At 38.5% G+C, this 72089-nt stretch overlaps 3 protein-coding genes across 5 annotated transcripts in view; 1 reads left to right on the top strand and 2 right to left on the bottom strand.

The window, feature by feature from the left end:
• Nucleotides 1-18755: 18755 nt before the first annotated feature.
• LOC141339005 (uncharacterized) lies at nucleotides 18756-30382 on the top strand. Its single transcript, XM_073844623.1, has 2 exons — nucleotides 18756-19243; nucleotides 26464-30382. Exons 1-2 carry the CDS (start codon nucleotides 19159-19161, stop codon nucleotides 27507-27509), a joined length of 1131 nt encoding a protein of 376 aa, XP_073700724.1. The 5' UTR covers nucleotides 18756-19158; the 3' UTR covers nucleotides 27510-30382.
• A 4433-nt stretch (nucleotides 30383-34815) lies between these two features.
• Nucleotides 34816-44509, bottom strand: LOC141339158 (membrane-spanning 4-domains subfamily A member 8-like). Of its 3 annotated transcripts, none has more exons than XM_073844809.1 (9): nucleotides 44491-44509; nucleotides 44136-44240; nucleotides 43560-43770; nucleotides 40302-40412; nucleotides 39747-39815; nucleotides 35950-36093; nucleotides 35605-35727; nucleotides 35424-35503; nucleotides 34816-35219 (listed from the first exon to the last, which is right to left on the bottom strand). In XM_073844809.1, the coding sequence occupies exons 3-9, from the start codon at nucleotides 43734-43736 to the stop codon at nucleotides 35216-35218; spliced, it is 708 nt and encodes a 235-aa protein (XP_073700910.1). In that variant the 5' UTR covers nucleotides 43737-43770; nucleotides 44136-44240; nucleotides 44491-44509; the 3' UTR covers nucleotides 34816-35215. The 3 variants fall into 3 exon arrangements, with proteins under 3 accessions (XP_073700910.1, XP_073700896.1, XP_073700903.1); XM_073844795.1 differs by having other exon boundaries at nucleotides 35435-35503; XM_073844802.1 differs by having other exon boundaries at nucleotides 35435-35503; nucleotides 43560-43750.
• A 27111-nt stretch (nucleotides 44510-71620) lies between these two features.
• LOC141339147 (membrane-spanning 4-domains subfamily A member 4A-like) overlaps nucleotides 71621-72089 on the bottom strand; it is a 6180-nt gene continuing 5711 nt past the window's right edge. The window contains exon 8 of the mRNA XM_073844784.1: nucleotides 71621-72089. This exon is cut by the window's right edge and continues 257 nt beyond it. The gene's annotated coding sequence lies outside the window, so the exon portion shown is untranslated.

Below are 72089 nucleotides of genomic sequence, written 5' to 3'. Positions count from 1 at the left end.
GAAATGAGGTATGATGCTCACGTCTCACTGTGATTTAAAGTGCTCCTATTGTGCTTTTGCAAAAATAACCTTTCATGCGGTGTGTCATTTAGCTGTAGGTGAACATAAACAACCTGCAAAGTTGTGAAGCCGAAAATGCACGATAAATAAAGTTATTGTCTATCAAAAAAAAAAAAGAGTCAGTTTACACTAGCTGAAACGAGTCATTAGGAATTTGAATCTTTTTCTGTTACGGCCACACGTCACAAAGTAACACATTTGCATAATGTCCGCCCACATTCTACATCGCCAACAACTTGCCCGCCCACAAACACAGGAACATTTCCATGTGGTTAACATCATGTCGAGAAGACGCTGTATTCTACGTTGTGAGAGTACATTTGTTTTATAATCACTTCCAAAAGTAGCCTGGCAAGCCAGACCCACATAAATGTAGGGTCTGGGCACTCTCCATAGACAGGGCTCAACCGGAGGGGTGGGATAAACGGTTGTCTTTCAAACTCCTCTCCACGCAATAGGATAGCGCTACAACCAATCAGAGACGTAGTCGGTCAGGTGACGTAGTCAGAGCGACGGAGATTTTTAACAAAAATCAGTGCACTGTGCAGTAGGGCTGGGTAAAAAATATCGATTCTCCGATTTTAATCGATCTTCAGTTTAACGCAACGATATCGATTCGGGAAATCCCCGAATCGATTCTTAATGCACGTGCTTCACATAAGAGGATATGAATATTCCCCTCTCATCCTGAAGGTGTCACTAGTGTTCCTGCTGAGAGAGTTTTCTCAACTGCTGGTGATCTAATCACAGCGCAAAGGAGCTGCCTTAGATCAGATCAGAATGTTGATCAGCTGCTTTTTTTTTTTTTTTTTTTTGCAGAAAAATCTGGTGATCAAAACTTTTTAGGCTGTAGTTAAGAACTGTTAGTTTTATGGACAGTTAGAATGTTTTGTATACGCAGACAAGGGCTTTATGATGGACCTGTTTTGAACGTTTTGAATTTAGAAAAAGGTTTTATTTCTTAAACATGCTTGAAGTTCTTAATATATTTCACTGTTGCACATTTACAGTCTTTTTATTTTTTTACAGTAATGTGCATTTTGCAGTTTGTTTACATGGTGTAGGCCTACAATGGATGCACATAATTTTGAATTCTTGTTACAGTGTTCATTTAAAATAAAAGTTGTTAAAAATAAACAATTATGCACCCCATTATTAATGTTGATGTGTATTTCAGTAATAAACTTAAGTAGGAGAGTTTCAGTTACCAGCATTTATATCAAAATATGGATCCCATGTCTGCAAAACTAACATTTTAAATGAAATATTGATAGCTAATCGATATCGAATCGAATCGAAATCGAAATCGAATCGAATCGAATCGAATCGAAACCATAAAAATAAGAATCGAATCGAATTGCCAAATTGGTCACAATACCCAGCCCTACTGTGCAGTCTGTCAGCTAAATAATAGACATAGATGGGCACTAAACCTTTAAAAGTAAACAAAAACATGCACAGACAAATCCAAATTACACCCTGCGGCTCGTGACGATACATTGATGTCCTAAGACACGAAACGATCGGTTTTTGCAAGAAAATGAACAGTATTTATAGAATTTTCTTTTTACCTTTGATACACAGCCACGTCCATCTGTCATGAGCACGAGTTTAGCATATCTATGATTCGACTCGTCACATGTGAACGCGCTTTGATGTAGTATACGCAAACACCGAAAGGGGAAATATGTAAAAAAAAGTCCAGGATGAGTTTGCGCAAGCAACCAGGACAAGTGCAAGTAATTACCATTTTGAATAGCCGCTATATCCACAATCTCTTGTGCTGTGTAAACAATGAGTGTCGTATACACGCCACAGATCGCTTCCGGTGTTTGCGTATTCTACACCACAGCGCGTTCAGATGTAACAAGCTCCTGCTCAGGACACATGGACGTGGCTGTGTATCAAAAGTAAAAAAATATATAAATACTGTTCAGTTTTCCACGCTTAATTCACGGAACCAGAAATTCATGTCTGACGGAACTTATGGTCGCAGGTCAGTCGTCATCATGTTAAGCCCGCCCACCGACTCGTGATTGGCCCGGTACATCTTGGATTTTTCGGAAATTTAAGTGAATTGAGAGTAACTAGACTGACCTTGGAAGCAAATGTAATTTGCTGCCGCTAGGGGCGCGTCTAGATTCTAGGCTATTCCAAAAGATGAATCTACAAAGAATCAGTGGTTAGCATTCATTTTTTTCAACAACATCTCAGCAGTACAATTCCAGTCTTGTGTTTCCGTTATTTTACTGACTACTGCTTTTACAAACTCGCAGGATTCACCAAGCGCTTGCTTTAAAAGTTGGATCAGTGCCCAGTTTTTTAGAGGCTTGCTCCTCTGAACCTCTATCTGTAAGTATGATTAATAATTGATGATTGTATTTTCTAGCGATCGTTCAAAATACGTAGTTGTGTAATCCAGAAATCTTGGTGTAGTCTTTGACAGCCAATTGACTTTTAAAGATCACATTTCTAAAACTGCTCGATCTTGCAGGTTTGCATTGCACAACATCAGAAAGATCAGGCCCTTCCTAACAGACAGCATCATAGGTTCTATTGTATTTTGTCGAGCCACGCCGCTCACGTCCAGTGTAGACTCAGTGTCAGTTTCTTGTCGATCAGCCACTTCAACCGTTTCATCATCAGACTCCGGCTCGAATTGGTGAGGTACAATCGATACCATCTTTTCTATTTATTGACAAGTCTCCACGGCTGGCATTCAGTTACGGCAATGGGCTTTTTGTTTTCGACACACGCTGTATGAGCCACGGTAGACCAATCCAGAGCTTTTTCTATGGCTCTGGACCTATCATAAAGGACTGCGCCATCTGACCAATCACAGCAGTGAGGGCTCACAGAAAGGAGGGGTTTAAAGAGAATGATTCTTCGAACTACTTTGCATGAGTCATTTATGAATCATTTAGAAATAAGATTAAATTTAATCTATTTTTGGAGAAAACTAAAGGTGTTTTTTGACCTTGCATACATGTAAACCAGTTTTAGGAGACTCATAAAACAATACTAACAACCTAGGAGCACTTTAAAATATCATCAGGCAGTAGCCAAAAGTTTTGCTGATATAGTGGCAAATGGGTCACCCTAATTAAACACACCTGAACCAGCTAATCAAGCTCTGACTAGGTATACCATAAACTTGCAGGCAGGTATGTTAAGGCAAGTTGGAGCTAAACTCTGCAGGACACCGACCCTCCAGGACCGAGTTTGGACACATCTGCTCTAGGAGCAGTTCTATAGAGGGGCAAAGTGACAGTTATGGATGTACGAGATTTCAGCCAGACCTCTTTCTAGACCGAGTGGACTGTGGAGCAGAGCTGGCAAAAACTGGTGGAGATTTACAGCCAGGAGGGTGCAGCCAGAGCTGAAAGAGCAAAGGTCAGAAATCTGATGGAATGGGCATTCTGTCTACAATGCTGTCATATTAGTGCCCTTCCACCACCTGACAAGTTCACATATGCTCCTTTTAAGCTGCTTACAGACATCAATGTGCCTCATAGCTTGGAACTCAGTAGAGCAGGGATGCTCAACTCTGGCCCACAAGATCCATTATCCTGCAGAAACAATTTAATCAAGGTTTTTAGGATCACTAGAAAGTTACATGCAGGTGAGTTTGATCAAGGCCTGATCTAAATTCTGTAGGAAAATGGATCTCACAACCCAGAGTTGAGAACCCATGCAGTAGAGAAATGTGGAAGAGCCCAGACTACCCTCTTAAGATAATGTATTCCCAACAGTTTTTCATTTAGTCACTGAATATTCTAACTTCAGGCACTTCATTGGTGTCAATCCTGAGAGAGGATCAAAGGCTATCTGGGAAAGGTTGCCTCGAAGAAGACAAGCAAATGTCTAGAAAAAAATATTCCAGTCAACACATGCATCTCCACTCTACTGGAGAACCTCACTGACTTTGAATGGGACTTCATATAGGTCAGTGAGCCTTTTCTCGTCTTTCTCGCATTCTGTTGTTTTGACAAACTGATGTTGCTATATTAAACCAGAGACTATAGAGTAGTTCATCTACTATTACTTATTAACAGAAAGTCAACGTATCACTCAAAAAATATCACCAAAATTAAACGAAATAAATTCTATTTTTGTCTTTTTTCCTGAATAGGCTGAGTATTCCAGTCCAGAAGAATCTCTTTATAGAGCATGGGAAGCCAACAAAAGACCTCTTCCTCTATTCAATGGCGCTAATGCAGAATGCTACAACACTGGATGAGTTTCAAACTCTGCTAAAAGACATTTATGCAGTTTCACCAAGGAAAATGTCTCCTTATTGGAAGGACAGTCTGAATAATCTGCAGACTACCATTCAAATCAGGATGTTAATCGCACCAATGGAAGAATTAGGATTACTCACAGACAACACCAAAGACACTCCGACAAGGTTCTGGGGGTCTGCATTTGCACCCACTGTACAGGCTGGCGCACCAAATCCTTCTGTGGGCCCAGGGAAAACATCTTTCCCTCAGGGCTGTTTATATCCCTGGGCACCTCAATCAGGAAGCAGACATCCTATCAAGACAGGGGCTGAGGCTGAGGGAATGGAGGCTCCCCTCCGGGGTGATGGAGCACATTTGGAGCGAATTCGGCCAAGCTCAGGAGTCTCTTTGTAAACCTCTTTTTTAACCTTTGGAGTAGGTTTCAGAGAAGTGCCTTACAGTCAACACTGTTACTGCTTACCATCTTGTTCTTCGAGTTGGTGACCTTCTGGCCCTTTCTGTGGCCCCTTCCTGTCTTGAATTTGCCAATGGCCAGAGCTTTTCTATACCTTAGGCCAGGATATGTCCCCAACCTCCTCTCCTTGGTTCCACAGCCAGTCATGCTGCAGACTTTTTGTCCTCCTCCCTTTCGGGTCCCCGACCAGGAGAAGCTTAACTGTATGTGCACAATGTAAGCAGTGGACATGTACATCCCTAGAGCTGTCCTGTGAAGAAAGTCAGATCAGTTATCTGTCTGATATGGTCCTCCTAAGAAAGGTCTCCCTGCGACCAAGCAGACCCTAAGCAGGTGGATAGTGAATGCCATTTGCGTAGCCTTCAAGAAGTCTGATTTCATCTTTATATTAGGGATCAGGGATCACTCTACCAGGAGTATGGAAACCTCCAAGGCCTTCCTTTCAGGCGTTTCATTACAAGATATTACAAGTCCACTCGGCTCACATTTGTAAGGTTTTACAACCTTGACACCACTCCCAACTCTTCAGTTCTCTCTGCCTAGCTGTGCTCAACCACACTAGGCAGGGACTTGAAACCTGATCCAGAAGAGTTCTGCCTGGTATGTCCATACTTTTGTTTTCATTTTTTTCCTATATAATTTCCCCCCCCCAGTTAGCAGCATTGAGAAGCCACACGAGCATTTTTTTTTGATGGGCATGTGAATGCTGAAAACGTCTGAGAGCTGATTTCTCTGGAAATGATCAGCCATGGGTTAGTTCCAAGTGAGTATGATTGACACAGTAACTACCATGATAGAGCTTGGATTGTATTATTAGCTTTCTACCGGTTTAATATTTTCTTATTCAAAGACAACAAGGCAAACCCATTTGTGATCCGTCCGAGCTACCATAACTGGGCTCCATGGATTGGTCCTCAGACAAGAAGTGGGAATCATCTTCTGAATACAGAATTTGAAAATGTGCAAAAATAACTATTTTCTCAACATGATGACTCTCCCTTCACACATCTTTCTGATGCGAAACATGTTGCATCATTACAAAAGCCATAGAAACTCCAAGACCATAGGAAATATGAAGGAGACACCAGCCATGAGGACACCTCAAGCTGATGCACCAAGCGAAAGGTAATGTGAAGCGGAAGCTGTAACCCTCAAACGTTTTCTGTGCAAGTTACACACACCTGGTTAATAAAATGTATTTAAATGAAAATGTACATCCCAACTACCCAGACACACTGTTAATATTTCCTTCTAGAATGTTAAGCAGTAACATACCCTTGGAGGGGCCACAGATAGTTAGTGACAATGATGACATTAATATCATATAATTTTATATTCACCCCACAAACACAACACATTTTCTGTTTTTAACAGAAACACAAAGAGGACCTGAAGTGGAAGTTCATAAGGGACATTGGTCTAGCTTGGGTACAGTGTCACCGCAAGCTATTCAGTGGAGAGGTGACAGAGCCTGCCTTTCTCCAGATGAACAAGAAAAATGTGTGTAATGTCAAAGACTACCTAGAGGGCAAGTCAGAGAAGGCAAGGGATGCCTTTTTTTTGTCTTTGAGATACATGGAAACATTTTTGTCAAAATGTGTTGATGGGCAAGGCCTGAAAGTCAATGCCATGATTTTTCTGTCCTCTATGTTTTGATTGAATATTACGTTTTTGTAAAATAATAAATAAATATAAATATACCCAATGGATCTAGGGGTGTCTTTTTATTGATCTTTATGTATCTGAAGGACCTGGACATTGGAATGGTTTTCTTCATATTTAAATGGTAGTATTTTCTCAGTCAACCGAGGAAACTATTCTTGTGTGTATTAAAGTCTGTCCTCTCTCTTGAGAACATGAAGAAAGTTGTACATGCTTTTGTATCATTTCATTTGGATTGCTCTAATGCATTGCACCTGGGTGTAAGACAGGCCTCTCTCTCCTGCCTGCAGCTTGTTCAAAATTCAGCTGCTAGACTTTAATGGGCACTAAAGAGAGAGCATATTACTCCTGTGCTAATAAGACTACACTGGCTACCTGTACAGTTCAGAATTCAATATAAAGTGCTGCTATTCGTTTTTAAAGCTTTGCATGGTTCAGCACCAAAGTACTGATTTCTAATTTCTGATTTAATTGGTCTTTATCAAATCAAACAGGTCTCTGCGGTCAGATGACTTTAAACTTTATGGCTCCTTGATCTCACTTAAAATGTTTTCTGTTGCAACTCCCAGACTTTGGAATGACCTTCCATTGTCTGTTAAATTATCACCGTGTTTTGTTATATAGTTTGTTTTGTCTTTGGTTTTATGCTTGTTTTCATTCCGTTTTACGTACAGAACTTTGGCTCCAAATTGTGGTGTTGGAAATGTTTTATAAATAAAATTGAGTTTAGTGTCTGGCCTGAATTTGTCCTGAAAGTTTCTTTCTTTCTCTGCAGAATTGTTGGGATTTTAGCAAGATTCAAATAAGGCTTTTAATGTCAAAGTATACTCAAAGTATCACAAAAAAAACCCATGAAATTCTAAATGTGGCACAATTAAGTGGAAACCAAGCTTATTTAGATTTTTTTTTCCCCATGCAATGGCTGGTATTATGAATGAGTGGGCTAAGCAAACTAACAAACAATAATCAATCGCTCACAGAGAAACACGCACAAAATACTCTCACAGTCTTAATAACACTGTATGCTCTAACTAACAAATTCAAACTGGACAAACACAGCAAGCACAAGGCTGATGCAGGAAGTGATGAAGGGGTCTCTTATAGGCAGCTGGGAGTCAGCTGACTAGGGAAGGCATGGCACCAATTAGACTGCAGGAACCAATGGGTCTTCTTGGACAGAAGACACACAAACACCTCCTAAAACAAAAGAAAAGAAATCACAGAAATAGAACAAACGGGACATAACAATGTACCATCTAATTTGTTTTTATCAGTTTGTAAAAGTTATTACTTTTATAGTCTGAATTTCTGTTGTCAGATTCTAGGGATGTAAGGAAAAGTGCAGTTAGTTTCTGTAAAAAAAACTGAATATAAAGAAGACACCCAATAGCACACGTACGTCTGCAAGATGTCTGTTAAAGATCTCTTGATCTGGAAAGCATCTTAAAAGCAAATTTAACACTCTTAAAGCCTATTGGCCTGGATGAATTGTTCAAAGCGCTTCATGGCATGTAGAATGGCAAAGTTAATGGAAAAGACGGAATCGCGGTTGAGATTAACAAAAAAAATTCTGGTCTGCTATTGTTAGTAGTTTTTAATGACAGTTAAACCAAATTTTTGCTGTTGATCTGTAGAACAGGGATCTTGAGCGATATAAAAAATTGAAGATCTGTGTCTTTATAATGTTGTGACTATAAATCAGTATCTAAAGTAGGGCTGGGCGATATGGCCAAAAAAATTATCACGATAATAAAGGCCGACTCCCTGCAATCCTGTACATACACCCCTGTGCGGCCCAAAAGGCACATTCAGATGACAGGAAATCTGACACTTGTTTGTTCGTCATCATGCATGATATCTAAGTGTGGATTCAATTTGGACTCCATGCCACATCAGAAAACTGACAAAAATACGTTTGATGGAGGCGCCAGCACCACCACTTTCGTTTTTCCATGATGACCGTAAAAAATAACTTAAAATATATATATATTTTTATTGTACACTCTGTAAAGGTCTGCTTTTATTTATGTACACTCACAGAATCAATAAAACATTGTGTTTTTGTAAAATAAAAAAAACATTTAAGGTCTGTCTCTGTGAACTTCTTTCTGAAACGCATTACAAAAGTGAACCAAAACTTAGTGAATACTCGACGCAGAAAAATGCATCATGTATCTCTGATGCAGAGATGGAGAATATCATTCTAATGAGTAAGGCCACGTTTTTTCAGTGGGAGGTGACTTTTTTTTTATTGATTTCTATTGGCAGTGAGCATTTTGCATGCTGCTTTTTAGGGATGGGACAAAAAATCGATTCACCTAACTATCGCGATTTTTTTATTTACGATTTTTTTTTTACACCAGAATCGATATTAATTCATATTAAATACATTGCTTTATTTTAGCACTTACTTATAAACGAGGAGGACGAAAGTTACGTCTTTTATTTCAGCAGAGGGCGATGTGTTGTATCGGTTACATGATGTCACATCTCTTACTAGCAAACACGAAAATTTGAAAATGGCGGAAGGAAAGACAGCAAGAGATATACAGCCTGCACCATCACACTTTAAATAGGGTGACCACACGTCCTCTTTTACCCGGACATGTCCTCCTTTTTGGCTATAAAATTACATCCGGGGGGATTTTATAAAATATCATACAAATGTCTGGGTTTTTTACCTCATTTCACTGACCGTCATTAATTCAACACTTTAAATGCAGCCACTGCACACCGGCATTATTCTGAGGTACCTGTCTGATGACGTGAAAGACCCAGTTGTCAAAAAACAAACGAGGAGCTGCGCTGCAAGAGCTGTGTGTCACTAACATGCCGAAACGCAAATGTAGTTTCACAGACGAATTGCAAAAAAAATTGCACCTATGCTGCCCTCCAAAGGCAAAGTGCAATAACTACACCAACACTGAAACAGAGAAAAATGCCTTTAAAGTTTTAGGCCAGCTAGTCAAACATGTTGACACTCTTGTTTCTCGGAAACACTATTGATCAGGAGACTTTGCCACAAGACAAAAGCAGTTTTCATAAAGTCCATTTTAAGCCTCAATTTTGACCAAATGCGTAGTTACTGCACTTTGCCTTTGGAGGGCGGTATGTGTCTGTTGCCAATAAAGGCAAATCAATTTAAATAAGAATTTAAATAAATGTGTGATTTCTATTATTGAGCCCCGGGGGGGTGTCCTCTTTTTGGTTTCTCAGAATATGGTCACCCTACTTTAAATCCAAAGTGTGGAAACACTTTGGATTTCACAAATTACCAGGGAATGAACAGCTAGACATGTCTAAAGCAGTGTGCAAACTCTGTTGAATACTGGTAACCTACTGTGGTAATACAACTAACATGAGCGCGCATCTTGCTCGGCATCATCCAGAGTTAAACGCCAAGCAACCTGAGAAAGCAGAAGCGTCTGCAAGCCAATGAACTCTAAATTTATTGTATTAATGTTTCTAGTTTGAGCACTTTATTAAAAGGAATTTTATTTCAAGAAGTATTGTTCTGTTGGACATTTAGTGGCTGTTTGTTTACGCTGAAATATTTAGTTTGTTATAAACTGAAATAAAACAGGAAAAATGCTAAAATGTTTTTTTTTTATTGTGTATATATTGTGTACTATTCACATTTTTCCATATGGTCTAGAGAGAAAAAAACAAAATTTCAACACATTACAATATCGAATCGCAATACTTTTAGAATCGGAATTCTTAAAAAAAATAGCAACACATATCGTATAAGCACCCAAGTATCGAATCGGGAGGTAGGTGTTTCGTCCCATCCCTACTGCTTTTGCACCCTGGGTGCCTTGCGTTTAAGCCGCCATGCTGAGCCTCAAGTTTTTGTAGGAGTGCTTTGAGTGCCTGAAGTTGAAAAAAAAAAGCTCTAAGCAAAAAAGTGCTAGATGCAAATCTCATTTTTTTTCTTCATTGTCCAACTGAACGAATGGAGAGGTGGGCCTTCAGTTGTAGTAATAGAAGTTTACAGTCGCTTAGAATGTCCAAAACTGCAATGATATAGGAGAAACTTGTGGTGGTAGAGGAGGCATGCAGATGGAAATGGAAATATCTGACAGACAAATAATTAAAAGAAAGGAGGACAGAGAAGGAGAAATGGAGTGGTGCTGGAGGCACTCATAAGAGATGTAGTTTATGGCTGTTATGTCTTTTCTTGAGCCTCACGTGATGTAGAGAACAACTTCCAATTGTTACTTTCATAGGCATATACACCGATCAGACCTATCATCATGACTACCATTCTAATATTATGTTGGTCTTTTGTTGCCAAAGCAGCCCAGATCTGTCAAGGCATAGACTCCACTCCTGAAGGTGTTTTGTGGTATCTGGCACAAAGATGTTAGCAGCAGATACTTTAAAGGTGAAATTCTAACTTTAGCTTGATAGCCCTAAAAGCCTACTTCACACTTTTACTCCAAAACGCTGTCTAAAGCCATGCCTTCTTAACACATGAACGTCAAGCGAATAAAAAAAAAAAACGTCAAAATATTTTTAGTGCTAAGGACGGTGTGCACAATAACAGCAGTGACGCTAATGGTATTTTCATTGAAATGGGAAACATTGGGAAACAAACTCAGAAGCAATTTTTGACATATCTAATAGTGGTGGCCTTACAAGTCCATGCACCAAAGGTGTGGATGTTATTGTTTGATTGTCACTTTGAAAAGACAAAAATAGTACCTGATTACACGCTGCTGCTGTAGATGAGCTAATTTGTAAAGGTACACTAACTAGATTAGCACACCAAAATTGAATCACACTATATATACCTACCTGTCCAAAAGAAAAAATGCAACCATCTATCAGACTCTTTGTCTCCTGTAGTTGTCTCCAGCGTGAAAAGGCAAAACCGATATTCAGATTTCCATTCTGTTTTGATCCAGCCTTTTTTTTTTTTTACAGTAGCCCTTTCAAAGACTGACTTTCTTTTGGTAGATACTTTTACAAAGCCACTTGACATTGGTTGTTGTGAAGGTAGGTCATGTTGAGGTATGCAAATACATATCTTAACAGGCAGGTAGGAAAGCCTATCATAATGTTCAGGCTCAACATTTTAATTGGACTTTAATTTCTTGGTCCAACGCCTTCCACAGAATATATAGATACATATAAATACATTTAGACCACTTAAATTAATGATTTCTATTGGGATGTGAACCAGCATACCAAACAAAAAAATGTTTCTGAAGACAATCACATATTGCACCTTTAAGTTCTGTAAGTTGCGAAGTGGGTTCTCTGTAGATCGGACTTGTTTGGTTAGCACATCCCACCGATGCTCGACTGGATTGAGATCTGGGGAATTTGGAGGCCACAAAAGTTTTTTACGCTCACATGTGGTTTTCAGGCAATTTGAACAATTAATATTACGTTAAACAGCAATGAAGACGTTTTTTTCCACATTTACAGGTCACATTCGATTAAATATAGACAAAATCCCACAAAAATTCTGCCTTGACTTATCGCAGGAGAAAAAAACACAAACTAATAAGGTAGTTAAAAAAAAAATCTTAATTATTTCATTATGCCGGAACTAGTTTTTTTTGCAATACTTTAAAAAAAAAAAAAGCTACCAAGTCACATAATTCTTCATGGCATATTGATGGAAACCACAAACTAATAAGGTAGTTTTTTTCTCTGTTTTTAATCTTAATCATTTCATTATACCTAAACCACACTGTTTGTCTATCTTTTTACATAACCACATTTTAGCCACCCTAGACACACATTCAGAGGAACCGTACGATCCCAGCTGTTAAGGTTTGTCAGAATTTTTTACAAAGGACACAGATTTTCAAGTAGCCACATTCATTTAATAAACATTTAAAACCCAAAACAAGAAGACTCTTTAAAAAAACAGAATCATTACGGATGGATTCATTTGCTAAGGGGGTGATCATGACTAGTTTACACTTTTATTAAATTCATACAACATATAAAACATATAAGATAGATTGTAACTACTCATGGTATTCTCATATAACTGTAATTTTATACAAAATTACAACAAATGCAAGGTTCATTATTTTCTAAGAGAACTTATCATGACTTAAATTTTAATTACAGGATTTTTTATTTGGTTTACTTCATTTTATGATTGTTTTTCACAAAATGTCATCACGGGACAACACCCCCAAGATGCAAGATGTTTTTTCTTTGTGGAAAACTTAAGAATGTGAAATGACACGATTGGCACTGGGAAAAACAAAACAAAACTCAGCAACACCAAAAAAGTATATATAAATAATAAAATGCCCATAATATAACTTTAAAGACGAAGATATTTGAAACTGTTACATCAGTAACAGCGAACACAATGTCTACATAACTCCAAAAGTGGAAAGAGTGCAAGCACTCTAATTTGGGTTGCACTGGGAAGCCTAGCCTAGTGGGTATGCAGTTCCCTCTTATAACAATTAACAGTGAAAAAAAGTCAATGACCATTTTGCCAATATAGAATGCTTATGAAGTTCTGTCACAGTTTACTGCTTTGTTTAAAGAAGACATTTCTCCAGTTGGCAGTAAAATAAGAGTTCTAGAGAGTAGAACAATCTGTTTTTGGAGAGACTGGCTAATAGAAGTGGGAAGTATAACATCATACTGTAGCTATATTGGCTTTATAAATCAAGCCTCTGACTGACAATGGCATCTATTGGGCAACAGTGTGCAATGCTGTTGATTTAATACACTGTAAAAAAAAAATTGTTGAGTCAACTTAACATAATGTGTTTCCTGACTCCCTTAAAAATATTAAGTTCAGTCAACTCAAAATGTTAAGTTGTACTGAGTGACAACTTATACTTTTTGAGTTTATTCAACTTAAAATTAAGGCAGCCAGGTAACTTTAACAAACCGATTTTTTAAGACAACTCAAATATCTAAGTTGTCTCTTAGCACAACTTAACATTTCAAGTTGACTAAGCTTATTTGAGCTGACTGAACTTAAAATTTTAAGGCAGCAGGGTATCAAATTATTTAAGTTTACTCAACAAATTGTTTTTTTGTTCTTTACAGTGTATTACCAAACGCAGCTAACGTACTGTTTAAAATCAACATGACAAAGATGTTAAGTGGCAAATCAGCATTGTTCCCTGTTGCAATAAAGTTACTTTCATTCCATTAAACTCTTTGTTTAATAGACGTTTTGATCCCAAACCAACTCACATATACATAAAATAATGCCTTTTGAGAATATATATATTAATTAGCCAAATAAATCAAACAACTAAAAGGCATTATGATAAACTATATAATAATAGTAAAATGTCCAGAAAAATATCCCTGCAATAGCACACAGCTTTTTTTTAAGTTAGCACTTTATTATAAGACCTATGATGTAAGAACATTAAATGTGTGCAACTGTAACACGGTTGACATGTGTCAAAATGACAGAATATTATTCCCTTTATTGCACAAGCCATGTTTTTCAGGTTATTATTATTATTATTTTTAAGTTGGAAACAACAGGTCAGCACCTATGCAAGTGTTTATGCAAGTGGTACACGGTGGAAAAATAGACTTAAAGGAACACTCCACTTTTTTTGGAAATAGGCTCATTCTCCAACTCCCCCCGAGTTAATAAGTTGATTTTTACCGTTTTGAAATCCATTCAGCCGTTCTCCTGTTCTGGCGACATCACTTTTAGCATAGCTTAGCATAAATCATTGAATCCTATTAGACCAGTAGCATCGCGTTCAAAAATGACCAACGAGTTTCGATATTTGTCCTATTTAAAACTTGACTCTTCTGCAGTTATATCGTGTACTAAGACCAGCGGAAATGTAAAGCTGCGGTTTTCTAGGCCGATAAGATTAGGAACTACACTCCCATTTCGGCGTAATAGTCAAGGAAGTTTGCTGCCGTAACATGACCGAAGCAGGCGCAGTAATACCACACAGCACATGTGCAAAATGTTTACTTCCGTCAACATATCCAACGTGCATGCAGCATAGGCAGCGTTCCTCGCCATGGAGACATTTTTGAGAGACGATTTAGAAGATATTTACTTTGGTGCAGATCCTGAACCGTATCAATTTGAACCAGAAATCACTGAAGCTAAGGTTTTGGAATGCGAAAGACAAGAAAGTGTGTCTGAACTGCCTGGGACAGAAGGGATGAGGAGAGCAGATTCGAGCTGGTGGGGCTTGCCAACCCATGCCAACTAAAAGTGAGTGCCTGTGTTGTCGCGAGTGGGACCAGGTATTGCCATCGATGGCAAGGGTGGATCTACCTGATGAGGAAGTTGCATGTCGCAACATCCGAGGACTTGGATGCAATGCTGCATCCTGCAGTAGTAGACTTTTTTTCCGGTTTGATCAAATAAACTACAAAAAACGTCACACGCCGAGTGGACCTAATGGCCAGCTGTCGCAAGAGTAAGTTATTCCTGCAACCACTACAATATATAATATAAAGATTTTAAATGCATACTTTCAGTTTGCATTTTCAGGCTTATATTCATGATGTACACTTTTAGTCAAAACTGACTTTAAACACCAACGACTGTTCGCAATAACTTTCTTTTGCAATCATACATGGAATTTGGTCATAGCAAATACTAGGCCAACTGTTCGCCCAAAACTACTCTTCAGGGGTTGCATTTCACAGGTAACGTTAGCCAACAATATCATGTTCCACTTACAGCCGTGGGCGATGCTCCTTGTTGTCCTGTCTGTAACGTTAGTTTGAAGATTGTTGGGATCGCTGTGTCCTTTAGACGCCGTGCTGTAGTACCGGTAAAACTATCCAAATAGTCATCTGGTTCAAAATCCTCGGAGCAAACAAGCCATTTCTTGATCGTTGCTAACGGTGTTTTGAGATCCATGTTCAGAGCAGCCAGCCATTGATTCATTAGTCGGAATTGCTTTTTTTTTCGTGGGAATTCTATGAAACATGGTAGTAGAGTACGTCTTCGACTTACTATCACAGCCCCTTACAATGCACATAACCATAGCTAATCACACAAAGGTAAATCCAGCCACTAACAATTTACCAGCTGCAACTCTGACAGCTGCAACAACCGGAATTACACAAACTTAGCACCGGTCACTAGTGTTGTCAAAAGTCCCGGTACTTCGGTACCAAGTCGGTACTAAAAAAATTTAAACGTTACGGTACCTGGTTTTCTTAAGTACCGGTGGTACCGACTATCCGGTCAACCCGGTTCTTGATACGCTATACAAAAGGTGCGCACACACGCACTGCGCAGTTGCGCTCTCTTCATTAAAGCACCTGTGGTGCTGCTGATGCCGCGGCTCTGAATCCACTTGTTGACAAACAAGAGCCAGACTTACTCCAAATATTTTGGATTTGCGGCTGAACAAAGCAAACATCATAGATCATCAAAAAACTATTTGCAAAGATGTCGTCTAGGTTCTCTCTCGAAAGGACAAAACACCTCAAAGACCGACTCCGCGATCAAATGAAAGAGTTCAAGCAAGGTAAGTTTCATTTTAATTTCATATTTAGAGCTTCTGTCACGAACATTACTGCATATTTTAATTTGAATGTCAGACTGAAATAAACATCACCGTTTGTGTAGTGAATCGTTAGCATAAGCGCGGCTAACGCTAATATGCTGGCCTTAATGAATTTGAAACAACGCTCCTATAACATTTGTTAGAGTAAAAAAATAAGGACATGATGTATTTACTATTTTTTACACAAATGACTTGTGTCTCCAAAAATATATGTGTTAGAGAAAGAACAAATGTGTCGTTAACAATGTTTATGTCCTTAATATCAGTCTGTCAGAAAACGTTCTAGACTTATTCTTGGCTGGATAACTCTAGCAGGTTTAAAAAGCTTTTTAATAATAAATATGAATGCAGTTTGGATTAAATAAAAGTACAATCATATAAAACACGTTTTATCCCCTGTTTAGTTTGGTAATACTTTACAATAAGATCAAATTCATGCATCATCTAATATAAACTTAGAGTAAGTGAACAATATATTTTTACAACATTAATTCATGTTTGTTCATGTTTAACAGATTAACATGATTTTATGCATTAGTAAATGTTGAAATTAGCCTAACCTCACGAAGAATAATTGCCATGTAACTACTGTTTATTGTTAGGCAATGTTATCTAATAAATGAAAATTGTAAAGTGTTTTTAATACTGCAGTTTTCATCTGTGATAGACACTTGTCTTAATATATGTAATCTTATCTAAATCTATTATAACAGCTGAGGTTTGTTATTTACTGAAAATTCATATATTTTTGCTGGTGTCAATGATCTAATGTCGCATCTGGTCAGACTTAGCCCACGGCTTTACTTAAGTATATTATATTTTCTTTTTACAGCTGCAGATTGAGGAAAATCATGAAAGACCCCAGCGAACTCCAAAACAGACAACAGTACAGATGTTTTTCAGCAGAAGCAGAAATATGACACAGAAATATAAAACTTTTGGGTGAAACTTGTTTACATTTTTTATTCCTGTAATTTATTTAGATGTTATTTAATTACTAAAATGTTTACAATCCTTGAAATACTTTTTTAACCTGTGGAAAAAATTTTAACAAAATTTTATGTAAGTATAAAGAATGGCACTGTTTTTTTTTTTTGTACATTTTATTTTTGTTCAACTTTATTAATAAAAAATTGTGTGTTGCTCAATTAATATGTTATTGTGTTTTGCATTGGTACCGAAATTGGTACCGAGAACCGTGGATTTTCAGTGGTATTGGTACCGAATACTGAAATTTTGGTACCGTGACAACACTACCGGTCACATTGGAAGTTACCTAGCTGGGATCTAATTTCAGGCGCTGTGTGATATTAATGCGCCTGCTTCGGTCATGTTACGGCAGCAAACTTCCTTGACTATTACGCCAAATGGGAGTGTAGTTCCTAATCTTATCGGCCTAGAAAACCGCAGCTTTACATTTCCGCTGGTCTTAGTACACGATATAACTGCAGAAGAGTCAAGTTTTAAATAGGACAAATATCGAAACTCGTTGGTCATTTTTGAACGCGATGCTACTGGTCTAATAGGATTCAATGATTTATGCTAAGCTATGCTAAAAGTGATATCGCCAGAACAGGAGAACGGCTGAATGGATTTCAAAACGGTAAAAATCAACTTATTAACTCGGGGGGAGTTGGAGAATGAGCCTATTTCCAAAAAAAGTGGAGTGTTCCTTTAAGGACAATATAACGTTGCAATCAAATTAATAATAATATAATAATAATAAGTGTGCTCAGGCAGTTTGGCGTGACTTTCCTGGAACGCTACTAAGTTGTGAGTCGTGGCTTGAAGTCGTGATTTACAGGCTCGAAAACCTGCCTGGAACGCTACTAAGTTGTGAGTCGTGGTTTGAAGTAACACATAAGCACAGAGGAGCAATAACAGTACAGTATGTGAAAAATAATTTTATTTTAGAACATTTAAACATGCAATCAAGCATACTCATTATGTTATGAACATTCTAAGTTCCAAGTTCTCAATTAAATAAGAGATGCTGATTATACAAACTGAACCAGGATTTCCAGGTCAAGAATATTAACAACATCGTTTGTTCTTATCATTTCCAGTCAGGTATGTGAAATATTATCTTAATTAACACTGCTTCCCTGCTGAAAAAAACAGCTAAAACCAGCCTAGGCTGGTTGGCTGGTATTGGCTGGTTTAAGCTGGAAGTAGTTGATTTTAGCTGGTCTCCCAGCCTGACCAGCTAAGACCAGCCTGGCCAGGCTGGAAAAAAGGCCAAAACCCCTCTAAAACCAACCTGCCGACCAGCTATGACCAGGGTTGTACGTATCTACCACCTATTTACTTTAGTTTGTCAAAATATTGTGCCCTTTCTTGCTTACTAAGTCCTTCTCTATATAATTTAGCAGCTTCCACACATTTTTGTCCATGGTTTAGACACCATAAATTAGCAGAACAACACATTCAGTGATACATTAACAGCACAATCCATGCTGTATTTACATCCAACTATCGCCTGTTTGACACAAAAAATCTATTAAACGTGTTATTTTTTGCTCAGAGAGCATTAAACAGGGAGCATTATAATATACAGAGGAAAAAGTAATGCAGTAAACTTTTTTTTTTGTTCTCCTTTTTTTGCACAGGATAATCAGTTAATTTATAATATTAATCATACATGTGAAATAATAATAATTAAATGGTATTACTCTTTCATTGATATAGGCCTTATATGTTTATTTGCATGTGTTTGCAAATGGATATGGCCTTAAAATTCGCTTCTTAAAGGGCTTTTATTTTGCCGTTGTGATGTGACCACATAAAGCTGCGTCAAGCTCCTGCTTCTGTGATTCGGATGAAGGAATGTTTGCGGTTTGCACGCATTTTAATTTATTAAATTAATACAAACCGCTCGGGCAATTTGATAGTTTTTGCAAACGAGGTAAAATAGTTACAACTGTTGTTGGGTTTAACATTGCAATGCTCTAACATTAAAAAAATATGTGTAAGTAAAGCGCATTCACACGTGAGGAATATATGAATAAGTTTATAGCAAACACGAAGTCAAGTAAAGACAAGAGAAACGGAGCTGGCTCCCTTACCAGTGAGCTGACTACTGAGCTGATTGAGACGCAGCCAGAGACTTAGTTAGGATTTATTTACCTTCTGTTAATTATTCTCATCTTAAATCTAACAGATTGTCCAGAAACATAGGGGGGAAAAAACAAACAGTTGAAGCAGCTGAGATCCATGGGACACTATTATAAAGATGGCGTTTATTAAAGAGGAGAGTGAAGACGTGAAGATAGAAGAAGGATTCAAAGTGAAACAAGAAGACACTGAGGAACAAACAGGTTTGTTTTCATTCTCAAAGCTGAACTCTCTCATTTGATCCTTATTAAAATGTTTATTAATTAGTTATATTTCTGAAGAATGTCAGTTTTTTACTCATGCTCCCTAGCTAGTGCACATAAGAAACATACAGTGTGTCACTTTTGTGACAAATATACTGTATGTCCAGCGTTATAAACATATATATATATATATATATTAAGATGCAAATAATATTTTCTGAAAGGTATAATTTCCCCATTCTAAATATTGGGTATTTGTTTGCTTTCAAATTATAAACGCATAAAAGATTTTATGTAAACCATGTGTTTTTAAAGAAACTCATGCAATTCACACACGTATTTTTTTCTTATTTGGAGAAAACTGATATTTGGATGCAGTTTTTTTGTTTGCATGTTATTACCCCCACATCTAGCTATTGAACACACTATTATATAGATACGATTGAATTATTATTATTTAAAAAAAAAAATTTTAATATCAAGATGACAGGGTGGACACATAAAGCAGAACACACAAAGCATGACAAAATATGACAATGATACATTTATTCAACTTTGAAAAAAATATATAATAAAATTAAATAACGAAATTACATTCGCAATCGCATTAATTTTAGTTTTCAGCAATATTAACCGCAAATGAATGTCGTAGGGTGGACATTTTGAGTTTAGGAAAAGCCAGTAAGCGAACTCAAACAAAGAAAATTTACCAACTTACTCAACTATAAAAGATAAAAAAAACTGTTGTTCTGATGTTACTAAAGGGGATGCATGGCCTTTTCTTAAAGGGGCGGATTTCTCAATATGACGGGGACATAAACAAACTCTTCTTTTTTGTTAAATACAATTTATATACTTTTAAACCTCAAATGCTCGTCTTATCTAGCTCTGTGTGCATTAAAAAGTATATAAATTATCAAAGTTTTTAGAAAATAATCGATCGTTTCACTAGATAAGACCCTTCTTCCTCTGCTGGGATCAAAAGGGGACAAAAGAGTCCTTTTAAAGCTGCATTTAAACTGCATTTTGGAAGTTCAAATTCGGGGGCACCATAGAAGTCCATTATATGTAGAGTAATCCTTAAATGCTTTCCTCAAAAAAACATAATTTGTGGTAGATTTCAGTAAAAATGTGAGAAAAAAAGAAAGATTTAACAGTTAAAGTTAGAGACCCTTTATATTTTCTCAAAGATCGGACTTCGAACTACATAAATGTGTGCAATTTTTCCCTTAAAAAATGGTCTTTTATAAAATAAGCATTTTTTGCTGCCTATTTGTTAACTACTCAAGTACAGGTTTTGTGCCTAAATCCTGACTGAAAAATAAATGACAGATACTGTTAGTTTAGATACTACCAGTGTTGGGGGTAATGCATTAGTAGCAATGCAAGTCACATAATGAATTACTTTTTTCAAGTAACTAGTAAAGTAACGCAATACTTTTTAATTTACAAGAAAATATCGAGTAACTTTTTCCCCTGCGCTGTTCCTATGTTGAGAGAAATCTCAAAAAGCAATTTGTTACTTTAGTTCTAGAATAAATGTTAACATGCATTAATTCATCTTACTCACAAAAATCAGATTCAGTATTCCTCAAAGGAATGAAAACTGTGAATATGATGCAAACCTGCAATAATTAACCCCTCTGGGCCTTTTCTGTCATTTTTGACCTAAAATTTTAACTTTTTTGTATTTTGACATTTTAAAAATCGTAGCTTCATCAGAATGAGATGACACTTGGTGACTTTTGTTGCATTAGCTATGTGAGCACACAAAAAAAAATCATTGACATGATTTGGATATGTTAAAGGGTAAAACAAACAAAAATAGTCACACTTGGCTCCTTTTGCTGTCAAAAATAACCGACATAGGAAATACGAAAAACTGCAATAATTCAGAAAATCTTTTGGTGGTACAAGCTACAAATCAACCACTGTGCAGAATAAAACTGTGTTCAGCAAGCAATTTTAATGTGAAATTTTGCATTTATTGAAAATAAATAAAACATAATTAAATACAAAAATATCTATTAATTAATTCTAGTGGGAAAAAATGTTCATTAAAATTGTATAAATATTGCATAGTACCATAAAACTCCTCAATAATTACAAAATATTAATGAACCAAAATCTATTTAATTGATTTTCCTGAAGAAAAAAGAAAGAAGGCTTCGGTCACTTTTGACCGCGAAGGAGCCAAGTGTGACGAAGAGGCACAAAGTCCCATTTTATTAACTGATGTCTTTGATGATCCAATGCAACCATACTAATAAGCGAAAATTACTCGAAATAAAACTAACATTCGTTTTTCTATTTTTTTTTTTTAAATTGCGGAAGAGACTTTCTTCTTCTGTGTTCTATTGTACAGACATGAATTTACTTCTCCTTCAGCCTGAGACTTTTGCTGTGAAAGGACTTTTATATTTGCCAAAAATAAAACTTTTTATATTAAAAACAAACGAGCACACCTTGTCCAGATTTAAAAAGTAATGTAATGCATTACTTTCCATAAAATCAGTGTTGTTTTTGACAACCATCTTAGATTTAGTCTTAGTCTTTTGGACTAAAATGCTTATTAGTTTTAGTCAAATTTTAGTCACTTCTATATGTGATAGTTTTAGTCCAATTTTAGTCGACGAAAAGTCAAAAAGGTTTTAGTCGTAGTCAAAAAAGGGAAAAAGTAGTCTTTTAACAAATTAATGTAGGTCAGTAAGTATTTTGCTGTTGGGTAGTGTCACTTATAAGTTCTGAAAATAGCAGATCTATAGTTCAACACAATGTGAGCTTCCGGATCGACTATTTTCACCAATAATTACAATAATGAAGGAATGTTTTAACCCTCCTGTTACCCTAAAATCCGCTAACACCTTTTTTCCACTGGGGTCAATTTGACCCCAGCAATTTAAAACCTCCAGAATATGATTTTTTTTTTTGCTAAAAGGTTAGTGTCAGGTAATTGATGTCTTTGTTGACTACTTAACAACACTGAAATACACCCCCCACTCCCCACTCCTATTGCATTACTATAGACAAATTTACAAATCAGCATGAAAACTCACTGTTTCACCTAAAATTGGAAAAGTATATATATATTTTTGTTGTTTTATTAGTTTTGTACTTTTTATTGGTATTTATTTTTGTAATTTATAACATATGAGAAGAATAACAATTTCTTTTAGCAAGGACTGGAACACAATTATGTATGGGGTCAATGTGACACTCAGAAAAACAAACACAATTTCAAACATTTAGAAGGATTTTATTTTTAAAGGGAACATCACTGCTATCAGAACATCAATAAGGAACACATAACAGTTATTTCTGTTGTCAAAGGTAGCAACATGCATAACGGCTGCAGTCAATTTGACTAGAAAAAAATTCAAACATTTAGAACATTTTTTTTTATAACTTATTTTATTTTTTATAACATAACATCATTATCATCATAACATCATAGGAACACATACTAGTTCATTAACATGAAAGAAAGAAGGAATATTTACAAAAAACACCTATCAAAATTACATTTTAGCATTGCGTCAGGAATTGTTTTACGTGACTGTAAGTGCTTTATGTGAATGTATGAGTTCAAAAAGCACAGACTGAATATGAACAGCATTTTTTCCCCCTACAGCCCACCAGAAGTTACATTCCAGGCTTTTGGCTGCATTACTTTGCACATGATGTGCAGAAAGTGTGTCCATGCTCTTTGCAGACGTATTTTTTGCATTTCACACAAGTGTTGCTGGTCTTGGAGTCATTTCTGCTAGGACAGACCTGGCACCTGGCACGTTTCCTGCCTGCAGATTGAACCACTGGAGTGTTTGTCTCCATTTGGATGTCCTTCACAATAGTTGCAGCAGTGGTTGATGCTCTTGGAAGGCACCGTCTTCTCTCTATGTGAGGTTCCACTAGCTGGAAACCCAGTTGCTCCAGGAAAATCCTTCTTCGACTCAGTTTTCTGCTGTTCCATTCCTTGTTTATTTCACTCCATAACACAAAGGCATTGTAGGCGCTCACATCAATGATGTTGAAGAAAATGACAAGGGGCCAACGAGCAGTCATGCGTCGACAGCTATAGGTGGCTGTGACTTTGTCTAAATTATCAACACCTCCCTTTGTCTCATTGTAGTCCAAGACCATTTGTGGTTTCCTGTCTTCTCTGGAGCTCAGATCATCATCTTAGTGCATAGTGCTCATTAGCAGAACATTCTTCCCTTTCTTGGGGCAATAGGAGACGACAGTGGCTTTTTCAATGAAGGCAAACAATGAGGATGTTACCTTTCTGTTCTTCATCACAAGAAGCTCAGATGGAAGCTCTGGCTTATTTTTTCTTACTGTCCCCAACATTGTAACCTTCTTGTTTAGCAGCTCCTCTCCCAGGGCATATGATGTGAAAAAATTATCACATGTAATGTTATGGCCATTCAGTCCCTCACTGTGCGTTCACACCGCCGGCGGCAAGAGCGTCAAAATTCGCTCTAGCCGCCCTGCAAGCAACGCTGTAGAAAGATTCCTTGACGCTCTGACGATCGAACGCTTGATCTTGTATTTAAAGCGGCCGCAAAGCAAACAAGCATGTCGATCTTGTGCAGACTGACCACAAGTTGGATGTAAGTTAGTTAACCATATTAAATATTTTAAACATGAAAATAAGACATTGAATTTAATTGTAGTTACATGTTTGCTAACGAAATAAACCAATTAAAAGCCATTTGTATGGTGTGGGTTTTGTGTTCATGGTTAAGTGCAAACTTAAAAACAGGGACACGTCGTAGATTATGGGGAAACCCGCCACAGCAATAATTAACTTCTCCTCCATTTTCCTTGGGAACTAATGTGGCCGGAACCAAGTTTACAGGACTGCGTTCTTTTGAAACCTCTCAGCGGTGAACTTCTACATTCCGATTGGTTGCCGCCGAGCCGCGTCATAGCTCATTACCATAAAGTTGGCCTGACTTCAACTCTCCCCGACGCCCACACCGCCCAAAACGCGCCGCGCCGCTCTCGCCGCTTCTCGCCGCCGGCTCATATTGAAAATGAATGACTTCCGGCCACTTTGACGCTCTCGCCGCCGGCAGTGTGAACACACAGTCAGCCATGTCTAGTACCACCCTCATGCCCTGGTTTTTTTCAGGTGCTTCCCTGGGGGATTTTCCAGTGTACACCTGCATGTTCCAGGCATAACTGGACTGTGCATCACATGCAGCCCATATTTTTATGCCATATTTGGCTGGTTTGCTGGGAATGTATTGTCTAAAGGGACAGCGGCCACGAAATGGAACCAGACATTCATCCACAGTGATGTGGGAGCCTGGATTGTAAAGAAAGGGCAATCGCTGGACCCACTTGTCCCATACATCCCGTATTGCTGCGAGTTTGTCCCGCTCTCGTCTGCCCTGCCTTGTTTCTTTGTCATCAAAGCGTATGATACGGGAGAAAACATGGAATGTCTTCAGAGACATGGTGGCTGGAAATATTGACCTTCCAGTGTCAGCATTCCAAAGGCTTGCTGTTGCTTCTCCTTTGGACTTGTACACTCCTGCCAAAATGAGCAACCCAATGTAGGCTTGTAAATCAGTCACATCAAAGTTTTTCCAGCTGTCCCCATAGACCCTCCTCCCCTCTAAGTTTGTCATGTCAAGTATATCTTTTTCAATTGATGGTGTAATGAAAAGCTGAAATGCTGATTTTATGTCTTGAACATGACTGACAGCATATCTGGTGGGCCCTGGAACCATTTTGATGACATTAGCAGCACTAAGTCTACCCTGCCGTTCAAGTGGGGAGCGGGACCAAAATAATTTTCCATTTTTGGAAGGAAATGTGTCTGCTGGTGGTTGAGAGACAACAGGAGGGTCAACACTAGGAGTCTCATTCTCATCTGAGGAGGATTCCTCATAATCAGGGTCCTCCTCAAGATTATCCTCTGTCTCAGACACATTCTCCTCTATGTCACTTTCACTGTCAAACACCTGTGACAAAATCTCACTGACAGAAAACCTTTGCTTAGAGGACATTTTGAATTGAGAGAGCTTAAAGTGAGAGCCCACAGAGCACAAAGAGAAATAGATTAGAAAGCTTCTGTGCAAGCTTTTATAGCTTTGCACATACCCTATAAACCATGTGAATTATGTTTTCTCCTCCCACAAAAACAAAAAAGAAAAAACACGAGAAATATCAAAGTTCTCGCAAGAATAAGGTTTTCCCCTCCCCCATGGCATGGGAAATATAAAAGTTCTCGCAAGAATTAGGTTTTCCCCTCCCCCATGGCATGGGAAATATCAAAGTTCTCGTGAGAAATAGGATTCCCCCTACCCCCATGTCATGTGAACTGTCAGTGGTTCTCGCAATACTACAGATATGGTTGTGTTAGTTTTTTATTTTAATTTTTATTATACTTAACATATTAAATTATAGTGCATATTATAAAATCATAGTATGTTATAGTGACCTCAATATCACCCAAAACAAATGTGTGTACATTTTTTATATTTCTTATGTTTTATACAGCTAAAAGACCCTGGGGTGAAATTGACCCCAAAGAACACCAATGTGACAAAATGTGTACAGGGCATTGAAAAAATAATATCATGTTAATTTTATGTTTATCAAGTTTTCCCCATTAAATTAGGAAAAGTCATTCAATTTGAAGCAAAAAAAAAAGTCAATTATATATGTACATACGTTAAACATTGAATGGGGTCAAATTGACCCCAAGGATAACAGGACGGTTAAAACATAAAAGACAAACAAGGATGGAATGCTAAAACGGCTTGCCATACTAGTATGGAAAAGAGTATTTAATGCTAAAACGGCTTGCCATAGCGGCAAATACGTTTCAGGTTTTAATTGGCATGCACAATAAGCGGAAATGTCATGCATTTTAAACGTCTGACGGACCACCCACTAACATTTTAGTCTATTCTCGTCTCGTCAACGAAAACTCACACACGTCTCGTCATGTTTTAGTCATCAACGAGCCATTTTTATCTCGTCATCGTCTCGTTATTGTCATGAAAAAAAGTGGCGTCAACGAAATGATTTCGTCATCGTCATCGTTGGCGAAAACAACACTGCATAAAATGTAACTAAACTGAACACAATTTTTCTAATATTATAGACACACCGTTGTTCATGTTTGATGATTTGTTTCGATGTTTGTTTCTTTATGCCATTTAAACTGTGGCTAACTTGTAGCTGTCTTTTTTTTTCCATCCCAGACCTGATGGCACCAAGCGAGCAAATTGAAGTATTGAATGAAATGGAAGATCAGTATGAGAAACAGCATGCTTTTATAACTGGAAAACGATCATTTAGTTCCTCACAGGCTGAAAAGACGTCTTCTCAAAAGACAGGAAATAAAAGTCAATTCACCTGCCAACAGTGTGGAAGGAGTTTTAGTCAACAAGGAAACTTTAAAGTGCACATGAGGGTTCACACTGGAGAGAAGCCTTACACATGCCAAGAGTGTGGAAAGGGTTTCGCTCAAAAAATATCCCTTAAAAACCACATGAGTGTTCACACCAAAGAGAGGCCTTACACCTGCCAACAGTGTGGAAGTGGTTTCACTCAGCTAGGAAGCTTTAACAGACACACGAAACTCCACTCTGGAGAGAATCCTTACGCTTGCAAGCTCTGTGGCAAGAGCTTCACTGAAAAAGCGCAACTGAAGGTCCACAGGACAAGTCACACTGAAAGAGGTGCTTTCACCTGCCAACATTGTGGAAAAAGTTTTCACAGGAAGGAAAACCTTAACGTGCACTTGACCATTCACGCCGAGGGGAGCTCTTTCACCTGCCAACAGTGCGGAAAAGGTTTTTACAGAAAAAGGAACCTTAATTCACACATGAAAATTCACACCGGAGAAAAGCCGTACCTATGTCCTGAATGTGGAATAAGCTTCAACCACATTGGAAACCTTTACAGGCACATGAGATCTCACACTGGAGAAAACCGCTCCACCTGCAAACAGTGTGGAAAATGCTTCATTCGAAAGGGAAGCCTTGAATGTCACATGAGAATTCACACCGGAGAGAAGCCGTATGTATGCCCTCAATGTGGAAGGAGTTTTACACAAAAACAAGCTCTTAATGTCCACATGAGAATTCACACCGGAGAGAAGCCTTACACCTGCAGACTGTGTGGAAAGGGTTTCACTGGTAAAGGAAACCTTGATGTCCATATGAGAGCTCACACTAGAGCTCTTTTGTCGGCTAACAGTGTAGACAGTGTTTCAACCAAAAAGGAAACGTTAACCAACACGTGAGAAAGAAAGCTTCCCAGCAGAACTAAATTGCAGTGTTCTAGTGGTAAAAGACTTGAAAAAATTGAGAAACCACCTGCACATTTACTCTGGAGTAAGGAGATTTAATTGTGATCAGTATAATAAAATAATAATAATATTTTGCCACCACTTTTACAGTTGTGTATTCAGAGTATAGTAAAAATGCTGTAAGGTACTGCAAGTAGCTCATCAAGTGCAACCATTTCATGTCATTGAAATAATGGTACCCCTTATAGTCTAAAATATGTAGAGGATGATGTGCATTTCTTATTTCAATATGTACATTTCTCATGTTTTTTGCTACATATGTGACCCTGGACCACAAAACCAGTCTTAAGTTGCTGGGGTATATTTGTAGCAATAGCCAAAAATACATTGTAAGAGTCAAAATTATAGATTTTACTTTTATGCCAAAAATCATATATATGCATTGATATGCATTGTTAAGAACTTAATTTGGACAACTTTAAAGGTGATTTTCTTAGTACTTAGATTTTTTGCACCCTCAGATTCAAGATTTTCAAATAGATGTATCTCGGCCAAAAATATCGCCCTATCCTAACAAACCATACATCAATAGAAAGCTTATGTATTGAGCTTCCATATGATGTATACATCTCAGTTTTGTAAAATTTAACCTTATGACTGGTTTTGTGGCCCAGGGTCACATTTATCAGTTAGAGACATCATTTAAGTTATACTAAAGAAGTTCACTTCCAGAACAAAAATGTACTCATCCGCTTGTCATCCAAGATGTTCATGGTTTTTTTCTTCAGTTGTAAAGAATTTTTTTTTTTTCTGAGGGAAACATTTAATGATTTCTCTTCATATAATGATAATGGATTTCTATGGTGCCCACGAGTTCGAACTTATTAAATGCAGTTTAAATGGAGCTTCAAAGGGCTCTATATGATCCCAGCTGAGGATGAAGGGTCTTATCTAGCAAAATGATCTGTTGATTTGGCGGTTATGATGTAGGGCGATTTTAAAGTTGGAGGAGAAAGTGAGATGAGAGTTTATCAGCATACCTTAACTGTCTTGCACCAGAATATGTGGAGTACATGTAGAGCTAGACAAGACGAACATTTAAGGTTGAAAGTATGTAAGTTGTAATAAAAAAATAAATAAAATAACAGATCGTTTCACTAGAAAAGACCCTTCTTCCTCAGCTAGGATCGTTTAGAAACCTTTGAAGCTGCATTTAAACTGCATTTTAGAAGTTCAGACTCTGGGGCACCATAGAAGTCTATTATATGGAGAGAAATCCTGAAATGTTTTCCTCAAAAAACATAATTTGTTTATGACTGAAGAAAGAAAGACATGGACATCTTGGATGACAAGGGGGTCAGTACATTATCCGTACATTTTTGTTCTGGAAGTGAACTTCTCCTTCAAGCCATAGAAGTCCTAATCCCTTGGGTTCCCCTAAGACTTTCAAAATCTTTATAGAAGACTAATTTGTTCATGCCTGGATTGTGGAGGATTGGTTTATGGATCCTACATACGAGATGCTGTTTTCAAATGTTGGGCACGGTTCATCATCAGGGTATACGTCTATGTCTGGGGACCTTCAGAAAGTAACCAAAATCTGAAGTTTACATGTTGAGGCAAATGAACTAACTTTGGAGAACAGACATCTTAAATGAACCATTCAATACACAACAGAGTTATCAACCATCCAATATGATTCATTATTTGCAGTTTATTACCTCAGTCATCATTGCTGTATTCAATTGATTTTATTTGTATAGTGCTTTTCATGATGGAAATAGTTGCAAAGCAGCAGTACAGAAAAATTAGGTTTTAATGATACATTTAGTAGCTTACTAGTGGTGACTACTGTATGTCAAGTTAATGTGTATATATGGCATAGATGGTAAAATCAGTAATGCTGTAATCAAACAGGCGATGAACACTATTAAGAGTAATGTTTATACGTTGCAATCAAACTTATAGCAGAATTTGATAGTTCTGTGTGTTGTTTCAGGGCTGGCATCATCTGAGGTCCTCTGAGGGGTTGGCATCATCTCTTCTTGGGTATTCTGAATCCAGACTGAAGCTTGTGTAATTCCTAGTTACCAAGGGATGTCAATCCCGTGGTAGAAACTAATAGAGAAATAATTAGTGTAGCTGCTGTTCCAACCAAGCAAAAATGATGTGTTGAACCCAAGATAAATAATGTTAATGTGCATTTGATCAGTTGTAACTGAACGTTATGAAATTCATGTGAATGCTTGGCTAAAGAGATGAGTCTTTAATCTAGAATTAAACATAGAAAGTTTGTCTTGAACCAGAACATTATCAGGAAGGCTATTCCAGAGTTTGGGAGCCAAATACAAAAAAGCTGTCCCTCCTTCAGTGGATATCAGATGTGTTTTCGAGTACTTGATGAAACATTAATGTACTGTCAAAATATAGTTTGAGGATGTGTTCACACTTGTAGTTCGTTTGGTTTGGTTCATGTAGTCCGGGCCAAAAAGGAAAATTATACATTTGGTCCTGGTCTGCTTAGCGTTTACACTGGCATTTTTGACAAAGAACTTAAAGATACCAAACCTAAAGACATAGTGATACATTCACAACCTAATTTGTCAGGTTGAATGACGTATATTTCCTGATGGAACTCACTGAACACTCCAAACAAAAAGAAAAGGTGTGTTCGACTTAAAGCGGCGCTGTGTGTATTACATCAAAGTACTCATTCACAGATCGGTCTGCTCAATGCTGCTTTAAGCCGAATACACCTAATGCCGTGCGCTGGACTAATAAGCACGCTCATTGTTGCGTCTTTATTTATTTAATTTAACATTAATTTATTTTCACCACCTGCAAACTCACAGAGTTAATAAAAGGCACTTTGCTCCACGTTTGCCCTCGGCTCATTTTGTTTTGGATACACCGCTTGTTCCCTTCGTGAAATCATGTCGCATAACATCACATCTTGTTATTACTTCCTGTTTTTAGTTCTTTTTAGTGGTCTCAGTCCACTTGTTTGGTGCACACCAGGGTTTGGATGGCAGCGTTCACACTTACTCAAATGAACCGCACTAACAGAGCAATCACACCAGGGTTCATTTCAAGCCAAATATGACAAGAATTGTAATATATACGCATTGGCTTGATTTGAAATATGTAATTGAATTGTGAGTTTATAGGCCAGTTTTTGAGATTTCAGGATTCCACTATTCGAAGCAAGGACTTGGTCTTGTTTGATTTTCTTGGAAGCGTTGCAAATATGGCCGCAGAGTGAACAGACTTTCCTTGAAAGAGACTTTGACTGAAGTGACTTGCCACTTCTTGTAGTGTTAATTATTTTATCGTAATTTTTCTTGGTTTTAGGGAGGTCCCCCTGGGCCCTGCATGCTGCTTTAGCTGTGTTCTTAGCTTGGTTAATGGAGTGTCCCTCCTTTTGGCTGACCTCTCTTTTTTTGCAAGTTATCACTGCTGAAAAAAACAGCTAATACCAGCCTAGGCTGGTTGGCTGGTCTTAGCTGGTTTAAGCTGGAAGTAGCTGGTTTTAGCTGGTCTCCCAGCCTGACCAGCTAAGACAAGCCTGACCAGCCTGGCCAGGCTGGAAAAGTGGCCAAAACCCCTCTAAAACCAGCCTGCCTTCCAGCTATGACCAGCTAAAACCAGGCTGGTTGACCAGCTAAAACCAGCCAACCAGTCTAGGCTGGTTTTAGCTGTTTTTTTCACCAGGGATAATAGTAGCCCCAAGTGTCAGTGGCTTAGGAAGTAAAGTAAGTAAAATTTATTTATAAAGCACATTTAAACCTGAACAACTTAAGTTGGGGCTTGTCCATTTAGAGCTTTAAATACAATAAGTAAAATCTTGAACTGAATTCTAAAAAAGACAGTAAGCCAATGAAGGGATGCTAAAATTGCGAAATATGATCCCGTTTTTTGGTGCCAGTTAACAGTCTAGCCGCTGCGTTCTGGACTTTCTGCAGACATGCCCATGAAGACTGTGGAAGGCCAACATATAATGAATTGCAATAATCTAGGCGTGATGTGATAAATGCATAAATTACCTTTTCCAGATCTTGAAAGGAAAGGTAGGTTTTAAGACTTGCCTCTCTTTAAAGGGGGGTCCAATGCTGTTTCATGCATGTTCAGTTATTTACACTGTTAAAGAGTTGGACTCTCATGCTAAACAGGGCCAAAGTTTCAAGAAATGTTCTGGACGTATAACAGTATTTCTGTGCCGAATACACACTTCTGGGATTTTTACAAGTTTCAGAAAGTTTTTTTCAATCATGGCTCTTCATGACGTCCTGAAGGGTGGAACTTTTTGTATGGGCATTTCTCCCGGAAGAGCGCACCCGTCCAGAGCGAGAGCAAGAGCGTGCCCATCAACGTGTTCATTCGGCTGCACTGCTGCACGGGACTCACTCGGGAAGAATGTCTCTAAAAAAGGCAAAGATAACCTTGCTCACCTTCCTGAAGAACCCTGCTTTACGTGAACAGTAGATGAAGTTTATTTTTTTCCGGGGCAGAAACTTTTGAAAGTTTTGCAAGTGACAAACATTTATTAGCCCAGTTTGATGCTAGATTTGCACATCGTTTGATACTGAAAGATGGAGCGGGTCCCAACTATAAAAGATCCAGGTCATGACCCAGAACTGCAGATAGTAAGCGAAACAGCATCAAATGTCTGTGTTTTGTTGGTAATCGGCATGCAAGTTCTTGTCAATCTTTAGCTCCGCCCACGGCATGCCTCCAGGAGCTTGGCTGTTTTCGGAGAGAATCGTAAAGCTGTCTTTCTTTCGTAAATATGATACAACTAAAGACTTTCTGGAGATATTAAAGATGCAGTACTACTCTACAGGTACTCAAGATTAACATGAGATTGGGTGAAACTGTGTTTGTTATGGCCCCTTTAACACCTGCTTTGGACACCGGTCCTGCTGCCAGCAGTCCCCATAGTGTCACAAGAGGACGCAGCGTTATTTATTTCTTTGTAAATGCAGCACACAACGGCAGTAATAGGCATTTTGGTTGACAACCTACTGTCAATTTCCTGAGCTGAACATGATGCTTGATGAATTTTTGCTCTATCAATACCACACTGTCATCTGACAAAAATGGTGAATTAATGATTAAATCTTGTCCTCAGTAATGGCAAAAAGTTCTTCCTCACATTCACATGCCACAGCAGAGGATGAAGGACTTTCAGTTACAGGCTCACCTGCTTTTTGCTTGGAGGTGTCTGTCCTCTTGCAAGACAGATCCAGTGTCAGTATCTTTACTTTCCTCATTTGATATTGCTCATGCTAATGCTATTTGTCGATCTTGGTCTTCTTTTGTGAAGTGTCTTAACTTCAGAAATTTCTCAGTGTCTTTTGGCCATACAGTTGAAGTCAATGGGCCACCTTTCTCAAAATACCTTCTTTTGTGTTATATTAGGTAATGGAATCTTTATTCATTTCATTATCACTTTAATTATAATTATAAATAATTTTTATTTTATGACCAACAGTGCAATTTCTCTATTCCAAGCTTCCTTATGGATATTACAAACTGTCAAAATCATATTTTGAGCTACTAAAACATTTTTTAAATTATTTTTTTGTTACTATATAATGAGAAAGTGTCTTCTGATCTTTAATCAAATTAAATTAAGGAATAGAATGCATAGTATATGTTTTCTCACTGGAAAAGTGGCATCCTAGATGTGTTTCATATTACAGCATTTTAATTAATGGGTTTTATTCAAAAATACCACTTTATATGTATTAAATAATCTGACTACATTAGGTCACACCAACAAAATATCAAGATTAGGTAAATACACATTTTAGTTAGTTATTTGTTACATGGACAGCATTCTATCATTGTTAGGGACTGTTATTATTTTTACATAACTATAAAACTGCATTCAGCTAGACTGCACATTATTCGTATTATATTGGTTTTGCCTTATTCTGTTGAAACGGTGACACTCTCACATCATTCAACTTTTTAATGTTTCCACAGCATCAGACCTCTCTCAACTGTTTTGTGACACAGATTTCAAATTTGTGGTGTTTATCTGCACACTGATAAACTATGAAAATAACTATTATAAAATAATATTTTTCTTAGTGTAAAAATGTAAAGTTCTATCATAAACACAAAAGGCAAGGATACCATTTTGAAGTGAAGGTCAAGATAACTCCCTAGTAATGACAAGTAATTGTACATTCTTTGAGGTTTTTGTCCAATTTAGAAATTCCTTCTGATGGATTTGGTCATTACTAGTGGGTTACTATGATCTTCACTTTAGACTACTGATCCAAATCATTAGTAATTTCTTTAGAAGGATTTAGTAACACTTGAGTCATTACTATTCAAAACCTTACATTTACTTCAACTGAAGTTAATATTAGGGAGTTATCATGCTTTTCACTTTATAATACTGATCCAGTTAGTAATTCCTTTCGAAGGATTTGGTAATACTTTAGTAGTAGTGGGTTATGATGATAATAGTGAACTACCACTTTTTAACTAAGCACAATTAGATACTAACTTGTTAATCAGAGTTTCCTCATAGTTAACCCTTAAATGCATACCTCGGGTCTTTACCGACTCGGGATGTCATTTACTACCCTCTCCATCCTTCATTTGATTTAAATTTGATTTCTTAGTATTCCTCAATCTATTCGTTATAAACAATAAAACAAGATAACAAAATATATAAAAGAATTTCTGTTTTCTGATCATTTTTTGTGTAAAAAAAGTGTATAGGGTCGCTAGAGACCCGAGGTGTGTAATAGTGTAAGTATATTTTCCGTGCGCAAAAATATGTAAATATCTGGTGACTAAATGAATGCAATTCACTTTTATTCCTCAGGAGGCACTGTTGGATAGACAATAATTTTTAAATTAAAGTTTTGCAAATATGGTTGAGATAGCGAATATGAGCCAGATGCTGAATGTACTGTGAAAGTATGCTTTGAATGACGGTGATCATAAAATCATCTGCGTAATTTAAACCCTTCTATGTTTCAAAAGGTAACAAAATATGCTTTGTTTTATTCTTCTGTAATTGTTCTTAAAATATCAAGAGTTTTTTACTATTGCAGAAGTGAGAGATTTATCCGTGCTGGATATATATTTCCGGGTCGCTAAAGACTCGAATAGGTAATAGTGATTGGCCAAACAGTCATGCATTTAAGGGTAAATAGTTGTTACTAGATCATGTAAAATTGTGTTACTCATTTGTTCCTGTGTAGTTATTCATTAATGATGGTACAGTACTTTAAAGTGTTACAGTGATTTGTCTGATTAAATTAACATTAAAAAAAAACATTTTTTATTCAGTATGCTTTATTTTTACAGATTATACAGTAATCAAGTGGTTGTTCACAACAATCGTATCTAGTTTAACTAACAATTAGGCAACTGTATTGACTTAACTAAACAAAGATCATTAGGAAATAGTATCTATTCTTGAATATGTATTGATTACACATGACTTCAAATCTATAATTATTAAATGATTTCTTTCTTAGAGTTCATGTAACTAACAATCAGTACATTAACGATAACAGGAAATCATTTGGAAAACCCATGTGTCCCACGTAAGCATCACACAACTGCAGGACCACAACACTGTCCCCATTTGAATATTCATATTTATTCTTATTTACTGTATTGTGGGGGATTTTCTGCAGGATTGTGAGACATGGAAGGGTTGCTGAACACAGCTATCTGTGCAAAATCAAAACAAAAACTGTGATCAGCTTCTTTGTTTATAAAGTGCACACATTGACAATATTAAATAATTATTTACTGAGTTGTTCACATATTTCCAAAACATAAACACTCAACACTGCATTATTACACGAATACATACATTGTTTTAGTCTGTGTGTTAGTAGCATTTTATACAAAGTCCAATTAAACTGAAGTTACCTGAAATTTACCTCTGAGCTGTTAAGATTTGGTCTTAGTTCACAGGGCTGTAGAGTTACAACTTGTTGAACAAACGGCATCTTTGGAAAAATTAACATTTTATGACTTCTAAAAGTGAAATGCCATAAATGTAATAACAATGGCATGACTTGATTGTATTGTATTGAATTATATTGCTCACCTCTGGAGGATAACAGCAGCAGCAGCTGGTGGCTTTACAAGCTAATACTGACAGATAGATGGAGATGATGAACTCAAGGAAGGTAAATATCAATGATATACTACCGATTCCCCAGTAGAGGGTCTGAGAGAAAATTCAACATTAGCACAAATAATAACAAAATGATTGATAATTAGTACTCACACAGGGTGCTCAACAGTCCAGAGTCTACAATCCCTGTGGTTCGTATAGCAATATAACATTTTTATAGGTCAAACTGGATTGAGTTTACCGTTGATGTATGTCTATGCCTTCATGCATTGTAAATTATCAATAATAGTAAGCGAACTCCAGTTTGTTACATACCTTATACATTTCACCAATATTAGTGCAGTCATAATAGTAGTCATAGTAGCAGGGTGGTCCTAGAGCCAAATCTAATGAAAGTGTAAGAATGCCAACACTTGCAGTTATAGCACTGAAAATGTTCATTCCAAGTGAACCACTTACCTATTGGTAGAAAAAAAAAGATTAAGCAGATTATATTAGCAGTACATAAACAATAACTTTTAAAGGGACAGTTCATTCAAAAATGAAAATTTGATGTTTATCTGCTTACACCCAGTGCGTCCGAGATGTAGGTGACTTTGTATCTTCAGTAGAACACAAACAAAGATATTAAACTCAAACTGTTGCAGTCTGTCAGTCATACAATTTGGCAGTCAATTTTTTAATTTGGATTTGTCTGTGTATGTTTTACTCTTAAAGTAACACTGGGGCAGCCGTGGCCTAATGGTTAGAGAGTCGGACTTGTAACCCAAAGGTTGCAGGTTCAAGTCTCAAGTCCAGCAGGGATTGTAGGTGGGGGGAGTATTTCCAGCCTGGCCTGAATCGACTCTAAATCAGCTTCCAGTATTTCCAGGTGAGTCCTTTGAGCAAGGCACCAAACCCCCAACTGCTCACAGCAGTGAGCCAACTGCCCAATATGGCTGCCAGGTATTCCAGGTATGGATCACCGTACTTGGTCACCTCCTTTCCTAAAGATTTGGTTACCATTGACTGGCTGCAATGGTTTGTTTGTGTTCTACTGAAGAGACAAAGTTACCTACATCTTGGGGAGATAACAAGTTAACGTGTGTTTAAGTAGATGGAAAAGTATGCAGAATGTGATTTAAAAAAAATACTTGGCAAGTAAATCTTCACTGATATTTTAGGTTACAGCAAATATGCTGGGTTTAAAAAAGACAATTAAAAAAATCCTCCTACTTACTGTTACAAAAAAAAAAAAAAAGATAGTGTCGGTTACATATGCTAACCTTCGTTCCCTAATGGAACGAAGGACGTTGTGTCAAATGTACGACACTAGGGGATGCTCTTTGGAGCCCAAACACCTCTGATATCTTGAGAAAATGCCAATGATATTGGGTGTGCAGAATTTGCATAGCTGGCCAAGCCCCAGACATCTGGGTGAAAATAGGCCAGCATAGCATCTGCTCTCTCTCGTTCTGTTCTGTGAGGAGCCAAAAAGCATCTCCAGGTCACTCAGGCAGTCCGGAGGACAGGGCCTGTCTCAAGGGAAACACAGCATCTCTAGGAAATATAGGTGGGAATTCACACATAGGGCCACCTTTAAGAGCCACTACATGAAAAGCACCAAACCAGTACTAGAGTTCACAAGAGGTAACTCATCCTGTACTGGATTCTGAGAATTATTCAAAGAATGTGGCAAATGTGTTCGGTGTAGCCCAGCCTGCAGCTCTACAGATGTCTGTCCAAGAGGCCCCATTCGCTAGAGTTGCCAAGGCAGTGACTCCCCTGGTCGAGTGAGCTCTCACTCCCAGTGGGCAGGGTAAGCCTCTTGCATGGTAGGCCGTACAGATTGCATCCACAATCCAGTGGGAGACCCTTTGTTTGGAGTCAGCATTCCCCTTCTGCTGTCCTCCGAAACAAACAAAGAGCTGGTTAAAACGTCTAAGTCCTGAGTGTGTTCCATGTAGATGTGCAGGTCATGGACTGGGCATAACATGGACAGGGGGATAGCTTGCAAGATGACCATCTGATCTCTGAAGGAGTGGTGGGTACCTACATATCCAGGCCAGTCTGAAAATAACGGTAGAATTTGCGGGCCCAAATTTTAGAGTCATTAGCAATCGGCTTGGAGGTCTCCCACTCTTTTAATCAATGTGAGTGCATCAGGAGGGCCATCCTCATTGAGAGAGCACTGATGTCAACTGATTGAAGGAGCTCAATGGATGCTGCTGTGAAGTTCCAGAGATCTGGGCACTGGTGCCAGATTGTGCTCTCCCCTGAGAAGGGAGGTCCTTCATCAGGGGGATGCGCCAGGGAGGAATGGAGGATTTGAGTGCCAGCTCTGAGAACCAGGTCCTGTTGGGCCTATACGGGGCTCCTAGTGTTGTTCTCTGTCCTCACGGACTTTACACAGGGTTTGTGCTATGAGGCTCACTGGGGGAAAGGCATACCTGTCAGTGCCACAACTGTCAGTGAGTGGATTCTGACAAGGCAACAGATCTATATGAGCCTGGCCTGAATCGACTCTAAATCAGCTGGACCGTCTGGGGGTGCAGTCTCCACTTGCCCCAAAGCTAAGTCTGTTGTGAAAGCGCATTGTAAAAGTCAACGATCGCACTGATCGTTAGTTTTGAGGTAGGAAACTCAACCAAAAGGACACAGAAGGAAAAGCATTTTGCAAACACACAATCCATCCGTGTCAACTCTTTTAGAGAAAATGCTCTTTTAGGAAGAAATTTGCTCTTCAAAGATTGTCGTCGAAGCTCCCAGGGGTACTCTCACAACACTTGGCTGTGTTTGAGAGGGAGAGACCACTGCTTCATGCCATAGATCCAACGACGAAGAGGTGAGTGGTGTTGCTTCTTACAGATGATGCTGCATTCAGCTCAGAAGAAAAGAACAAGTGAGCAGATGCCATGCTGACCTATTTATACCCAGATGTCTGGGGCATGGCCAGCTATGTAAATTCTGCACACCCAATTTCATTGGCCTTTTCTCAAGATATCAGAGGTATTTCGGCTCCCAGAAGCGACTTCTAGTGTCGTACATTTGATACAACATGGAAGTGAATGACAGAAAGGGAACATAAGATGAGTCCACCTAGAGAAAATAGCTTAAGAATTTAAACTTAGACGAATTGTGTGTCATAAGATGACATAGTGTAGAGCAGGGTTCCCCAAATCTTACCCTGGAGGTCCAATGCGCTGCAGAGTTTAGCTCCAACCCTGATCACACTCACCTACCTGTTATTCTCTAATGATCCTGAAGACCTTGATTAGCATGCTCAGGTGTGTTTGATTAGGGTAAGAGCTAAACTCTGCAGGAAAATGGATCTCGAGGTCCAGATTTGATGATCCCTGGTGTAGAGTGTCATTTACAACTCAAAATTTTATATATTTAGAAGTATTTATCTGAAGGTCCTTTATTTTATTACTATTTATTTTATAAAGTTGTGTGTATATGCTTCTAAGCCATTTAAGCAGTGTTTTTTTGTGTAAACTATTGTGCTTAAATCAACAAATACACATTTTTCCCCACAAAATTTGGTACACAAACTCATTTTCACACTATGTACGAATATGTAGATTTTCGTAATGGTCGGCCATTCAAATTTGATGTTATTAGTCACTGAAACCTGATTGGCTGCTGTTGGCCGTGTTTTGAAATGTAGCCTAGTCATCTCTGTTGTATTGCCCCCTATAGGTGCAATTTTGAGCCGATTTGTATTTTTTTTATGTTATTACGTCAATGAGGATCAAGTTTCGTTAAGTTTGGATGTTGAACTCATTAAAAAATTTTCAGACTGTTCAATTTCAGTGTTGTCAGACTGTTAAATTCTCATATATCATTACAATGTTTTGATTACTCAAAACTAATTCAATAACTTTTTGCCAGAGACATCCCTAGCTTAGACATGCAAAAACTAGTGAAGACTGGTCAAATTGCCTAGGAGGACTTTGAAAAATAAGTTTTTGTTGGCAGAAATGACAGAAATATAAAGATGGAAATTAAATCACAGATAAACCTTTTTCGAGAGAAAAATGCTACTAGCTATTACTCCGAAATGCAAATTGTATTATTTAGCCACCTAGTGCTGGGCAGCTTCACTCCCTTAAAATAACAAGTGTACATACCAAACACAAACTGGAAGGTGAATTGCGTTTGTTTTCTGCAGCAATGGAGAGAGAGCCTGCAATAATGTACTGAGAGGAGAGAGAAAGGCAAATATTAAGGGTTGCATTGAAATATGTAACTTGTAGGGGTGTGACGATACGAGACGATACAATAGGTTCATGAAAACGACATTTTAACATTACTTTTAAGAAAAATCTAACCAAAATATCTAATCAAAATATGACTGGAATATTAGAAATACACTTAAAAATTAAACACTCAAGTAATTAAAATAATTAATTAATTTAATCAAACTAAATATTAATTCTGTAAATAATGTTAAAAGGGACCTATTATGCCCATTTTTAAAATATGAAATATAAGCCTCTGGTGTCTCCAGAATGTGTCTGTGAAGTTTCAGCTCAAAATACCCCACAGATCGATATTGTAATACAGCTTTTCACCACAACAAGAAATATTATGATGTTTAAATATTGCATGTGGCATGAGATCTTGTCACACCTCTATCTTATATTTTAAAACACAGAACACTTAATTGTATCATTGTTTCTTACACTGATAGATCCCCAGTAAGGAATACCACTATAGACAAAGATGAATGATGAATGAACTGTAGTCACGATGCCACACATAAGAGTCAACAGGCCAATCATTATCTGGACAGTCTGTGAGATACATGAAGAATGTACAGATTAGGTCAAGAGAACATTTGTAAAACAGTATCAAAATGTGTATCAATATAAATTGTGGAATATACAGCGGGGAAAATAAGTATTTGACACATCAGCATTTTTATCAGTGAGGGGATTTCTAAGTAGGCTATTGACACAAAATTTCCACCAGATGTAGCCATCAAGCCAAATATTGAATTCATACAAAGAAATCAGAACATTTAAGTATACAAGTTGAGTCATAATAAATAAAGTGAAATGACACAGAAAAAGTATTGAACACATGAAGATAACAAGGTGCAAAATGCCATAGAAAGCCAGGAGATCACCTGAAATCTGTCAGTATTGAGAGAGAAACCATGTCCCCTATCAGTACTAATTGATATCAGCTGCTTTAGTCCTAATTGATTGCCTATAAAGGCTTCTCATTACCTAGCAGGCACACAGGAAAGACTTCATGATGGGTAAAAGCAAAGAACTCTCTCAAGATCTTCGTAATCTTATCGTTGAAAAGCATTTTTATTGGGAATGGTTATAGGCGCATTTCCAGAATGCTGAATGTTCCTGTGAGCACTGTGGGGGCCATTATCCCCCCATAAATGGAGCATCAGTTCACCATAAACCGGCCACGATCAGGTGCTCCACATAAGATCCCTGTCCGAGGAGTCCAAATAATAATCAGGAGAGTTCTCCAAGAGCCAAGAACCACTCGGGCAGAACTTCAGGAAGACCTTGCATCAGCAGGTACTGTTGTTTAAAAAAAACTATAAGCAATGCACTGAACCGCCATGGCATCCATGCACGCTCACCACGCAAGACTCCATTGCTGAACAAAAAGCATGTTGACGCTCGGTTAAAGTTTGCGAAACAGCATTTGGAGAAGCCTGTGGATTATTGGGAGACTATAGTATGGTTAGATGAAAGCAAAATTTAATTTTTGGCAGTCATTCTACACACCATGTTTGGAGAAGAAATGGTACTGCCCACCGCCCCAAGAACACCATACCAACAGTTAAGTTTGGGGGTGGAAGCATCATGGTTTGGGGCTGCTTTTCAGCAAGGGGTACTGGCAGACTTCATATTATTGAAGGCAGGATGAATGGAGAAATGTACCGGGACATTCTGGATAAAAATCTGCTGCCATGTACCAGAAAGCTGAAAATGAAAAGAGGGTGGACATTTCAGCAAGACAATGATCCCAAACACAAGGCCAAGGAAACAATGAAGTGGTTTCAAAGAAAGAAAATCAAGTTGCTTGAATGGCCCAGTCAATCACCTGACCTAACTCTCATAGAAAATCTATGGAGAGAAGTAAAGATCAAAGTTCATAAAAGAGGCCCAAGGAACCTTCAAGATTTAAAGTTAAAGTTTGTGTGGAAGAATGGGCCAGAATCACTCCTGAGCAATGCAGACGACTGGTCTCTCCATACAAGAGGCGTCTAGACGCTGTGATCACCAACAAAGGCTTTTCTATAAAGCATTAAATAAAGTGTGTTCAATACTTATTCCCTGTGTCATTTCACTTGGTTTATTATGACTCAACTTGTAACGGTGGCGGCCCCCAAAGGTAAATTTAATCAATTTAGGGTTGTACCTAATAGTGCTGTTCGGGCGCCAGACAAGGCAAAGATTCTAAATTTTTGCCAAGTCAAAAAAAAACCTTTTTTTTAACTTTACTCTTTTTTATTATTATTATTTATTAATTCCCGGAAAAAATAACCACAAATAGACAGTTTGTCACCTGCAGGCTAACACATAGGAAAACAAAAGGATTCAAATAACATTTCACAAAACGTTTCTTTTAATGGGCAGACTTTTGTTATTTAAGTATTTGTACAACAAAAATATCAGAGGGAAAACAATATATTTCAATTTTTTTGTTTTCACAGCATTAATAAAAAGAACACACACATTAATTCATTGAGGAAAAGGCTTGCTCAATTCAAAATGTCCAATGGAAAGGGAAACCATAAAAAAAGAATGTCCTCATTTTCAAAAAAGACAAAAAGTCCGTTTCGTTTTAAACTCAACTGGAAACAGTCTTAAAGTTCAAAGTTTTCACTCACTATAACACAAAAATCGAAAATTTAGAAAATAAATTCAAGCTCGTAAAGTTTTCTTGGTGTGTCTTGTGTGAGTGCGGGATTGTGAGCTTTCGTGCAGTGTGGTTGTGTGTATGTGTGTACATTGGCTGCGTGAAGCAGGCAGCGTCTGGGCGGCCAACCAGTTTACAGGCCGGGAAACAAATCTTCGGAGCTTCGGAGGAGTTTTGACAGAGGAAGAGAAACGATAGTTCCTGCGTCAGGCAAACCAGTCTGGAATTACGCTGTGACCAGCGTAAATGCACCACCAATTTTCTTAGATGTTTTGGTGTTCACACCCGGTCTGCGCAAGCAAACAATCCAACACCTTTGGTCACAGTTTCTTTCAGGTACCGTTTCCTTCACGTTTGTTTTTCCTTCCGCTCACTCCCAACTTCCGTTTTTGTTCCTTCTGCTCACACCCAGACTTCTGTTTTTTTTTCTCAGTTTTATAGGCTATCTGTTTTAATTAGTGGGCAAGGTGCAAAAGCCGGTATGGATTTGAATCCATATCGCCACAAACTTGTATACTTAAATGTTCTGACTTTTTTGTATGAATTCAATATTTGGCTCAATGGCTACATCTGGTGGAAATTTTGTGTCAATCGCCCACTTAGAAATACCCTTACTGATAAAAAAGCTGATGTGTCAAATACTTTTTTTCCCTGCTTTTTGAACTTGTGATTGTACTAGGAAAATATCCAAAACATATTATACAAGTGTGAAACTCTCATTGTATGAATTCACATGGTGGTTTGCAGACGTGCAAACATGTCCTTTACATCACTTTTTTTCATAGTTAGCAACTAGAACATTCTTCTCTGTGACGTCTTTTAATGGCACACTGGAAGTTTTATTATAATACTCTGTAAATTATCAAACTTATTTTATATTGGTGTCCTTTCTGCATCGTCACCAATTTAATGACTCACATTGTACAATACAATGTCTGTGTATCCCTCCATTTATCTTTTAACATATTCATGTACCGTACTTTTCTTTTCTTACCTCACTGACATTCAAACATAAAAGTTACATGAGTTTATGAAAAAGTCCTTACCCCAAGGGCTTTTGGTTGGCCTTTCATAAATGGCTGAAGTTTTTGAAGAGGTGAAAATGCTGGTACTTGCTGTACAAAAACAGGCATGGGAGCATTTGTCACAGTACCAGCTGGTGTGGTTTGTGCCGGTTGTTGAACATTGAGGAAAAACCCTGAAGAGCTCATGGTGCTGGACATTCTTGAGTCTGAATCTGAAATCAACTCAAACAATCTAAAGTAAATCAAAACATGTAAAGGATATGATTATAAAATAAATTTCTTAAGTAAAAAAACTTTACAGTTTATTTATTAAAATATTATATATTCATTATAACATTTTATAAACATGGTATTCATAGTGGTAAAAAACTTATGACTGCAGTTATGTCATCGGAACTGTCATTAACTACACAATAATGCTATTATACCTCATTTCAGTTTAAGGCATTTAGCAGATGCTCTTAAAGGCAATTAAAAAGTGCCTTACCAACCATTATAGCTCGTTACCAAAAACAAAAAGGCATTAATAGCAATTAAGTTAAACAAAATAAACTACAGAAATAATTGAAAGATAATAATTTAAATAATTTGTTTTACCAGAAAACAATCCTCTTGTCAGTTGGTATTTCACACTTAGTTCTGTAGTTGCACTTTGCTTTGTGGAGCTCAGTTGATCAGGAGGGGTGGCAAAGCTGGCCACTGCTACCAGGAAATATAAAAATATAATCCCTTTTATGTGATATGATGACCAGCATGTAAATATTGTAAAACAAGCTGAAACACAAATCAGCGCAGCATGATTTATAACTCATTTTATGTGGATGACTATGTGGATTTCATCATCTAGGTAAGGAGCCAAAGTAACAAAGTAACAATATCCAATCCCATCCCATCCCTGTACCACAACACTAACACAAATGTAAGAGAAGGTCTTAAAAAAAAGTCTTCTCACAGTTCTCATTTGTCTAGTCTACCGTTCACACCGATGACTCAGACTCCCTTCCACTCCATGCTCCATGGACCTGCTGTTACTCTCATTCTCTGCGATCCTGTTAATATCTTCAACCTTGGACTTCTGATTCATTCATATCCTACAAGGAACTTACAGATGAGATCCAACATTGATCTATACCTCTCTGCACTGTCATTTTACAAGTCTGACAATAAATCTCCTGTTTGGTTTTTCACTTTATCTCTGCCTCCGTTTTCGTTTCTACTGTGTTGTGACATGAATGGTGGACTTTAAGTGGACTTTACATACATTACAGTCACGCCACGTTATGACCACTGAGTAGGAAACTGAAGGTTTTGTATTTTAGAAATTGCAAGTAGTTACGAAATTGATCATTCACAATACAACTAGGCAATTTTAAGAATTGCACCCAAAAAATAACCTTAAATTACCTACCCAAGGCACAAACAGGTTTTCATTAAAGAGTTTGATACATAAGCCACAATAAAAAATAAAATAAAAATTATTGACAATTCTTGAATATAACAACATTAAAATAGTCACACTCAGCCCATTTCCAGAATCACTTTTTTTTTTTTTTTCAATTTTAAACCACAATCATGACAGGGAGCCCCCTGGGGCCTTAGCAACAGAACGTATTCTTTAATGCATTCATCTCATTATAATAGTCGGGTGATGGCGCTTAACCCAAATGATCATGGCCTTAAAGGGTTACTCCACCCAAAATGAATCCGTAAAAGCTTTGTTTGTCTTTGGAACACAATTTAAGATATTTTGGATCAAAATCAAGAGGCTTGTCACTGTCCCATTGACTGCCGATTAAGTACCACTGTCAAGACCCAGAAAAGTATGAAAGGCATCGTCACAATAGTCCATCTGTCATCAGTGGTTCGATCTGAATTTTATGAAGCGACAAGAATAATTGTTGTACGCAAAGAAAATAAAAATAACAACTTTATTCAACAATTCATCTCATCTGCATCACCATTTTGGAGAATTTCCACTGGACGCAAACTGCGTACGCTGTTCTGGTGCCAAGCAGATGGAAAGCCACGGATCAGATTCGTGACAATAGCTACTCAGAAGTGCATTGCAGCATGATTCAATTATTCAGTTAATTTGTTTGTACTATTTTTATTATTTGCCAATTTTATTTGCCATTTTGTTTCAGTTGTAGCACAGCAACAAGAGCAAAACTATTTTTATTGTTATAATTATCAAAAAGACACAAAATGTAACTAATTTCACCATTGTTGTGTTATTCATGCTAAATGTTGGATTCTGTGTGTGTGCGTAACCCCTCACACCCGGGTTCTCCTCGCGGATCTGGTCCCGCTTCCGCTGAGGCGGAGCGGCGATTACACTCGTGAGGCTCGCAAATAGATCTAGCAGAGGGGATGGAGACGGGCGAGTCCCTATCACTTTCCTCACCTGCTGGATCTGTCGCTTTCTCTTTTTGTTCCAAGTTCTGTTCGTTATGGTAAAACCATGAAAAAGACATATTTGGTGTAGTTTATTTAATCCGATTTAATTGAAATTATTTTGATTTTTTTCTGCTGTTTTTATATGCCTCAGTTATTAATGTAAACAAACTAGTTTGTGTAATTCTTTTGGAGTTCACTGTAATTTGTATTGTGAGCAGAGGTGGGTAGAGTACCCAAAATCTGTACTCAAGTAAAAGTACAAGTACTTATGGAAATATTTACTCAAGTATGAGTTAAAGTAATTAATATATAATATATATATTAGGGCCGGGACTTTAACGCGTTAATTTAGATTAATTAATTACACAAAAATAACGTGTTAAATTTTTTTAACGCATTTTAATCGCACTAAGTTTTGCACCGCGGAACGTTTCTCACTGGATGAGATTCGGCGGACCGATTATACTGGAGCACAAACTAGTGTTCAGACAAGCCAAAGAACTTATACCAAAGAAGCTGCGTCCGTCCTAAATAGTATTGAATGTCCGAAATCGTAGTATGTTTAAAAAGTATTCCAAAGATTCCCGGATGGTCTACTACTTAACGATCAATGCACACTCTTAACGGCTAATATTGCCCGCAACACACTGCGCCGTGAACGAGGATTCGATTAGAACTACAAACACGCATAAAAAGAGTTAAAAAACTACAAACATGGAGGATATACGCGACCAACGGACAGGTAGAGAAAGGGGTTTGAGTGATAAATAATCAGTGTGTAACCTGATAAAAACTATTTTTTAAATGTTATCCGCGTTATATTCAATGTGCAGCAACATTTATAATGATAGGTTTGGTCATTAACGTTTAAATGCATAATTAAGCAAACACAAGAGCAGAGTTCTCGGAATGAAAGACTCGTTAAAGAACGTGCCTCTTGCTACCCTATGCTTGCTACACTTAATGGCAAAATTGCACTTGTCTGTTGGACTTGGTTGAACAAAAATAAACAATATTTTGTTGATTAAGCTTATGTATTCAGTCATTATTCAATGGTATACTAAAAATCCATGTAAAAATCTTAATTCTCACTGTTCTCAGGTCAAATATTTACATGCGATTAAAATGCGATTAATTTCGATTAATTAATTACAAAGCCTCTAATTAGATTACATTTTTTAGTCGAGTCCCGGCCCTAATATATATATATATATATATATATATATATATATATATATATATATATATATATATATATGTACACATACAGGGCTCGCAAAATTTCTGTTAGCCCTTCGGGCAGGTACTCTTCAGATTTTGGTAGCCCGAAAATTTATTTAACTAGCCCAAATAAAAAAAGACCTCTTTTAAAATATATGTGACATGAGAGTTATGACGCTTTCGTGACGTCAGTAATAGGCGCCGTGTTACGCACACATATAAGCGTCACACACCGGTAGCTCAGGTAAGCGACTCTCCTCTGGGGTGCTGTTTCTTCTCCTGGCTGGGTTTGTGTTTTGTGGTGAAGCATTTCAGGTAGGAAAAAGTGATGTATTGGCAGCTAAGAGTTGATGTGTAAACGCTAACGGGAGTGTTTTGTTTAGGTAGCTTCACTTCCCATCTGCTGTTCCCCTCCCGTGTGGCTTTGTCACTCCTTAAGCGAGTGTTGTTCTCGTATGTATGCCCTCGAATCGTGCCTTTGACATTGGCGTGTTACCTTTCCCTGTTGGCCTGGTACGTATGTTTAATACAAATCTTATGTAGTTTCAGCATTTGGCAATGTTAATGACTGTTAATATGGCTTTAGAGCGTTAGCGTATAGGAACGTACACCGGATTATTATTCCTTTTAAACGAAGTGTTTGAATGTGTTGACTAGTAAGAGTCCCGCAACGACCTGCTGGTAAGTGCAAAATCTCTTTTGTTCGTAAGTCTTGACGAATGATTTTGCATGCCGTTCCTTTTTAATTGTTTATGTAAATTTTAGGAGAAAGTGTGGCTTTGCTTTCGTGACTGTATCGCTGCTTTGTTCCCCACGAAGAGTACACGTCCAGTGTTCAGTCTTCATCAGGATTGCTTTGAGCGCACTGCCGTCTACTGGGGCGTGTGGAATATTATTGTTTTCTTTTTGTTTGCGTGGTTGAGCTCTTTTGAAGGGCATTTGTTTATTCTGCTTTATATTGTGATTTCTTTTTGTGATTACTTAATTTTGTGTTATAACTTAGTGGATGATTTCTTTTCATTTTGGAAACCCTTTTTTTGCCGTTTATTGAGTATTTGGTTTATTTTGCTGATTATTCAGCTGGCTTTATAATTTCAACTTGATTTAATTATTGGTTTGATGGTTGTAGCTGTCTTACCATTTTCAGATATTTAGTTTTTCTTTATTTTTGTTTTTCTGATGATTGCTAATTGTTTATTCAATTTAATTTGAAGTTTTCTCCTATGTGGTTGTAAAATTTAACTTTGTTACTAATTTGTTCCTTTTTGCGTGTGTGTGTGTGTGTGTGTGTGTGTTCCTCAGGAGCTGCAGGTTTACTCGGGACGAGGGCGTGTGACGTGCGGTGGTGGTGTTTCTCACGGATTGCAGTGCTTTGCTGTGTGCATGAGGTTTCACATTAGTATCAGTGTGCGTGTGTGTGGCACAAACCGGAATTGATCTTTCTCCTAGTTAACCCGAAGTAAGGTTGCAGCCCTGTGGATTGTGTGTGTGTGTGTGTGTGTGTGTGTGTGTGTGTGTGTGAGTATGTGTGTGGGTGCGTGTGCCCCAATCTGATGTTAAGCGCTGTATTGTTATTTTAAATTGATTAAAATAAAGTATTTTTTTTTTTGTAAATTTGTACACGAGCCTGTGTCTCCCATTTATAACTGCCTTGGTGGCGAACCTGTGTAGCCTTTAGATATAATTCCCTGGGTGAAATTCCCAAGGTGGCGTAGTCGGTGTTCTGGTAACTGTAATTGTATTCAGGCCTACTTTTTGGGCCTTTTGTAGTTGACCCCGTGTTGCCACATATAGAAAATCAAAAATGTTTTCAATACACAAATATAAACAAATATCAAAGAACGAATTTAATTTCATTATATTTATTTCATTTAATGTATCTGCAGAATTTTTGAAATATTAATTTAAAGCAATTCATAATCATTTTTAAGATCTGAAAAAGTAAAATGGGATTGGACAATGTAAAGTAGAATATTAAGCCATAAAATGGCATGATTTAAAATACATATACAGCTTCACACAAAAACAAAATATTTTACACTATAGCATTTCTTCCTTTATAAAATTAAAAGGGATACATTGCGTATATAATTTATTATGTTTATTTAAAACATAAATATTACTGTATTTGTTTAGATTTTTAGAAGGCACCTTAACTTTTTACATTTACAACTCTGTGTTTGCTGAAAATTCCAGCGACACGTTTCTGAGGACAGTAACGGAGGAACGCCATCAAATGTAGCGAAGTAAAAGTATTTTTTTTCACTATAAATGTACTTGAGTAAGAGTAAAAGTACCTCTCTTTAAATATACTCTAAAAGTACTAGTTACCCCAAAAATTTACTCAAGTAAATGTAACGAAGTAAATGTAATTCGTTACTACCCACCTCTGATTGTGATCGCTAACAACTTCCTTGTTATTATTTCCTCATTATAATAATAAAAGAAGTAAAGATGCAGAAATTGAAAGCATACATTTCATTTGGCTATATAGTGCGATTAAGTGTGTTTTTCGCGAGCACATAATGATCATTTTTTTCTGTGTTACAGACTTTTAAATGACAAAAGTACTGAGACTAAAGTTTATAGTTTGAGTATAAACGCTTATTGTCTACAGTAGCGATCAAAACAAAAGTATCTTTAACCCTTGCACATATTGTAACGCTTATCCTCTTCTGCCAGGAGGCGGCGACAACTGCCTGTTTAAAAAAGTATTTATCGTTGATTCGTTTATTCAGGAGATTCCAATATTGAAACAAGTCTTCAGAATCATACAGCTGTAGTTTACATGTTTATTACTGCATATAATTCATTAAAATATAAGTTTAATTTCATAAGTTACAAGTTGATATCAAAATGGACCTACCTTTTTTTAATTTAGATTCTCAGTTGAATAAAATACTATTTTCCCTATTTATTTCATCGTTGTGGATTTTTTTTTTCTTTTTTTCAATTTTAAAAATCTCGTCCCAGTTAACTTTCATGTGTCACCTGACAAGGAGGAGTTTGAGTTTATCAATCCTTTACTTACTTTACTTACAGGTGTACTTTGAATGTTGTTGTCGTTGTATAACTGAAAAAAGGCAACTCTCTGTAACATATCAAACTTTAAAATAGTAACTATGCTCAAATGATAGCTAGGTTTGGTGCTACGACAAAGTTTTATTTTTATTTTTTATACGTATTTTTTTTTCATCTCATCTACACAAGCCATCCCAGGCCTGGTGCACTTTGAAAGGCCCAGTATATAAAATGAAGCCTTTTGATAGTTTTTTTTTTTTTTTATGTGGAAATAGTGGCCAAAATGGTTCACCTTCAGAGTTTATACAATGACAGAATCTATTTTATTAGCCATTGTATCGTTTAGTCCTACAATAATGTTTTATGGACATGTATTTGCCCAGGCAAACCTTCACAGAACCCTTTGTCAAAAATGACTCAGGGTAAAACTAACATGGGTGAACTTTGAAACAAGATTCCACATATAAATATGCTTAATTTATATTTTTTATTTTTCCTCCAGCTATTACCTTGTATGAACAATGACATTTTTTTTTTTTACAACAATTTATGGAAAAGTTATCAGCTTCATTTTGTTTTGTGGTGCTCAATTTCCTACACCTTCTACCTTATTTTGTTTATTCTCAGGTTAGGTAAAGATAGTCGAATCTGACCTATCGTATAAGTAATTTTTATACTCACACAACAGGCTTCAGAAGACTCCTCCGTGGTCTGTTCAAGTCTATCAATCAGAGTCTTTTGGCAGGCAGGCTTCTTGGTTATAATAAAGTATAAGTTTATTGTCTAAAGGTTATATAGGTTACATACAAATACTAATATATAAAATAAAGAAATACAGAAAAAATAAATTGCTAGTAGTTCGAAGGCTGGCAGGTCGTCTGGCACCGGAGAAGCTGTTGCAGATCCAGCATCTGATGTCCTCTTCGTACTTCAGTCTTTTATAGACAGCAGGTGCATTCCGAAGTCGGGAGACAACCTAAGCTCTGGAAATTCCCTAAGCATTTGTCTATATAAACTCTTCTCTTTTCGCATTCTTCTTCTCCGGACTTTCCTACGCTGCTGTCTTCTCCTCTTCGTCTACAACAAAACATCTGACGGTAACATCCAAACTCTTCTCTCTATCCAAACTTTTACCTAATACAAAGTTGATTCCTAACTGTGTTCTTACTAATACATGTGATATATACTTTCAATAAATGCATTCAATACAACTAATATGGCGTTGTTTTAATGACCCACTTTCAATAAAAGAATACAATAAATGTGTGGTGTCTTTTCTATAGACTACTTTCAATAAAACGTATACAATAAATGCGTGGTGTCTTTTCTTTATAAACCACTTTCAATAAAACGTATACAATAAATGCGTGGTGTCTTTTCTTTATAAACCACTTTCAATAAAAAGAATACAATAAATGTGTGGTGTCTTTTCTTTATAAACCACTTTCAATAACATGGGGAAGACATACTTGCAATATAACATTTGAACACATTTCACAACACCCCGGACTTGCAAGTTCGTCTTTCACTTACTCTCTTAGTTTGAAACTCATGTACGGGACATAATTTTGGTTATTTTTGTCGTATTTGCTCAGTTTAGTATACACTTGTCCCGATTCATTAACAACATTCATTTGGAAAACATTCATATATTGGTCCACACAAGGGCGTTTATTTTTAGGCTTCATAATTTTACTTTCTATAATTTTTCCACTCACAATATCACCAGGTGGCCAAATTTTGATGTCTTGCTTTATAATTGTCAAATATTGCCCAAATTTTTGTCTCATCAATTTTCCATCAGTAATTTCATGATAACATGCTCCAATCAATTGTCCCTTAGAGTCTTCACAAATAAACGTGCGGCTCCTTCCATTAATCAGACATGTTCTACAAATGCCAACCAATGGAATTCTGGACTTAGGTAAAAATACCATCCCAGTGGCCGACTGCGTCATTTTGAAGCTCTGGCGAGACGAATATGTTTTGGGTAGATGCTCTTTCACCTCCATCGTTTCCCTCAATGTTCTCATCTATAAAATAAAACACCTCATCAAACTTTACCACTCTGATAACATCGCTAGTGTACTTGCCATGTAACTCATGCACTATAAGAAAATCATCAGTTAGCCACCTCTTGTGAGCACTCAAGTCTTTGTATAAATCTTGTTGGACTTTCAAATAGTCCTCTGCATGTTCAAAAATGGTTCAGGAGTCAATCTATCAAAATTTAAAAGTTTTATTCAAGCTCAGCAAATAGGAGAAATCAAGAGCAAAAACAGCGCTGGAGAAGAACTCTGTCCTTCCGAGTTCTTCTGAATTCTCTTTCAGAAAACACTCCCTTAAATATCAAAGTTGTCTGCTATCTATTGACGTCTTCCGTGTATCTTCTCTTGACTGCTGGCGTCTAAAGCAGAAGTTTCTTTTCACCACCCACACACAGCTCACGTCCTGTTAAACCTTCAAAAGTATCTGTTCTTATCTATGCAGGCCATAACAGGACGTGTTATCCTCAGCAGTCTGCAACATTTCTCTGCACTGTGCACATAATTTTTCAGTTAACCCTTTCAGACAGTTTCACAGTGATTAGCACTCTATAGTTTAGTTATTAAAGCTTTCTTATGCAAATGGAAAATATATAAAACATATTCAAACTGAAAAGTACCACAAATCCCTCTCTTGGCCTCTGAAAGAGGCCACACAATAAAAATGCACAGAAATATACAACCAAAAAAAAGAAAAAAGAAAAGATAATACACATGAATTTTTTTTTTTTTTTCTACAATGCTGCAACACAAATCATTTAAAACAGTTTGGAGTCTGTTATGCCAAATGCCCTAGCCACCACCACGTCCAAAGGTCTATGGAATATATCAGTCTCATAAACCCAGTGTTCATCCTAGAGCTTAATGTTTTTTTTTTTTTTTTCTAACAGCTTCAAGCAGCCAATTTAAATTTTGCAATATCATCACATAGTCTCAGATGGTTACTGAAAGCACATCTCCATTAACGTACTATAAAAGGTATTTTCTCCCCAGGGCTGTGATCCCTGGCACAATTGCATCAAATTGTGGACCCTGGTCGCAATCAAAAGCAAGCCATCAAGGAATGCGGTGGCTGGTGAACAGTGTAGGAGGAGCTCATATTTTAAAAAGGCAGACTGCCTGCTGCAACTCTGTACAGCTTCTCTGATGCTCTAGGCCTATCAAGCATCTGCTCAACTCCACAACAGTCTCACATATAACACCTCCATTTCTGGCAGGTGCCCAGTGGCGGTGAATCCCTGCCTTAGGTTGCCCTCCGCTTGGCCAAAAGAGGATCTTACCCGTCATCGAGAAATCACCTCATTAACACTGGTAACCGCTCTTTTCCATTGGTTATCCCAAACAGTGTTCTTTCAGAATTTGGTGTTTTCTTGCAGTTTAGGAAAGGTGCATTCAAGAACCATGAGAGCCATTGAGACTTCCTACTAACAATAAAATATGGGTGTAAATCATCATGTGAAGATCAGTTTTGAAAGTTTAAACTGTAGTAAAAGTAGTCTTACATCCGATTGACTGCAAATATAAAAATTTTTTCATTTTCACTACATTTACAGCTTTAGCCATGGTGGAGGCCAGCATGTGACCAACAAACTGTCATATTGCAGTCAAACAGAGAGAAACAATGAATAAGTATATTTCGAATCACGGCATTGCCTTACTTACTGGTATATATCAACATTCTACTCTAGTCAACATTGCATGCATGTAAAATTCAAAAGGTAAAATTCCCTATACTACCAGTGTGCTCAGACAGGACTGGGCCGAAAACCCCCACGGGGAAAGACGCCCAGACGGTCCCCTAATTTGCAATTGGGCGACCACAACATGTCAGCTGAGACAATCACACTGAAAGTATCTAAGCTAAACATTTCTACACATTCCTTCTAGGCTCAAAACATCTACTGAACATCTCTATATAACACACAATTTATGATGAATCAGCATCTGCAAGAAAACACAGTTAATAGAGAGAGAGAGAGAGAACATTCACAAGTTACATTCCTCCTCCTCTTCTTCTTCTTCTGGGGATATCAACAAAGGCATTGTGTAAGGGGGCGGAGCCTCTTCTTTCTTTTCAATTGCTGTTACTATCACCCTGTTACACAATGACCGGATGCACGGAATGCAGCAGCATCCACAAGTTACCACTATAGCCACAAAAGTAGCGAGAGATACTAGAATGGATGTTATCATGGTTTTATATTTTCCAAACACATTGGTTAGCCAATCATCAAAGGGGTTATCTATACCAGAGTGTTCTGCCATAGTTTTAGAGAGAGTTTTCAGTCCCTCCAGGGCCCGCGTTACTGACCCATCTGGAGCGGTATTGTTTGGGATAAACGTACAACAAAAATCTTTGAACATTGCGCAAACGCCCCCACTCTGGCTAAGGAGCATATCTAGCGCCATTCTATTTTGTATGGCCATCAGGGAAGTCGGAGCCAATTGTTCTGATAGGCCTTCTACTGCGTCTCTAGTCAAATTAGCCAATCTCATTACGTTATAATGAACGTAGTTTATCCTATCCACATTTTTATTTGGAGTAACAGGGAAGAGTGCTGCTATGATTGGGATGTTCTCAAACCCGGCCGCAATTTGATCTGCCAATTTGTACTCATCCGGCACCCCCCGGGGAACTCCTATCGAGTCTATGTAGGTTGGAGAGTTAATGGATAGGTCGAATGTTCCCGCTTCTCTTTTCCTCCTACCTTTTTCCACGTCTTGTCCTATTCCTTTCCTACCAATCAATGCCAATGGCGCTGCTAACCTAACCATCGCGCATGTTCCTACAGTCAATTTCCCTTTTATTCTCACGAACAGCCTCCTATGCCCGCAGTAATAGTATAATCCCCCTCGCGCCCACGGTCCAATTACATCCTCAGCATTCTGAATGACCTCACTGCACCAAGCAGGATCAATATGTCCCACCTTAAACCTTGGATCAGAGGCGCTAAAGTTAAAACACGTAAAGTTCCCCGAGGTTGCAGAGAAGGGACCTGTTTTTGTTTGATTACTTATTGGAGGGAATACTTCTGCTAAAGTGTCACATCCTTCGGGCTTGGCTTCCTGGGTAATACTCATCATACAGCCATACCCCACTTTGTCAGTCTTTATCAACGGAGCTGGTTCTATCCTAAGGGTGGGTCTAGCTCTCGCACAAGCAACACACTCCGTCATCTGTACTGCCCGGGCAGCGGATATTATCCATTCTAACCACAAATTAGACTCCCCATATCCCGTAGCTTTTTCTATTAAATCCTCAGGGGTCAATTTTGTGTAATCCATTTCAATAACTACCTTATTTCCCCTTACCTCTTTGCTATAATCCTTTACTATAGTTTCCATTGTAGTATTTTCTACTGGTTCCACTAGGTTTAACCTTTACCAACCCTAGTGGATCCTTCCCACCCACTTCAACACCAATCAATACATAAAATTGCCCCTCAGCGGTGTCCCAACATTGTCCTGCTACCCCTCCAGGTTTAGCTGGATATGGGTCTTGTTTAAGGCCTATTATTGACAATGTTATGGGGTTTTTATCCCTATTGAAATCCCTCTGCATCCTAAAATACCCTGCTGCTTTTAGTTTTCCATTTGAGGTTTTCTTTTCAGTGGTTCCTGTGAAACTTGGGTTTGTCGCTTGCCAGACGTTGTTCCATGTTGGACACCACTTTTGGTTTCCTGGCCAACCTAATACACAGAGGTAGACATCATATCCCCTCCATGAACTATCTTTCCCACCACAATCTATAACATCACACAAGTCAAACGTATAGGATGTGGTCGACCCTCTGGTGTAATTTAACTCGATCCCTCCATATTTCTTTAAACACGGATCTTTTTTCTCGTCTCCATTTTGCAGGCTCTCACATATCTAGTAAGTGTTTTATTCTTTCCGTGACTCCCTTCCTTCTGATTCCTTTCTATTCCCAGAATTATTCCCACTATTATCAAGGCTATCACTCCTATGACCCCCAGAAGTTTCCAATTCTCCCACAATTTCACTCTCATGATTCTTTTCTCCCTGTACCTGGACTGAAGCTAATTTCACGCTGGACAATTTTACGTCCTCGTCCGAGTTGCACCTTGGAAGTGGGAAAATGGGTACTTTACTCCAATCTATTTTCTCTGTCCAGGACATATGTTGTCTCTCACAATAAGTATAAACCAAAAAATGATAATAGATACAAAAACACACTTGTTACACTAATCAATATGGTAAATAGAAATCACTATGTTTGAACCTCTAAAAGTTTTCTCAATAATGTGAAGGACTTTACAGAACTCCAACTTGTCCAAACCACACCCCAGCCGGGGTATAGATAATTTGGTGATGCCTAGCCTGTCACACCACACTCTCATGCAGCTTAAACTGTTCTCAAAATCCTCATAGGTGGGTAAATCCCTGGCAAATGTTTTTGTGACTAGGTGAAAAACGATCCTGTCTATTTCATGTGTTACGGCACAGTCACCTTTTGTCTTCCCTTGGGCCCACACCTTTTCAACCCCGTACCTTTCCCTAAATTTCCTTGCTATGCCTGCTCCAAATGCACAGTCTGCACTGATGCAATGAGCTACTGGCTCACCTTTAGGGGCTGTGAATAAATCCCCAGTCTTATGGACCACTTGCAGGGCTTGCAGATTACTTTGTGATGGTTGGAAATTCTCTTTTGGGTCTTCTCCTGTATGTGTATGTGTTTGTGTGTCACCTGTATTTTGTGTGTCACCTGTATCCTCCCTCTCTTGGACCTGTGAAGCAAGGTCCACTCTGGTGTCCTCCAAGGATCTGGACGGCTGATCCGCCGGACAACACTGGCTCAGGTGGTACCACGTATCACCTTTTCCTGCAAGACTAACACAGTGAGAAGTGCGTGCAGTTACCTTCAGTGGAGCAGTCCAACAATGTTCTCTCCATTTGCTCTTGATTGTTTGTAGTAATATGTCAATTTGATCTGTGCACAGATTTTAGCCAATTCACGAATTTGTGTTCTGGGGCAGCAATGTCAAAACTCAGGGAGAAGGGACGTCACATCTGGCTCTGTTTATGGCCATATCTGCATCCTCATTCAATGGTAGGTCAATTCTTTGGGAATGACCAGTGCACTTAACAATAGCCACTTTGCTAGGTAGCGTGGTGGCTTCTGAGAGCTCTCTTGCTTCTTTCTCATGAGTAATTGGCCGGCCGGACGAGGTTTTCAATCCACATCTGACCCACACAGGCAGCTCGACATGGGCTGCGGAAACTGCGTATGCAGAATCAGAGTAGATATTTGCTGTTTTACCCTCAGAGTGTCTCAATGCATTGATCAATGCTAACAGTTCTGCTTTCTGTGCTGACTGTTTCCCCACCAGGGGTTCTGCTTTTACTGTCACAAATTTGTCACCCTGCAATTCAACCACAGCAAATCCTGCCTTCAATGTTCCGTCATCAACTCTGTGGCATCTACCATCAGTAAAAAGCGTGATAGGGTTGTCTGTTTCAGGAAGTTAGGTATGGATTTCCCTACCTCCATCCCACTGCTGTTGTTTGGGATATTGTGGGGCATAGTTATGATTTTTTACAATAGTTGCATGTACAGGGTCAGCCTTTGGTTGTGGCTGCGTAGGTGGGAGGGTAGGCTGTCGCTGAGTGTTGAGACTCTCTATTTTTAGCTGACTTCCTCTCCTCAACCTGCAGTTTCAGAAGCTCCTTCTGCAGCTTCAACAGCTCACTTCCTTCTTTCTCTGCCTTCTCTACTGCTTTGTCAATAAAGTGTACTGCGTACCTTTTCCATTTTGCATCATCACTGCCAGGTACCTCTGGAGACTGTTCCATGGCCTTGGTCACGCCAGCTGGTGCTCCTTGTAGCACTGTTGCCCTGAAAATTCTATTAGTGACAGTATTAGACATAGGATTTTCATCTAACTCTTTGTCTCTTGTTGCGTGTGTTCGTCTTCGCAGTAAACCCACTTCCTCTTTTCTGTTTCTCTGAAGCGCTTCTTGCGCTCTTTTTTCTTTCACCCCTACTTTCTGAAACAGAGAACCCTTCTTTTCCATACAATCGTCACCAAAATGCTCAATCATTTCATGTTTACAAGTTTCCAATTCTAGCATGCGTGTTTTCATATCTTTTGGATCAGTTTGGGTTTTTACAATTTCAATCATTTCATCCCACTGTTGTCCAAGTGTGGGACAATCATACTCCGTACATTCTCTGTCAAATTCACCCTCCATGACGTCTTTTATGGTCTGCGCGCTCCCTACTCTGTCCCTCACTAGCGTCAGTCACGCTCTAATGCACCTAAACTGCCCCTAATCTAAATAAATCACAAACTTCTATCAAATTTCTCACTCGTGAATTGTGTAGAACTCTGCGTTTTTCTCCTATTGGAGTACACATGTATCTACCTAGGTCGATGCTTGCGCACAGAGAAACTAGTAATTCACAGTAATTATTCTAATCAATTCCGCTTTTTATAGTGGGTGCACCACTACCTCAGTCAGGGAGAGGTTTTTTAGATTTTACGCCAGCACCACCTTCGTCAAGTGTGGAGTTCTGTAAAATCCCTCTGACTTAATTTTTTGCACACAGCCTTTTGCACACAGCCTTTTGCACACAGCCTTTTGCACACAGCCTTTTGCACACAGCCTCAATATACAACTTATTTCACTTTTACTGTTGATTTCTCCACTGACATCAGAAAATAGTCCAAATTCAACACTTCATTTGGAATAATCAATCGCAGAATTTAATTAAAAAGGTTTCTGCTTACCTTTTGATTATGAGCCGGCTCTTTGTGTTGAATTGAGATATTTCCCTTTGTCTCAGAAAACTCCGTGAACCATCACGTCGGAGGTCACCAAATTGTTGGACTTTCAAATAGTCCTCTGCATGTTCAAAAATGGTTCAGGAGTCAATCTATCAAAATTTAAAAGTTTTATTCAAGCTCAGCAAATAGGAGAAATCAAGAGCAAAAACAGCGCTGGAGAAGAACTCTGTCCTTCCGAGTTCTTCTGAATTCTCTTTCAGAAAACACTCCCTTAAATATCAAAGTTGTCTGCTATCTATTGACGTCTTCCGTGTATCTTCTCTTGACTGCTGGCGTCTAAAGCAGAAGTTTCTTTTCACCACCCACACACAGCTCACGTCCTGTTAAACCTTCAAAAGTATCTGTTCTTATCTATGCAGGCCATAACAGGACGTGTTATCCTCAGCAGTCTGCAACATTTCTCTGCACTGTGCACATAATTTTTCAGTTAACCCTTTCAGACAGTTTTACAGTGATTAGCACTCTATAGTTTAGTTATTAAAGCTTTCTTATGCAAATGGAAAATATATAAAACATATTCAAACTGAAAAGTACCACAATCTCTGACCTCTGGGCAGAGTACTTTCAGTTTACTCCTACAGTGTTCAACTACATCCACACTTAGAGCTGTTATTAACTCGTATGATCTCACACAATATTCAGTGGTTCCATCATCATCATTAAACCAGATTATCAGTCTAAGTCTTTCAAAGCAGTGTTTACACAGATCTCCCATGACAAGTTGAGCTTTTTGAAAAAACAGCATCTGATGGCAATACATGCATTCATCCTCTCTAACAGCAATCCAGTAGTTGCGGTGTCGTGACAACAGTTGACCACTTTCGGTTCTTCTAAGTTCCTATAAAATACATAATAATTCCAAATACGTTTATCTTTAGTTTTTCTTATCTCTTTTATTAGACTACACAATTATTATAAATGAATAATAATTTTAATTCTTAAATAAATAAGTATATAATTACCAATAAGTCGAAAGGATCACTTCTTTCTCTATTGAGTTGTGCAGGTATCATTCTGCTTTGAGCCATGTTTATTCGTCCTGGTCAGTTAAGTTCTGGTATGTCCGTAAGTCTTGAAATGGTTTGTCTTTATGTTACTAAACGTATGAGATCTTATAAGATCTAGGTTTTACAACACCCACTTTCTCAGGTGTATGACGAGTTGGATGTAAATTAATGTCAGAATTTCGTTTTTTACACTTCTTACATCCCTTCACCAACCTATAGGTCCTAAAACACATAATTCTTAAGAGCCTCCCTATGCCAGTTTGCTCCAAGATAATTAAAAGTACTAGTCCGGTTATCGTGATTAATATAGCACGGAAATTATTTATGATCCATTTCAAGGTTCTGTACGTTTTTCTAGACATTCCTCCCAGCAATAATATATTTTTCCTTGCTTCATTATTTAACAAAGACCATCCTCTATTGAATTGGGTTTCTATACCTGTTGATTTTTCTAAATAGCTTCTTTCCTCAAAATAGTGTTTTTAGCCACCATGAAATACAGTGGCAATGGAGGCATACATCTTCCGTTTTCTTGTATATTATATTGTGCTGATAGATCTGCATATATATGCCTGTTAGTTTTAATGGATCTAGTTAGTACTCTACAAATTCCTTGATTTATATCATTCCTTCCGATATTACTATCTATTGTTTGATTTAAGTAAGCCCAGCGCATAGCTATTGGTTCTTTTATATCTTCCAAATACCTTACCATCCAAAATATTTTTAAGTTGAACAATTCCTTGTTATCATCTAGATTACCTCTATAATTCCTCGTTAGTTTATACGTCGGTTTTGGTACATCTTCTTTGCTATAATATTCTGGAATCTCATCAGGAATTGCCCATGTAATTAGTTGTTTATCGTTCTTATATCTCATGCGAACTTTAGGTATTGGATAATACTTTCCTAATCGCTTGTTATCATAATGTACTCTAACTCCATAGTGTCCTACTATAGATCCTTTTTGTGGACCTTCAACTTTAACTGGGACTATTCTTTCATACTCATTTGTTGCTATATCTTGCAACAAATCAAATAGCCTAAATTGTATTATCATTTGATCAGTAACCGTGTTATTCTCTGTTATCAGATTTTTCCACAGAAGAGGTTTCTTTAATATCGTTGAAATTGGTACTCCTTGACTTTTAACTCCATCTTTGTCTAAGAATATTATCCAATGATTTCCTCTATTATTTGACATTATCTCTACTCTGTTAATATATCGCGCATCACATATCCATCGTCCGTCACAAGTACAGCCAATCCAATAACTTTCTGCATTCGTGCAGGTTTGATTTGTGACTCTTTCACTTAACATGTTCAGTACTTTAATTCGCCACTTTACATGTAATTCCCAATTATATCTAGTTTTAGCGCATTCATCTAAATTGTCATCAGGGCATTTCTCCCAGTATTTGTCTGTTACAATACTGATCTGATAAAAAGTCCTCTTCTCTTTTGAATACTCATTCTGTCCGAAAGCTACCTCAGCTTCTCTAGTAGACTCACTATACCATTTCAGAATAGGAAAAGGATTTCTTAGTTTCTCTAGGGTTTCATATAGTGTATATTTGTCTTTTGTAAACTGATTTTTACATTCTTTTGTAATTTGCCTAGCATCTATCTTTTCTTGCTGCTTCTTATCTATTGATAACATTTTATCATGCTCTATTTTAGCACCTTCTTTTCCTATACTTTCAATGTCGATTTCTTTGTTTATCACAAATGTTGTATCAACCTCATAGTCAGGGTCTATGTAATCGGGATAGGTTATACCTTTTTCCCCCACATCTTGATCTATTACAATCACATTCCTATTACTTTCCTTCAAGCTCCAAAATCCTATTATAAGTATGGTTATTATTGTTATTGTTAGTATAAAGATGGGTTTGTCTAAACAGACCTTCTTCCATCCTTGCGTAATTCTGGTACATCTTGCTTTGAGTGTCCATTTTGTTTCATTCTCCATTATCCTGTAAAATACAGCAGAAAATGGAGCCTTTCTAAATTCTTTCTTAGTCATTACTCATACGGTTCCTCCCTTCTAGCTCTGACAACTCTCGTACCTAACGGTTCACCTCTTGAAGTTGTTTTGTGTGTTAAAAGACTTTTCTCGCTTTAACAGGGCTTTATTCCCCTTCTAAAAGTCCTATTAACACACCAAACATTTTATTATCCCCTTCTTTGTGGGTTATGTTCAATACATTATTCATTTGATGAATTGTATACTTACGGTGCCAGACAACCATACCATCGTTAACAAACACTTTGTTTTTACTTACTGCCTTTTATTCTTGCTCTGCCAAATAGACTTTTACTTAGTCTTTAAATTAAATTCCTAATTGTTAGTTGTTTCTTAAAGATATTTCTTGTTGATGTCGGCCCATCCAGAGACATGCTATTATTATTTCTATATTTCACTTTTATCTACTTCGCTCTTTCTTATGCAATGAATCTTTTCCGTCTTTTTAAGCTTTTTATTACATCTATTTCTTAGCCTAGAAATAAAGTTAATTCTTTTTCTCTATTCTTGCATTCTGCATTAAGGACTCATTTGACTAAAATCAAATTTCTTTTACTCCAAAGTCCATTTTCTGCCAATTCTACAGTATGATTATCCACTATTTTTACTACCTTATCTTTTTTAGTGATTAAATCTTTAAACGGTTTGGTCGATTTTTTATTATCCAACCTAATCCAGACATGATCTCCAATTTGACATTTATCACTACTTTTCCACAATCATTTTTATATTTTCCATATGGAGCTTCTTTAAATATTTGTATTAACTCCTCTTTTGCTTTTTGTTACAAACGGGATGACTGAGAGTGGGGATCCAAATGCAAGGCTTTATTAGACGAGGTCAAAACAGACAGGGTCGATCACCAGCAAACATCAACAGCAAAGATAATCCAATAGCGTAATCCAAAGAACAAGCGTGGGTCAAAATCCAGGTGAGCAGTCCAAAGGAAACAATGAAATGAAAACCAGAAACTAGAAAACTATGACTAAGACTAGGAATCAACTGACTAAGACTATGACTAGGAAAACAGGAAAAACAAACAGGGAAAAACGCTCAGTAAGGTCCACAAATGTAAATCAATACTTCGCAATGAGTGTGTGTGTGAAGCTGGCTTTTATGGAAGGCAGACAGGAAGCTACCATAGAGGCAGCAGAGGGAGCAGCAACAGTCAGTGGGGGTAAGGGCTCCCTCTGCTGGCCTGGCGTAACATAGCCCCCCCCCCAAGGAGCGGCTTCCAGACGCTCCAAAAAACAACAGGAAGAAACAGTCCAGGGAGCGGTGGGGGGGGCCAGGAGACTGAGGCAGAACAGGTTGGGCCAAGGTCCTCCAGAGCAGAGCAGGGGATTCAAGAGCCTTCCAGAGCAGAGCTGGAGGCAGAGCAGTCCTTTGAGGTGGAGCAAGAGTCTTAGGAGCCCCCCAGGGCGGAGCAGGAGGCGGAGCAGCCCTCCGGGGCGGAGCAGGAGGCTTAGCGACCCTCCGGGGCAGAGCAAGAGGCGTAGAAGTCAAGTCAAGTCACCTTTATTTATATAGCGCCTTTTACAATACAGATTGTGTCAAAGCAACTGCACAGTATTTAAACAGCACAATAGTGTGTAAGTAACGCATTATTGTAACAATCAATTTTCAGTTAAAAGCAGTTCATCAATGAATTCAGTGATATCATCGTCAGTTCAGTTCAAATAGTGTACGATATCGCTGGAAAGTGTCCCCAACTAAGCAAGCCAGAGGCGACAGCGGCAAGGAACCAAAACTCCACAGGTGACAGAAATGGAGAAAAAAACCTTGGGAGAAACCAGGCTCAGTCGGGGGACCAGTTCTCCTCTGGCCAGACCAAACAACAGTTTGTACCAATGTCTGATTGTAGAGAACTCATCAGGATCCTGATGCCCTCCAGGGCGGAGCCGAAGGCGGAGCAAGAGGCTTAGGAGCCCTCCAGGGCGGAGCAGGAGGCGCAGGGCCCCTCCAGGGCGGAGCAGGAGGCGGAGCGGCCCTCCGGGGCGGAGCAGGAGGCGCAGAAGCCCTCCAGGGCGGAACAGGAGGCGCAGGAGCCCTCCAGGGCAGAGCAGGAGGCGCAGGAGCCCTCCAGGGCGGAGCAGGAGGAGCAGGAGCCCTCCAGGGCGGAGCAGGAGGCGCAGGAGCCCTCCAGGGCGGAGCAGGAGGCGCAGAAGCCCTCCAGGGCGGAACAGGAGGCCTCCAGGGCGGAGCAGGAGGCGCAGGAGCCCTCCAGGGCGGAACAGGAGGCCGCATCATGGACTGGGACCTGAGGAGAGCAGAGACAGAGGAGGCAGACAGAGCAAGGAGAGAGGTAGAGAGTTCATGGGGGAAGGTGACCTCCCTAGTCGTGACTAGGCAGACGAGAACTTCAGGAACGGCTTTCGTGGTCGTGTCAGAGACGACAGGGAGCCTAGGCGGTGCAGGCACAGTGTGAAGCCTTGGCAGCGCAGGCAGAGCAGGGAGTCCTGGCGGAGCAGACAGAGCACGGAATCTTGGTGGAGCAGGCAGAGCAGGGAATTTTGGTGGAGCAGACAGAGCGAGGAGTCTTGGCGGAACAGGCAGAGCAGGGTACCTTTGTGGTGCTGGCAGAGCGTGAAGCCTTAGCGGTGCTGGCAGAGCGTGAAACCTTGGCGGAGCGGGCAGAGCGTGAAGCCTAGGCGGAGCGGGCAGAGCGTGAAGCCTTGGCGGAGCGGGCAGAGCGAGAAGCCTTGGCGGTGCTGGCAGAGCGTGAAGCCTTGGCGGTGCTGGCAGAGCGTGAAGCCTTGGCGGTGCTGGCAGAGCGTGAAGCCTTGGCGGTGCTGGCAGAGCGTGAAGCCTTGGCGGAGCGGGCAGAGCGTGAAGTTCCGCTATGTACGCCACCTCCGAAGGAGGTATAGGCGCAGCGGACATGCGTGCAGAAGAGCTCTCCAGAGCAAACTTGTGGGCAGACTCATGGGCAGAAGAGGCCACTGGGGCGCAGTGTGCAGCCCACACACTCAAAATGGCGATTGCCATAATAGGTAACGCAGTTGGCAGAGGAATGCCCTCCGGGTCAGTGGACGTGAGGCTTGGGAGCGTTGGCTCTGCGTGACTTGGGAGCGTTGGCTCTGCATGGCTTGGGAGCGTTGGCTCTGCATGGCTTGGGACCAGTGGCTTGGGTGAAACATGACCTGGCTCAGGGTGTTCGGGTGAGTCGTGATCTGGCCTGGAAGGAACTGCTGTGACTTGATTGGGCGTGACAGGAATAGCAGTGACTTGACTTAGCTTTGAGGGAGTGGTTGTGACTTGAGTTGGCTCTGAGGGAACAGCTGAGACTTGACCTGGTCTTGCTGGGACGGCGGCGGCTGGACATGATTCAGGAGATACTGCTGTGTCTTGATGTGACTCTTGAAGTGGAGTTGTGTCTTGATTTGACTCGACATGAACAGTGACTGTGACGTAACTTGTCTTGGCAGGACCGGCGGCTGGTACAGGTTCAAGAGAAGCAGACATGGAATGAACAGGCTGTGGCTTGGCTGATGTGAGCGCTGTCTTGGCAGACGAGACGTTAGTAGACGCTTGTTTGGCTGATGTGGCGTTAGCAGATGCTGGTTTGGCTGGCGTGGTGTTGGCAGATGCTGGCTTGACTGACGTGGCGTTAGCAGGTGCTGGCTTGGCTGACAGTAAGGGACCAGCTGAACGAGCTGACAGCAGTGGGGGGTCCTCCAAGCTAGACATTAGTCTCTGATACGTCCTGGAAGGGTGAGAGTCTGACGCTGTAGCCACCATGTTAATAACAGACTCAGGTATGGCGGCCATCTTGCGTGCAGGTTCAGGTGTGGCGGCCATTTTGTGTGCAAGCATGGGCGTGGCGGTCATCTTGGGTGCAGGTTCTGGCATGGCGACCATCTTTGCAGCAGGCTCTGGTGTGGCAGCCATCCTTGCAGCAGGTTCTGGCGTGGTGGCCATCCTTGCAGCAGGCTCTGGCGTGGCGGCCATCTTTGCAGCAGGCTCTGGCGTGGCGGCCATCTTGTGAACAGGCCTTGGGATGGTAGCCATCTTGGGGGCAGACTCTGGAGTGGCGGCAGCCATCTTGTGATCGGGTTCGGGGATGGCGGCCATCTTGTGAACAGGCTTGGGGGTGGCAGCCATCTTGTGAACAGGCTTGGGGATGGCGGCCATCTTGTGATCGGGCCTTGGGGTGGCAGCCATCTTGTGAGAGAAGTCAGACGTGGTAGATTTCTTGTGAGCTGGGTCCAATCGGGTGACCATCTTGAATGCGGACTCAGGAAGGATGGTCATTCCGAAAGCTGATTCGGGAAAGGCGGCCATTTTGTGAACGGGCTCCTGAAAGGCAGACATCTTGTGCTTTGACTCTGGGCTAGTAGACATCTTGTGCTGTGGCTCGAAGCTAGCAGACGTCTTGTGCTGTGGCTCGAAGCTAGCAGACATTTTGTGCTGTGGCTCGAAGCTAGCTGACATCTTGTGCTGTGGCTCGAAGCTAGCAGACATCTTGTGCAGAGGCTCTAGGCTGGCAGACATTTTGTGCTGTGGCTCTGTGAGTTCCATCATGCACGGAGAACCAGATAACAACAGCGCATAATCAAAAAAGTCCTTCAGTGTACATCTGAATTCCCCTCCAGGCAGCATTGATCTTGTTGGCTCATTCAGTCCCATACGGAATAAGTCCTTGAGGTAAACCTCATCAAAAAATGGTATTTTATGCAACAACTCACTGAAACGGTGAACATATTCCTTGACAGGGCGATCTTCCTGTCGGAGGAGCAGGAGTTGGTCGAACGGGTCCATGTTGTGATGCTGGTGGTGAATAAAGCCGCTGGATCCGGGTGTGGCGAAGTATTCTGTTACAAACGGGATGACTGAGAGTGGGGATCCAAATGCAAGGCTTTATTAGACGAGGTCAAAACAGACAGGGTCGATCACCAGCAAACATCAACAGCAAAGATAATCCAATAGCGTAATCCAAAGAACAAGCGTGGGTCAAAATCCAGGTGAGCAGTCCAAAGGAAACAATGAAATGAAAACCAGAAACTAGAAAACTATGACTAAGACTAGGAATCAACTGACTAAGACTATGACTAGGAAAACAGGAAAAACAAACAGGGAAAAACGCTCAGTAAGGTCCACAAATGTAAATCAATACTTCGCAATGAGTGTGTGTGTGAAGCTGGCTTTTATGGAAGGCAGACAGGAAGCTACCATAGAGGCAGCAGAGGGAGCAGCAACAGTCAGTGGGGGTAAGGGCTCCCTCTGCTGGCCTGGCGTAACACTTTTTCTGATCCTATCATTTTATTCCGTATTCTATTTAATTCATTCTCAATATTTACTTCTTTTAATCTCAAGACCCTTTTTAGATCTTTTGCAGCCAATAAGTTTTCTGTTCCTTTTACCATTTTAATTCCAAATTTCTTTCCCATTTGTTCCTTTTCTATTTTTCCGTTATAAGTTTGAACTAAAATATTATCAGTGAATTGTATTGGCTCTGTTGTAGTGGTCACATCTGCTCCGGTGTCCACGAAATATTCTATTCCTTCTAAATCGATAAATAAATTTTCATCTTTTTCTATCACTCTTTGGTCACAAATGTTCCGCTTCAACAGGCCAAGTGATTTTCATTGTGATATTTCTTGCTTTCCCTCTATCACTCCTGTTTCGTTAGCTGTATTTGATTGCATCGATTTTTTAGCTACTACTTTTATCCGTCCAACTTTTTTAATATTCGATTGTACTGTTTTGCGTTTTTGAATCACTTGACTTTTCTCCTCCGGAGTCATTTTTCCCCATTTTTCAGCCGAAATATAACCTAATTTTCCTGTATTACTTCCTAAGTCTTTTTTCTCTATTTTTGAGTTATTTTTCTTCCAGACTTTTATGCTCTGACTTTCCGTTCTAGGTACTATACTCCTATTCTCTTCTTTCTGTTTAGTTTGAAAACGAGTATTATATATTTTTCTCTCACCTAATTTAGTATTTTGTGCTTTCTGATAATTAACTTTCTGTTGTTTCTGCATACGCACATTTTGAGGTTCTTTTTTCCTCACTACTCGTACATGATGAGTAGTTAAATCATATTCAGCCAGTCTTTCTTCTATTTGTTTCTTTGTTACAGTATTTAAAATAGCTATTAACCTATATCCGCCTGGGATATTTCGTCCTACATCTCTTAGTAACCTTACTTTATCGGTCATTGGTATTTCTTCTTCTATAGATAACCATACACTTAACAATGGAACCTGATCTTTGGAAGCGTTTATTAACATTTCTTTCCATTGCGAATATTTGTCTTCTATCCCAGTTAAATTTCTCACCCTCTCTATAGCTGTGGCTGAAATGGCATGACCAGTACATGTATGAACTAAGCGAGTTATAGCTCCACAACCTAAATTTGCATTTTCTGCTGCTTTTATAATACGATCTGTATAAGCATTATGATCTTCTCCTGCCTTTTTAGATCCTATTTGCTTTCTAACTGCCTCCGTTAACTGCAGTTCTAATAACTTTGCCTGTATATCATTTTGTCCCTCTCTGTTCTGTGTCGGAGTTGTAAATTCTAACCGTTTCGCAGGAGTTTCCCACATTCCAGGCGAAAAAGGACCTCTCTCTGTTCTCTGTGCTTGGTCTGCATCTTCGCTTTCCCAACTATCCGATGTTTCTGATCCTAATCTTGCTATGATTTGCTGACCCCTCACAGTGTCCAATTCTCTCCGTAATTGTTTTACTTCTGTTTTTAAAGTTTTTATCACTTTTTCCATTTCTCTAATTATTTTTCTATTAAATTCATACCCTTCTTGAAGTACAATTTGTTTCCCTGTTTTTGACCATCCTTCATGCTTTGCGATTTGAGCGGCAGGGGGTGACTGACTTGCTGTTCTCATTTGCCCATAAGTTAGATTATTTTCAGGAATTATTCTCTGATCCCATTTTCTTATTAATTCCCTACCTCTTCTTTTACTGGTAGGATTTTTATATTTAGTCCCTTTAATTTCTACCTCTGGCCACTCATTTTGAATTTGTTTAGTTACTTTTTTCAATTGCAATATTCCCCCTTTTTTATTCCGTAATCTCGTCTCTCTTCGTGTTTCCAATTCTACTTCACTACCCTGACTTTCTGTAGTTAATGTAGGCGAATAAGAATCTCCACTAGTTGGTTCTTCCTCGGTATTTTCTATTTCGGATTGATCTTGTTGAACTTCTACTCTCTCTGTATCAGAGACTATGTTCTCAGCCACTTGCATTTCTCTTTCCCTTTCATTATAGAGTTGTTTAAATTTTTCTCTATCTTTGTTAGTCATTAATAAGTTTATTTTCAAAGATTCTTTCTCTGAATTATTTATTATTCCTGTCAACATACCTTTAATTACTGCTATTACGGAATGTCCAAACTCTCTAGTACCTATTAAGGTTGAATGCATTATTTTAACACCTCTGCTGATCGCTATCTCAATCAGAGATGACATTATTGTTTCAGCCTCTAATTCTGAGCGTTTTATTGTACACAATTTAGCCGCACAGTCTGTCATAGCAGCATGAGCTACAAAATTCCAGTGAGGCGATCCGGTCGTAATTCTAACAGAGCCTGGACTCTGCATACCTAACTTCTTTTGAGTACTTTCTATCTCTTTTAATGCCTGATCTTCTAGCAGTTTTGAAACGGCATTTATTTGTATAGATTCTTTTTCAATAACCACAATACCACCTCTAGTTTCTTCTATTAATCCATCATACATTATAATTTCAATTTTGCCGATTTTTAATCCCTGTTTATTTAGCCTACTTACCGATCCTGGCTCTGGTATTATTAAGCTCTCTCTGTTACTATTTTCAACTTCTTGTTTTTCTAAACAATTTTCTCCTTCAGTTCCTAAACTAATTATTTCCTTATCCTCTTTTTTACTACTTTCCATTTTTACTTTCTTTCTTAGCACTATATTACGTACTCTATTATTTACTATGTTAGTTCCTCTTGAACAAAAATTCAATATAATTAAAACTTGAGGATTTTTAATTAATTTCTCTAAAACTTTACAGTTTTTAATGTCTCTGGATGGTCACCAAATTATCTCAAATCGGTTTTTCTTTTTTAAACCGACTTTCTCTTTTTTCACGGCACTACTCTAACATACGCATATTTAAGAATCTTTCGTCTTACATACTTGTATGTTTCGGGGCCTCACCATCATTTAGTGGAGCGTCCCCCACTTGACAGTTTTACAGCCCCTTCTAAGTTTCACAAAAACTTAGCTAATCTCAGGAAGCGCTTTCCCTTCAGAGATTTTTAGTTTTGTGCGCGCACACAACCCTTTCTGGGTCGTATAAATAATTCGTTTGAATTATTTTTAATTTTCGAGTTTCCTATAGGTTTTCCCTACCTATTAAACTCTATATTTTCGTGCCTAAATCGTATTAGCTGAGTTGAGCAAGTGATCATTGATCCTGGCCAGAAATCAATGGTCAATATGCCCCCCCAACACGTTGGGCGCCATGTTTTGTGGTGCTCAATTTCCTACACCTTCTACCTTATTTTGTTTATTCTCAGGTTAGGTAAAGATAGTCGAATCTGACCTATCGTATAAGTAATTTTTATACTCACACAACAGGCTTCAGAAGACTCCTCCGTGGTCTGTTCAAGTCTATCAATCAGAGTCTTTTGGCAGGCAGGCTTCTTGGTTATAATAAAGTATAAGTTTATTGTCTAAAGGTTATATAGGTTACATACAAATACTAATATATAAAATAAAGAAATACAGAAAAAATAAATTGCTAGTAGTTCGAAGGCTGGCAGGTCGTCTGGCACCGGAGAAGCTGTTGCAGATCCAGCATCTGATGTCCTCTTCGTACTTCAGTCTTTTATAGACAGCAGGTGCATTCCGAAGTCGGGAGACAACCTAAGCTCTGGAAATTCCCTAAGCATTTGTCTATATAAACTCTTCTCTTTTCGCATTCTTCTTCTCCGGACTTTCCTACGCTGCTGTCTTCTCCTCTTCGTCTACAACAAAACATCTGACGGTAACATCCAAACTCTTCTCTCTATCCAAACTTTTACCTAATACAAAGTTGATTCCTAACTGTGTTCTTACTAATACATGTGATATATACTTTCAATAAATGCATTCAATACAACTAATATGGCGTTGTTTTAATGACCCACTTTCAATAAAAGAATACAATAAATGTGTGGTGTCTTTTCTATAAACTACTTTCAATAAAACGTATACAATAAATGCGTGGTGTCTTTTCTTTATAAACCACTTTCAATAAAACGTATACAATAAATGCGTGGTGTCTTTTCTTTATAAACCACTTTCAATAAAAAGAATACAATAAATGTGTGGTGTCTTTTCTTTATAAACCACTTTCAATAACATGGGGAAGACATACTTGCAATATAACATTTGAACACATTTCACAACAATTTATACAGTGCTTTGAACGATACAGAATGTGTTAAATCAGCTTTGCAGTATTAAATTCCCTATTTTATAAGAATAGTGTGTCAATATTTCAAAAGGACAATAGCAAACACTCAATTTTCAGTATCTGTGCAATCAATCAACGATATTGTTGGAAATTAATTGAAAATGCTCATCTTTGAAAATACTTTATTTCTTGCTGTTCACATCAATACCAGTGAAAATACACCACATTCTGTGTATGCATATTAGTCAAACAAGCCATAAGTCTGTATTTAATAACACTGGGTCATGTGGTTAATTTCACTTGAAAAGCACCAACAGAACAGGAAATCAAGTTATTTATGTTGTATGTAATCACAGTTGACAAAGTTAAATCATGACATAATTTTTCTGTTGCATACTATCTAATCCATTATACAAGTACTTAATATAAGTGTAAATGTACAATGCGCTTATAACAGAGTACCTGCAGGACTTTTTAAATTAAATGTAAGAGTTTTACTACTTCTCTTTTTTTAATTAGAACGAAGATATGTCTAAAACAAAATAAAATAGTTTGTTGAAAACTTAGTTCAAATGTAATTCCTGTTAAAACATTTTTATATCTTAATTTATATCTGGTTTACCATGTTTAAAGC

This window comes from Garra rufa, chromosome 1 (genome assembly GCF_049309525.1).
Source record: "Garra rufa chromosome 1, GarRuf1.0, whole genome shotgun sequence".
In the NCBI taxonomy this organism is placed as follows: domain Eukaryota; kingdom Metazoa; phylum Chordata; class Actinopteri; order Cypriniformes; family Cyprinidae; genus Garra; species Garra rufa.
Note: the sequence above shows the minus strand (reverse complement) of the source record. Positions and strands in the feature narration are given on the sequence as shown.

What these genes read in the sequence shown, in the direction of transcription:
- LOC141339158 (XM_073844795.1), bottom strand. Translation starts at nt 43,736, where the DNA reads ATGTCCAGCACCATGAGCTCTTCAGGGTTTTTCCTCAATGTTCAACAA. An exon ending in GCCAACCAAAAGCCCTTGGG is followed by an intron (nt 40,413 to 43,559) that starts GTAAGGACTTTT and finishes TGTATCTCACAG; the next exon opens with ACTGTCCAGATAATGATTGG. An exon ending in ATATTGGTGAAATGTATAAG is followed by an intron (nt 35,728 to 35,949) that starts GTATGTAACAAA and finishes ATTTTCTCTCAG; the next exon opens with ACCCTCTACTGGGGAATCGG.
- LOC141339005 (XM_073844623.1), top strand. Translation starts at nt 19,159, where the DNA reads ATGGCGTTTATTAAAGAGGAGAGTGAAGACGTGAAGATAGAAGAAGGA. An exon ending in AGACACTGAGGAACAAACAG is followed by an intron (nt 19,244 to 26,463) that starts GTTTGTTTTCAT and finishes TTTCCATCCCAG; the next exon opens with ACCTGATGGCACCAAGCGAG.